General features: G+C 29.9%; 6 protein-coding genes, 1 long non-coding RNA gene and 2 pseudogenes across 7 annotated transcripts in view; 7 read left to right on the top strand and 2 right to left on the bottom strand.

The window, feature by feature from the left end:
* The window catches only part of LOC145961425 (aminopeptidase N-like), a 20271-nt pseudogene extending 5476 nt beyond the window's left edge, over nucleotides 1-14795 (top strand).
* A 4683-nt stretch (nucleotides 14796-19478) lies between these two features.
* LOC145962211 (uncharacterized) lies at nucleotides 19479-21359 on the top strand (annotated as a pseudogene).
* An 11-nt stretch (nucleotides 21360-21370) lies between these two features.
* LOC145962210 (uncharacterized) lies at nucleotides 21371-21826 on the top strand. Its single transcript, XM_083083182.1, has one exon. The coding sequence runs from the start codon at nucleotides 21371-21373 to the stop codon at nucleotides 21824-21826; it is 456 nt and encodes a 151-aa protein (XP_082939308.1).
* Nucleotides 21827-24390: 2564 nt separating this feature from the next.
* Nucleotides 24391-28582, bottom strand: LOC145961355 (uncharacterized). Its single transcript, XM_083081460.1, has 3 exons — nucleotides 28400-28582; nucleotides 26152-26465; nucleotides 24391-25488 (listed from the first exon to the last, which is right to left on the bottom strand). The coding sequence occupies exons 1-3, from the start codon at nucleotides 28407-28409 to the stop codon at nucleotides 25153-25155; spliced, it is 660 nt and encodes a 219-aa protein (XP_082937586.1). The 5' UTR covers nucleotides 28410-28582; the 3' UTR covers nucleotides 24391-25152.
* A 322-nt stretch (nucleotides 28583-28904) lies between these two features.
* Nucleotides 28905-32153, top strand: LOC145962209 (uncharacterized). Its single transcript, XR_014435841.1, has 3 exons — nucleotides 28905-28995; nucleotides 31909-32044; nucleotides 32145-32153. It is a non-coding gene; the product is annotated as an uncharacterized LOC145962209 (long non-coding RNA).
* Nucleotides 32117-35260, top strand: LOC145961622 (uncharacterized). The gene has a single exon (XM_083082046.1). It carries the CDS (start codon nucleotides 32177-32179, stop codon nucleotides 35258-35260), a length of 3084 nt encoding a protein of 1027 aa, XP_082938172.1. The 5' UTR covers nucleotides 32117-32176.
* A 5363-nt stretch (nucleotides 35261-40623) lies between these two features.
* LOC145962208 (aminopeptidase N-like) lies at nucleotides 40624-43354 on the bottom strand. The gene is made up of 7 exons (XM_083083180.1): nucleotides 43300-43354; nucleotides 42631-42911; nucleotides 41640-41830; nucleotides 41098-41436; nucleotides 40942-41011; nucleotides 40735-40839; nucleotides 40624-40668 (listed from the first exon to the last, which is right to left on the bottom strand). Exons 1-7 carry the CDS (start codon nucleotides 43352-43354, stop codon nucleotides 40624-40626), a joined length of 1086 nt encoding a protein of 361 aa, XP_082939306.1.
* A 13233-nt stretch (nucleotides 43355-56587) lies between these two features.
* Nucleotides 56588-61943, top strand: LOC145962207 (uncharacterized). Its single transcript, XM_083083179.1, has 7 exons — nucleotides 56588-56770; nucleotides 57039-57183; nucleotides 57347-59190; nucleotides 59295-59450; nucleotides 59528-59701; nucleotides 60231-60437; nucleotides 60740-61943. The coding sequence occupies exons 1-7, from the start codon at nucleotides 56588-56590 to the stop codon at nucleotides 60764-60766; spliced, it is 2736 nt and encodes a 911-aa protein (XP_082939305.1). The 3' UTR covers nucleotides 60767-61943.
* A 10013-nt stretch (nucleotides 61944-71956) lies between these two features.
* Nucleotides 71957-72089, top strand: part of LOC145962206 (uncharacterized) — a 4110-nt gene continuing 3977 nt past the window's right edge. Inside the window, exon 1 of the mRNA XM_083083178.1 lies at nucleotides 71957-72089. This exon is cut by the window's right edge and continues 3977 nt beyond it. Within this exon, the coding sequence (XP_082939304.1) occupies nucleotides 71957-72089 (133 nt within the window).

Genomic DNA, 72089 nt, shown 5'->3' with positions numbered 1-72089 from the left:
AGAAAAATGATAATTTAAAAATAATGCTATATTTCTCAAACGTAGATAAAATATTCTTACATTTTTGTGTTTCTTTTATTTGTCAAAGTTACTATTATATTACATTTGTTCGACATCTTTATTATATAAAAGTGCTGGGATTTGGAACTTTCGGCCAGATTTCTTAGCTTACGCCTATTGTTCTCCTCTTATCGCTCGTGCTGCTCGTAACTAAGGAGCGCTCAGGAACGTGCGCGTCACAAATGTAATGTGGCAATTTATCTATCTAAGTTCTCTTTATTGTAATTACGTTTCAAAACACAAATATTTTAAATTGTTACAGAACATATACGTAATTAATAATAGAATAATTATTTTTATTATTAATAAACAATAGAGAACATAGATAGATTGCCACATTACATTTGTGACGCGCACGTTCCTGAGCGCTCCTTAGTTACGAGCGGCACGAGCGGTAAGAGGGGAACAGTAGACGTAAGCTAAGAAATTTGGCCGAAAGTTGCAAGTAAATCCGAGCACTGATATAAAATAAAGGAGAAATTATCATTCAGATTGCATAAATTATATATAAAGTTATTATAAAGTTAAGCATTTGTATGCATATGGAAATTGTGTAATACGATAATTTTGCTATATGAGATATTTGCTATATGATATAAATAATTCTAGAAAAATTTAATTTAAAAGTGATATCGTGTAACCATTTTTGTTATTATTATTAATATTATTTTTGAATTATTTATTCCATATTCAAAGAGCGAGAGCGAGGGGGAGAGAGGGATGGAGAGAGAAAGGGAGAGAGGGTGGGAGAAAGGGAGGGAAAGGGTGAGAGAGGGAGGGAGAGAGAGAGAGAGAGGAAGAGAGAGAGAGAGAGGGAGGGTGAGAGGGAGGGGAGAGATGGGATGGGAGAAAGGGAGGGGGCGTGACAGAAAAAGAGGGAGAGAGAGAATAAGTAACAAATTTTTTTTACATATACGTAAAAGTAGCGGTCCTAGTACATATTGCTACTGTGTGTTAAATCTAATATTAACTAAGTAAATACATTAAAATTATTTTCTATAGGTTCTCCCAAATAACCGAGTAATAGATTTGTTTGTGGTACAATTTGAACAAGAATCCCATCATCTTGATACTGAATATAATACATCGCTTTATAATACATCATTCAACAGTGCTGTCGAAAATCCCTTTTACATTAAAGGTATGATAATATAATTAAGAACTGATCATGCGTAAATATTGATTATAAATATTTAAAAAAATATATAGAATAATTGATAAAAAATTTAATTTTATATATAATGGCTTCATTATATACAGAGTGAGCCATTTTAATTAACGCACGCAATTATTTCGGAAACAAAGCATTTTAGAGAAAAATGTTTCAGACAAAAGTTTTATGGTTTCGAGGGGGCCATAAGATGGTATCATTGGTTTGACCTTGAAGAGTTATTTGAAGGTCACATGAAGGTCACCTTCAATTTCTTAAATGGAACCTACTATTTGTCATTGCATATTCTTGTAGCTTATCTCGAGAGCTTTCCAAAACACTATAATTAAGTACCTTTTCGTTAAGTACTTTTTGAGTTATGAGGCTTGAAATAATTTCTTAATTTTACATAAACCGTAAAAAAAATATCTTGTAAAATATTCATTTTTCGATTATCTTATCTTAATACTTTTATGTACAAAATAATGAGAGGAATCAATTGGTGTAAAGAAAACACATAGTTGTTTTTAAGAAAAAATATGGAATTGTTAATTGCAAATTATATATTTTTTCTTCAAAACAACTATGTGTTTTCTTTACACCATTTGATTCCTCTCATTATTTTGTACGTAAAAGTATTAAGGTAAGATAATCGAAAAATGAATATTTTACAAGATATTTTACGGTTTATGTAAAATTAAGAAATGATTTCAAGCCTCATAACTCAAAAAGTACTTAACGAAAAGGTACTTAATTATAGTGTTTTGGAAAGCTCTCGAGATAAGCTATAAGAGCGTCTAAAAATATATAGGGTGTTCCATTTAAAAAAATTGAAGTGACCTTCACGTGACCTTCAAATGACTCTTCAGTGTCAAACCAATGATACCATCTTATGGCCCCCTCGAAACCATAAAACTTTTGTCTGAAACATTTTTCTCTAAAATGCTTTGTTTCCGAAATAATTGCGTGCGTTAATTAAAATGGCTCACCCTGTATATATATATATATATATATATAATTGTCTGCGACACCCTGTATATATATATATATATATATATATATATATATATATATATATATATATATATATACAGGGTGTCGCAGATCACCCGTATCAGCCGAACATCTCAAAAACAGAGCGCGGCAGACAAAAATATTTCAGACAAAAATTGTAAGGTTTCAAGTAACGCATTACATGGCGATATCAGTTTGACCTTGAAGAGTTATTTGAAGGTCACGTGAAGGTCACCGTCAATTTCTTAAATGGAACCCCCTACTTTTTATATTCTTGTAGCATATTCTTGTAGCTTATCTCGAGGGCTTTCCAAAACACTATAATAAAATATTTTTCCCTCAAGTACTTATTGAGTTATAAGACTTGAAATCATTTCTTAATTTTACATAAACCGTAAAATATCTTGTAAAAAATTTCATTTTTCGATTATCTTACCTTAATACTTTTATGTACAAAATAATGAGAGGAATCAATTGTGTAAAGAAAACACATAGTTATTTTTAAGAAAAAATATGTAATTGTTAATTGCAAATTATATATTTTTTCTTCGAAACAATTATATGGTTTCTTTACACCAAATGATTCTTCTCATTATTTTGTATATAAAAGTATTAAGGTAAAGTAATCGAAAAATAAATATTTTACAAGATATTTTACGGTTTATGTAAAATTAAGAAATGATTTCAAGCCTCATAACTCGAAAAGTACTTAATGAAAACTAACTTAATTATAGTGTTTTGAAAAGCTCTCGAGATGAGCTACAAGAACATGCAAAAGCATATAGGGTGTCCCATTTAAAAAGTTGGAGATGATCTTCACGTGACTTTCAGCTGACTCTTCAAGGTCAAAATAATGGCACTGTCTCATGTCCCCCTTAAAACCATATAACTTTTGTCTGAAACGTTTTTTTCTACAATCAAAATTGAAAAAGTTATTCGGGGTGATCGATTAAAATGGGACACACTATATATATATATATATATATATATATATGGGGTGTATCTGAAATGATGCACTAAACTTTAGGAGCGTATTCCAGGGATCAAAATAAGACTTCTTTTTTCCTATGAACATGGGTCCGTAAATGAACCCCCCCTCCGAGCTAGAGGCCCCTAAAGTTTGGGAAAAAAAATTGAAAATTGGCTGTATTATGGATTGCTTTATTATTTGACCTTGGTTTTGACGTTACCTCACCCTCTCTTGAGAGATAAATAAATTTGCGTTGCGGGTGTTTGGTCAATTTCACACATTTTCGAATTTTAGCTCGGAGGGGGTTCATTTGCGGACCCATGTTCATAAGAAAAAAAAGTCTTATTTTGACCTCTAGAATACACTCCTAAAGTTTAGTGCATCATTTCAGATATACCCTGTGACATCTGAACTGACATCTGTGTATCGATCAATTTATTATAATTGCAGTCGATAATCTCTCGTATGATAAAAAGTTTGACACAAAATAAAACTCACCCTGTATATACACACACATATATACAGGGTGTTCCACAACTCGCAATTGAAATTTTAATAACATATTCCTGAGTAAAAACTGAGACGAAAATTCTAATGAAAAAATGTTGAGGCTACAATAGTTTTTGAGTTATAAACGATCAAAGCTTGCCAATGATATCGTGTAGAATTCGCGCCCTTAGGTTCGTAACTATATTTACATGTGTACCAACCTGTCATCTGTTATTGATTTATTCATGTTAGATGATATTGATTTTTACTGCAGCTGATTTCATTTTTTATTTCAGTTCTTTATTATATACATCATACATTATGGTGATTAATTAATATTAACAAATTACAAATAATATACAGAAAACATTTAATTCTTTTTTAAATAAAAATTTAAATAATTGTTCAGCTATTACATTTAAACGAAATTATACAATCTAATGTTTTAACATATTTGAGAAATGAGATACATTTCTTTTTAATCAAAGAAATATTTGTAGAAATTAGTCTAGTATTATTATAAAGTAAAATAAAAAAATAAAATTAGCTGTGCAGTAGAAATCAATATCACATGAAAAAATCAATTACAGATGACAGATCAGTACACATGTAAATGTAGTTACGGATCTAAGCGCGCGAATTCTACACGATATCATTGGCAAACTTTAATCGCTTATACCTCAAAACGAGGGGCAAATCGCTGAGGGCATTGCGGTGTACAGATTTGAGGCATTGGTAGACTTATTGGGCATTGTTTGAGAATTACTGGCGTTTCTTGGGCATTAGTGGGCATTGCTTGGGCATTACTGAGCATTGCTTGGACATTACTGGGCATTGCTTGGGCATTACTGGGCATTACTTGGGCATTATTAGGTTTTATTGAAGTATTAATGCGTATTATGGACGTTATTAAAGTAATATTAAGTCTTTTTTTCCAAATAATAATTTCATGTCACAATTACAACACTCAATAAAACGTGTTTTTAAATTTTAGGTAAATTGTATAAATATCTTATGATGTTATCCGTTGAATATTCCGGTCGGTAAACGCCGGTTCAGCGCTGCTATCACTACTATTGTTCTCGTTTTGTTACGTCATCATCGAAATTTGGATATAAGGGTGTCCCATTTTAAATAATACGCTAAAATATCTCCGAAACGGTGTGTTAAATAAAAAAATGTTTCAAACAAAAGTTGTATGGCTTGAAGGGGGCCATCAAATGGTGTCATTAATTTGACCTTAAATAGTTACTTGAAGGTCACGTGAAGGTCACCGTCAATTTTTTAAATGGAACTGTCTATTTTTTATTGCACATTCTTGTAGCTTATCTCGAGGGCTTTCCAAAACACTATAATAAAATATTTTTCTCTCAAGTACTTTTTGAGTTATAAGGCTTGAAATCATTTCTTAATTTTACATAAACCGTAAAATATCTTGTAAAATATTTATTTTTCGATTATCTTACCTTAATACTTTTATGTACAAAATAATGAGAGAAATCAATTGGTGTAAAGAAAATACATAGTTGTTTCGAAGAAAAAATATGAAATTTGCAATTAACAATTACATATTTTTTCTTAAAAATAACTATGTGTTTTCTTTACACCAATTGATTCCTCTCATTATTTTGTACATAAAAATATTAAGGTAAGATAATCGAAAAATGAATATTTTACAAGATATTTTACGGTTTATGTAAAATTAAGAAATGATTTCAAGCCTTATAACTCAAAAAGTACTTGAGGGAAAAATATTTTATTATAGTGTTTTGGAAAGTCCTCGAGATAAGCTACAAGAATATATGCAATAAAAAATAGGCAGTTCCATTTAAAAAATTAAGGGTGACCTTCAAGTAACTATTTAAGGTCAAATTAATGACACCATCTGATGGCCCCCTTCAAGCCATACAACTTTTGTTTGAAATATTGTTTTATTTAACGCACTGTTTCGGAGATATTTGTGCGTATTATTTAAAATGGGACACCCTGTATATTAGATGATTTAAATAAAGTGTATTTATGTAAATCTATTAAGGTAAATATTAATTTATACAGTTTTACTATGACTGTGTTCAGCAGAAAAAGCAACTTATTTGCAACTGTTGTAAGATTCTTCAATACGATTAATTCTTGTCGAAATTCTTAGCCGTTCTTGCCCTTAGTTCTTATCGATCTAAATGTAATAAATTAATCATATAAAAAATTTTATAACAGTTGCAAAGCTACTTTTTCTGCTGAACGCAGCCTATTAATCTTGCTTGGGCATTGGTGGGCATTACTAGGCATTAGTAAAAAATTTAGCAGTAATGCCCAGGAATTGGGTATTAGTAGGCATTAATGTACATAATTTTGATCAGCGGTTTGCCCCTCGCCTCAAAAACTATTGCAGCCTCAATCTTGTTGTGTCTCCGAATTTTCGTCTCTGTCTTTGCTCAGGAATATGTTATTAAAATTTCAATTGCGAATTATGAACACCGTGTATATATAATATACATATAATTAATAATAATTTATTACATATATATACACGTAGTGTACATATATATAGAGTTTATTTTATTTACCAAATTAAATATGTTTAAAAATAAACATAATAATAAAATAATCTTAAATATATTTAATATTCACATGTTGATCTTTCTTTCTCAATATATTTAAATATATATATAATTATAATTATTATTAATTTATAAGTATTATTATCTTATATTCTGATATAAATTATGTAAATGTAGGATCCGGTGTATTGCGTTTGTTACAACAAATGGTTACTGAACAAATATTTTGGGAGAGTATCCGCAAATATGTAAGAGATAAGTAAGTAATATACTGTACTACTATAATTATTCTACTACAGAAAACTAAATATGATGAATGATTGATTATATATCATAAAAGTCTTTTATATTTATTTTTATTTCAACTTACATCGAATCTTTCATACTTTATTATTAACCATACACAATTTCCTTTATCTTCAATGTCATTAAATATTCAAGATAAACTTTCAATTTACACATACACTTATCTTTTAAAAATAATTAAGTTAGGCTATTCCTAGTTAAATTATAGTTAAAAACTGTAGCATATCAAATATTTATGGAAACTATAAGTCATATGATTAATTACATAATTATTTATATAACTAATTCAACTAAATAAAAAATATAATTAACGTAGCAACTTTATATATTGTGTTAATATTGTGTTAATTTTATATGTTTTTATAATATTTATATGTTGCTCATAATACTTTTTGACACTTTGACAATAAATTTTGCACAAATTTTGTAACTTTAGCAAACCTGTTGACTATTTTGCTGAAATGGAGAATCCTTCTACACAAAAATCTGCAAACAATTTGTATCTTATATGGCTGATAATTAAATCTTGGACAGTAATATTATCACAAAAATATTATCCTGTATTGAAAATAACACGAGAATATAGTTCTTCTGTAGAATGGGTACAGGTATCAACGCATAATTTAAATAATTTAAATAAGTTGGCGAATTATGACGTACCTATAACGTATACTACACAGCATTTTATTGGTACTTCAAGTAAAATTTCATTGAACTATTTTCTACAATTTGGATTACGTTTGACTTTTAAAGAGGATGGCTGGATATTATTTAACATAAAACAAACTGGTAAATATGTAACAAATTTATCACACTTTATAATGTTTATAATATAATGAAAATTTTATATTATTTTAATTATATACAAGTTCCTAAATTATCTAAACGTTTTCACTTGTTATATATTCAAAATGATTGACTGTAGAATATAATGATAATTATTCTGTTACTCTCTAAAAGTGAATCAGTGTACTATTACTGAAAAACAGAAAATAGTCACTGATATTATAGCAGTTATAAATACAGCACTGTAAATCACTAACATTTCACTGAAAGAATTAGTAATATTGATTGTCTGAATCAGTATCAGTAATATTTTATTTATATTTATTATATTAAAAATTTTATTTTATTTATATTACATGCATGTTGAACTTGTTGTCTTAAATATAATAGATAATGAATGGATCATTTTCGTTTATTCTCCGGACATTTATTTATGTCCGACTTATACAATCGATTTAATATTTGAAGTTCCTCTAGTCAGATTGTATCAGAAATTAAATCGAAGTAATATTTTAAATTTTATCTGTCGCCCTTTGCAAACTTTAATTCTCATTATTGAAACTTAAATACGAAAGGGATAGCGCATCGTAGCGATAAACGAACGAACTAGTGATTACTAGTTTTACAGTGAAATTTACTTCCACTGACCATAATCAGTGAGATATAAGATGAAGTAACAAAAAATAAGCGTTTTCACTGAAGAGGGGCGGGGGGGAGGGGGTTAGTAAAATACTCATTGATTCTCTTGTCAATGAAATCTTATTTTACTGTTTAAATTAGTGATATTTTCATTGATTCACTTTTAGAGAGTACATTATCATTTGCAAGAAAGATAAATATCTTTCTGTATAATATTACTTTCTTTTTGTATAATATTAAGTAATAAAGTTATTTATTCTTACAAATGTATAGTAAATTTAATAATATATCTTCTGTGTTAAATTTAAATAAGTAATTTCAGAATTTCATTAAATTTTTGAGTCTACAATGCATTTAAGTCTTCAATAAAATTGTGTTTGTTTTGATATTGTATATTATTAGGCATGGATATTTTAATTAAAGTTTAACTACAGCAAAAACTTTCCTTTCATTTTGCTTAAATTGTTTTCTTAAATGCATAATGTAATTCTTTAAAGTAAGATATAATTTATATAGATACATGTATATATAAAAATAAGAATTTTTTTATCTAATTAATAAATTTATTATTTGATAATTTAGTCAACTTATTTACCATGTAAAACAAACTATTGCAGATCAATTTTATTATCAATTTTATTACTTTGGCCATACATACATTTTGTATTATATAGCATTATTAAATAGTATTTTGTATGTGCATGTGCGTGTAAATTTTAAGCTACATAATTTTAAACCATTTATAACCTACCTTTTAACACAACATGTAATTAATGATTATAGAAAAACTTTTTTATGTTAGTTTCAGATTATGTTTTTATATGAATATATAGATAATAACAAATAATGTTATGTATAATGCAAATTGATCATTATTTATATAATTAAAAAAATTGGTTTAAATTTATATAAAATTTCTTGTACAATTATTATATATACTCAATTTTAGTGCAAAGTAATTTCATATATATAATATTTTACAATCTGGTTTTCCTATTTATTTACAATTTTTGATACACTTTTTTATCTGCGTTAATGTATAAAAACAGATACTTATATTGATAAATCTATCTGAAAGAATTATAATCGTTATATATTCATTTGTTACCGATAGGATATTATCGAATCAATTACGATATCGAAAACTGGCGAAGAATTACAAGTTATCTAAATTCTGAAAATTATATGAAAATACATGTTCTGAATCGTGCCCAAATTATCGATGACGCTTTCCACTTAATGATAACAAACCAATTTAATTCCATTGTATTCTGGAATATTACAAAATATCTATCACGAGAAACAGACTACGTGGCATGGTATCCCATGTTCAAAGCCTTGGAATATCTGTCCAATATCTTTCTATTTCAGGAAAATGTATATTTTAATATCAAGGTAATAACAAATATTATAAACAGTATCAACAGTGATGTATTAAATATATTAAAACGCTTTAAACATATTACTTATTACACATATTAATATCATGTGCATTTATAACAATAATTATTAAGTACTTTCCGAAAAGATACATACAATAAAATACATGTAGCTAAAAAATTTGATTACGATTTTTAAACATATTTTGGATGAATGATAAGTATCTATTTGTAAATTAATATTCGAATAGAGTATATACTAATAAAAAGTTGGAGAGGAAAATGGAGAAAAATAATGGAAAAAATTGTTACCATTTTTAATCACAGCATGATATTCATAATGACGATTTAAATATCATTAATTTTTAGATAGAAAATTAGTAGGAAACATATATGTACATTAGTTATCTGTGTGTTTAATACACACACAAACAGTTAAAAAGTTATTAAATTATATTATACGTATAATACATGTATGTCTACATGTATGTCTATATGTCTACAAAATATGCATTTTTGTATGTATATTTTGATATGGACATGTGTGCATGTGTTAAGCATGTGTGAATGTGCACGTAAGAAGAATTCAAATTTGTGTAAATACGTATACAATATAAGTATAGCTATATAATAGATATCTTTATAAAAAGAAATTTAGAGTTGTTTACCAAGACAAAACATTCTTAATATATGAAACCATGTAAAATACATTTCCGCAAGATATCTTTCGGTATGGCAAAATATAATGCAAGAATCGGAAAATATAAAATTTATATCAAGTAACAATATAAATACATATAAATATATATGTATATATATATATATATATATATATTTATATATTTAGGAGAAAATGCGAAACTTACTATACAATTTGCTTAATAAACTTGAATACGATGAAGTTTCTAATGAACACGATCTTACAAAGAGATTAAGAATGGAGGCTGCGAAATGGGTATGTAATCTTGATGGTCGCATATGCATAGAAAATGCCCAACATAATTTAAATCGACATATCGCAGATCCCGAAAATAACACGTAATTTTTCTTATATATTCTCGGTTATTTTAATTTGATTGTTTTGTAGATACATGTGCAATGTTTATTACATTATTTATATATCAAAATTATATATCAAAATTTAAATTTATTATGTTATGTTATGCAATTATAATTTGTTAAATTATTTAATCAAAATATAAGATTAATATGTGCAAAACTTTTATATTAGAATTTGTATTTTGTTAAATCTCGTAGGCTTTTGCCATGGTGGAAAGAATGGACATACTGTCAAGGTTTAAAAGTATTGTACTATTCTCTTAGCGATGAAGATTCTCCTTGGTAGGGAGTATATTGTCTGGGAAAAGAAAAATTTAAACCTAAACTTTTAAAATTTCTCTCTTGCCCTGAGAATTCACAATTTATTAAAGACTATCTAAATCTAATAAAAAATGATAGTACAACATCGATTATGTTTTTAAAAGATTTTTCCGATAAAGATTATATTAATTATTTTCTTTTTACAATTGCGAAGCATGCAAGGGATCCTGTAATACTCAATTTCATATTACATAATCTTGAGCATATAAAACCTAAGTAACACAGTTTTCTCTCCGTAAATATGTATCTATCATTCAACAATTTATTTGTGTATCAATACATTTACTGTTTTACTGTTACAGACAAGTCAGCAAGTATGCAACGTTTATTATTATTATTAATCATGTGTATTTCACAAATCAACTCGAAAAGGTAAAAATTGCATGTGCTTATGTACATATATATATATATATATATATATATATATATATATATATATATATATGTGTAAAATAAATAACCATGATACGACATCAAATATTGCTGTTTAATATCATCAAAATAATCTGCTTTAGATAAACGACTTCCTAACAGATAAATTTCTTAATGTAACGCAAGTTGAATTAAATGAATGTAAGAAGTTATGGTTTTTTGTGAAAGAAAGTAATATGAAAGTAAAGGTAAATTTTATGAATATCATTATTCTAATATTTCATTTATTAATCATTGATTTTTTTTCATGCAGAATATATTAATGTCACAGTATCACAAAGTAACAAGCAAAAATTAATGTTATTTAATTTTTTTTATAAAATAAGCATATTTTTATTTCTAATTTCCGATAATATATTATTTTGGAAATATGTATTTTTAATGAATGAGAAAGTGGGAGAAAGTGAGCGAGCAAGCGAAAGCAAAAGAGAAAGATAATTTCTTTACTTGGAAATTTTAGTGAAAATCGATTTATATAAATTTTAAAAAGAGAATTTACAAGCTTCAGATTTAAATCTTAGTTAGTCTAGATGTTCAGCTCTTAGTTAAATAAATTTAAATGTTTTTCAATATGATTGAGAAAGTATTACGTAATGTGATTCGCATACTTTAATATTACACGAGCCATTTGTTTACTAAAATAAAAATTTAATAAAGATGGATAAGTTAAGAAGAATTAATGCACTTGCTAGATATAACAGTTATAATATTATGATATTATAATGATATTATCTCTGTGACAGCTGCAACTCATATAAATTTCTAATTTTATTTTTAAAATCTTTAATTTTTAAAATCTTTAATTCTAAATTTTGATTTTTATTTGTTGAAAGTTACTTGCAAAGTATTATTTATAAGCAGTGTTTTCTCCGTTATCTGGATAAAATTATCTAGATTTTCACTTAGATGCAATTATTGTTTATTTTATCTTTTATCTATATAATTCAAGTTTGTGGTATCTTTATCTGTATCTCAGATATAAGAAAAGTGATATCTTTTATTAAAACACATAAGATAATGTAATCAGTGTGCACTGAGTACAATTTCTTCAAACTAGCAATTTACCGGCCGGCTACTCTAATCGGTCAATTTCAACATTTCAATCGTAATCGAGCCCGCAACCTATAGTGTAATACGGATTTAAAAGCGTTCCACTTAATGATCGCGGAACTTGTAAACATAATGTGTCTTTGTTTAACTTTTAGCGAACAACAAGGAGAAGATGATTTTGCGAGCGTTGCGATTGTTAAGTGGAACGTAGCCATAATCACATTGGTCGATTGACATTGACATTGTGGACACGGCCTATACTCGTTATTATTGTCAAATGAATACATGCTTATTTTCTGTAATTTTTTGTCTGGAGTGTATTATTTTTATATATCCTAAATTGTCTTAAATATTATCTTAAAAGTATCTAGATAAAATATTTAACTAATACATCTTTTATCTAGATACACTCAAACCGAATTATCTTTATTTTATCTGAGATACATGAGTATATGATTTATCTAATCTGTATCTAAATTATTTTAATTTATCTAAGCGCAACACTGTTTATAAGCAATCCTTGCAAACAAAAGAGTTGTTAAGTAAAATATAGTGCAACACAATGCACATAATATAATAGAACACATAGTACAATAGAAGAATGATTTTATTCTCATTTCAGCAAATTTGTAATTTTCATAATCCATAATTATTATTTATTTCTATTATGTTTAAGATTATTAATATTATTGTATGTATTATATATATGTATTAAATGTATTAATATTATACAGGGTGACCCATTTTAACTTAGGCAGCCAAATAACTCGAAAACCAAGCCCGGGAGAGAAAAATATTTCAGACAAAAGTTGTTTGGTTTCGAGGGGGCCATAAGATGGTGACAATGATTTGACCTTGAACAGTCATTTGAAGGTCACATAAAGGTCACCTTAAATTTCTTAAATGGAATACCCTATATATTTTTGCACATTCTTGTAGCTGACATCGAGAGCTTTCCAAAACACTATAATTAAGTACCTTTCCGTTAAGTACTTTTTGAGTTATGATGCTTGAAATAATTTCTTAATTTTACATAAACCGTAAAATATCTTGTAAAATATTCATTTTTCGATTATCTTACCTTAATACTTTTACGTACAAAATAATGAGAGTAATCAATTGGTGTAAAGAAAACACATAGTTGTTTTGAAGAAAAAATATGTAATTTGCAATTAACAATTCCATATTTTTTCTTAAAAACAACTATGTGTTTTCTTTACACCAATTGATTCCTCTCATTATTTTGTACATAAAAGTATTAAGATAAGATAATCGAAAAATGAATATTTTACAAGATATTTTTTTTACGGTTTATGTAAAATTAAGAAATTATTTCAAGCCTCATAACTCAAAAAGTACTTAACGAAAATGTACTTAATTATAGTGTTTTGGAAAGCTCTCGAGATGAGCTACAAGAATGTACAAAAATATATAGGATGTTCCATTTAAAAAAATTGAAGTGACCTTCACGTGAAATTCAAATGACTCTTCAAGGTCAAACCAATGATACCATCTTATGGCCCCCTCGAAACCATACAACTTTTGTCTAAAACATTTTTCTCTATCTTGCTTATTTTTCGAGTTATTTGGCTGCCTAAGTTAAAATGGGTCACCCTGTATATACAGGGTATGTCATTTTAAGAGATGCAGCTGAATATCTCTTAAAGTAAAAGAGATTGGGAAAAATGTTTCAGACAATAGTTGTATGGTTTCGAGTGGGACATAAGACGGTGCCATTAGTGTGACCTTGAAGAGTCAGCTGAAGGTCACGTAGAGGTCACCTCCAACTTTGTAAATGGGACACCCTATATGCTTTTGCATATTCTTGTAGCTCATCTCGAGAGCTTTCCAAAACACTATAATTAAGTTAGTTTTCATTAAGTACTTTCCGAGTTATGAGGCTTGAAATAATTTCTTAATTTTACATAAACTGTAAAATATCTTGTAAAATATTCATTTTTCGATTATCTTACCTTAATACTTTTAAGTACAAAATAATGAGAGGAATCAATTGGTGTAAAGAAAACACATAGGTGTTTCGAAGAAAAAATATGTAATTTGCAATTAACAATTACATATCGGAAAGTACCTAATGAAAACTTAGTTATAATGTTTGGGAAAGCTCTCGAGATAATCTACAAGAATATGCAAAAGCATATAGTGTGTCCCATTTACAAAGTTGAAGGTGACCTTCACGTGACCTTCAGCTATCTCTTCAAGGTCAAACTAATGGCACCGTCTTATGTCCCCCTCGAAACCATACAACTATTGTCTGAAACATTTTTCCCAATCTCTTTTACTTGAAGAGATATTCAGCTGCATCACTTAAAATGACACACCCTGTATATACACATACACGAGATAATATTTAATATAATATTTATTAATAATTATTGGCTATTCACACTAATACTTAATACCGATATAATCTGTTTTAGACAAGCAAATTAACAGAATTAGCAGAAAATTTCATATGTATGCAGCAATATATTTTAAATATTGAAAGCAAGATACAAATGCGCTTTTTCGAAATCAAAAGTCAACAGAATTACTTTCAAAATTTTGTCAAATATCAACAATAACCGTTTAATAAAAGTAACAATTGTGACGCGAATACATCTATATATATTTTTTACAAATAGCTTTTTATAATGTTTATAGTTTTCGATTTATTATTTATGCTTAATAATATATAATTAAATGCACGTGCATTAACAACGATTCATTTTAGCCTGCAATTCACTGATGTTTTTATTTCCTTATTAATATGAAGTAAAGCATAGTGTAAATTATATTCATAATAATAATATATAAATAATTATAATTAAATTATGTTATATTATTATTAAATATATAATTAAATTAAGTGTAAATTATGTTCATAATTTTAATATATAAATAATTATAATTAAATTATGTTATATTATACAATTAATTTTAATTATATTAAATGAGAAAGTATCTGCAATATATTTAACATTATATTATTAATGTACTAAAAACGTATTATCTAATTTAAATTGTATTCTGATTTATTTTTTAAATTGTATTTGATTTGTTCTATATTTGTAACTTTATTTGTTAATATTTATTAATTATATTATCTTGAATCAAATTTTTATTATAGGTATAATATAGATATAATAATGCATATTAATATTTAAATAACATCTAAAATTAAAAATTTATAAAACATATTACAATTATTTAATATTTATAAATATAATAATAACTTTATATATACATATATACATATATATATATATATATATATATATATATATATATATATAATAAATTGTTGTTATAAATTTAATATGTATTATTAATATTTTAAATATATATTATTAATTGTTTGAAACACATGATCTTTGTAAATTTTATATAATTTTTGATTTTTATAATAAACCACATGGCACAATTTTCTCATACATCTACATGTCTATTACTCTATACTTCTTACATATTTAAAGAAATGTAACATACACCCGCGCGCAAATATTTACACACGCACGCACTAATGCACACAAATTAATTTGCACCTACTATATAAGCAAATAGCGACATTTTTAATTAAAAAATAAATTATATAATCATGAACCACTTTCTTCCATAATTTATGACAATATTAATTATAGCGATAAAAATTATCAAATTTAATTCACTTGATGTCATATAAAAGTCACAGCTTTCTATTAGAGTGATATACGATATGTACATATATTCGTGAACCGCTAGTAATGTATGTGGTTATATAGTATCCGATTTCAATCTGAGTTCAAATTACGGATGTTTGTTTAAACAACGGCGTTAATTATAAATTTATTTAATAAGTTTCTGTTTTCTGAAGCATCATAAAATATGAATAATTTACGATATTTAAATTATTTATCAAAGAATATTATGTGTTTGTTTAGTTCTCCTCGGTTTAAGTTTAGTTCTATGTCATATATCATATAGTAGTGTCATTTATAATTGAACTTACAAGGAAAGGCACGGAAGTGTCCCCCTCCGATTTTGATGAACTTTTAATGTATTATTTTCTAGACAAAAATAAGGAACACGTATTTTTTTATACGTGCCCATACGCGTGTCTAGGGGGTAAAACACCCCTTTGAAAAAAATCGATTTTTTACTTTCGAGATGAATATTTCAGACACTATAAGAGATAGAAAAAAATTTTCAAATTAAAAGTTAAATGGCTTCAAGAGTACTTTACAATAGCAACAAAAAAAATTTTAATTTTTTTAATTTTTCAAAATACCCCCACCACTAAATATATATTTTTCTAATTTTGAAATTTCTTTATTACCAAGTGAAAGGTTATTTTTTTACAAATCCAACTATATATGATTGTTATGTTTCGAAAAGTCATTTTTCAGAATTAATTATAAACTTCTCTGTAATACGCAATTCGTGTCCATCCATGCGCTCGATTTTTCGCGCAACACATCTTGTTTTTCTGTAATAAAAGATAACTAACACGGATACATTTATCTATGTAATTATGTTTTTTTCGCGTGCATAGCTAGAATAACATTGATATAACAAATCAAATTTATATTTAATATGTTATAAGATATTAAAGCGTTAAATATAAATAAGCTCAAAATGTATGCATGAAATGACGCACGAGACTCTAAACTTGTTTAATTTAAGATGGCACAAGATGAAATAATAATAATAATAATAATAATAATAATAATAATAACACTTATGTAATTAATATTATAAAAGAAGTAATATACACATGAAAATTTTGTAATTGTAACATACAATTTTATAAAGATCATCAATAAGAGAGGAGGAGAAAGGATAAGATAAAAGAAGATGTAAACATATAATATCCATTTATTAAATCATATACAGGGTATCCCATTTTAACTTTCACACTCGAATATCTCGAAACCATGGCGATTTCAGTGAAAATGTTTTAAACAAAAGTTGTATGGTTTTAAGGGGCCATAAGATGGTGTCATTAGTTTTACCTTGAAAAGTCGTTTGAAGGTCACGTGAAGGTCACCTCCAACTTTCTAAATGGGATACCCTATATACTTTTGCATATTCTTGTAGCTTGCCTCGAGAACTTTCCAAAACACTATAATTAAATATTTTTTCATTAAGTACTTGTCGAGTTATGAGGCTTGAAATAATTTCTTATATTTACATAAACATTTACATAAAATATTCATTTTTTCGATTATCTCACCTTAATACTTTTATGTACAAAATAATGAGAGTAATCAATCGGTGTAAAGAAAACATACAGTTGTTTTTAAGAAAAAATGTGGAATTTGCAATTAACAATTCCATATTTTTTCTTAAAAACAACTGTATGTTCTCTTTACACCAATTGATTACTCTCATTATTTTGTACATAAAAGTATTAAGGTAAGATAATCGAAAAATGAATATTTTACTAGATATCTTATGGTTTATGTAAAATTAAGAAATTATTTCAAGCCTCATAACTCGAAAAGTACTCAATGAAGAAATACTTTATTATAGTGTTTTGGAAAGCTCTCGAGGCAAGCTACAAGAATATGCAAAAGTATATAGGATGTCCCATTTAAAAAGTTGGAGGTGACCTTCACGTGACCTTCAAACGACTTTTCAAGGTAAAACCAATGACACCATCTTATGGCCCCCTTAAAACCATACAACTTTTGTTTAAAACATTTTCACCGAAACCGCCATGATTTCGGGATATTCGAGTGTGAAAGTTAAAATGGAACATCCTGTATATCATATATATGGTGTAAGAAAACGTTATGTTTAAAACATTTTTTTCATCCACCATCTTTGTAACAATTTTAAACCATAATTTTATTTATGTACATAATTATATCAAATGCATTTACACATTTATATTGTGCAATTGAATTATACAATTATGTTATAAAATTTCTTATTTGTCTATTTAATAAACAGCATTATATATTTATATATGATTTAATAAATGGATATATATTTACACCTTCTTTTATCTCATCCTTTCTCCTCCTCTTTTATTGATGATCTTTATAAAATTGTATGTTACAATTACAAAATTTTCATATATATTACTTCTTTTATAATATTAATTACATAAGTGTTATTATTATTATTATTATTATTATTATTATTATTATTATTTCATCTTGTGCCATCTTAAATTAAACAAGTTTAGAGTCTCGTGCGTCATTTCATGCATACATTTTGAGCTTATTTATATTTAACGTTTTAATGTTATTCTAATGTTTATCAATGTTATTCTAACTATGCACGCGAAAAAAACATAATTACATAGATAAATGTATCCGTGTTAGTTATCCTTTATGATGGAAAAACAGGATGTGTTGCGCGAAAAATCGAGCGCATAGACGGACACGAATAGCGTATTACAGAGAGGTTTATAATTAATTCTGGAAAATAACTTTTCGAAACATAACTTAATCATATATGGTTGGATTCGCAAGAAAATAATCTTTCACTTGGTGATAATGAAATTTCACAATTAAAAAAGTATATTTAGTGGTGGGGGTATTTTGAAAAATTAAAAAGCTAAACATTTTTTTTGTTATTATTGTAAAGTACTCTTGAAGCCATTTAACTTTTAATTTGAAAATTTTTTTCTATCTCTTATAGTTTCTGAAATATTCATCTCGAAAGGAAAAAACAGATTTTTTTCAAAGAGGTGTTTTACCCCCTAGACACGCGTATGGGCACGTATAAAAGAATACGTGTCCCTTATTTTTGTCTAGAAAACAACATATTAAAAGCTCATCAAAATCGGAGGGGGACACTTCCGTGCCTTTCCTTGTTAGATCAAAATTAAAGATAAAAAGTGATGATTTAAGTGATAGATTGTTAGCACGTACTGTTGTACTAAAATTGTCCTGGCAAGAATAGTAGAAAGTGTGCCCGAGCACTTGAATATTTTTGATTAAGTAAATAGATAGACCACCCGAGCACTTGAGATAGATATAAACAGATAAGTGCTCGGGCGTTTTCGGTCCGCGATGTCAAGAGGCAGTGAAAATCTCGGCGTCGTTGCGAGAGCACGAGGAGTTGCAGAAGGATCGCGCGAGTAGAAAGATCGATCCCTTGTATACACGCAGTGTTAATAAAGTATTATATCCTTTTAAGCTCAGAGAAGTGGCTCAGCTCATTTACGATCCCGATATTCGCGATTACGTTCATAACAACTGGCGACCGTGACAGGACAATTTGTTCGCGAAATCGGAAATTAGAATTTGAATCTTTGTTGTGTCGACGCCGTGAAGATGGATGCCCTAAAGAAACGAAGAAAGGCGCTTCGTATAGCCTTTACAAAGGCTCTCACTGCGTTCTCAACAAGATTAGAGAGCGACTGCTCAAGAGAAGAAAAGATAGTGGCGTTTCAATTCCTTGAAACAAAAATGACTGAGCTGGATGCAGTACATTCTGCATATAACGAAACACTGTTCGAATCAGAGGCGGACGAGACTGATATCAACAGAGAGTTAGAATCGGGCGATGTATACAAAATTCAGTATCTAACAGCGAAAATGAAAATATCTAAGATAACGCCATCGACGTCGGACAACATATCGAGAATGGTCTCGACGAACACCCTGAAAACGTCGAAGCTTCCTAAATTAAAATTATCAAAATTTGGCGGTAATATTAAAGATTGGCTTCCTCTTTGAAGCCAGTTTAAGAAGATAAGCGAAGATCCTTCAATTAGTGAAGAAAATAAAATGCAATATCTACAACAAGAAATGATACCGGATTCGCGCGCGAACGAGCTCGTGCGAAGTTTCCCGCCTACGGGGGAAAATTATAAAAAAGCAATTTCGAGCCTAAAAAATCGTTTTGGACGAGACAATATCATTGTGGAATTTTACGTGCGCGAACTACTAGGTCTCGTGTTGCAAAACGCAGTAAAGGGAAATAAGAAGTTGTCCCTTACGAGCCTATACGATAAGCTCAAGTGCTACATTCGTGCATTGGCGTGACGACGAACAATTGTGCCGCCATGCTGTACCCGCTCGTCAAGTCGTCTCTCTCAGAAGAGGTCCTTCGAGCATGGCAACACAGTGGACAACGGAAAACGATGGAAGCAAACGGACAACGTGAAACAATAGATCGACTCACAAAACTTCTTAGATTCCTGCAGTTGGAAATGGAAAGCCAGGAGCGCATCGACATGGCATTGACAGGCTTCGGTTTATCGACGGAACAAGAGAAAATGAAGAAGCTGAAAGGTAAAACAGAATCGATGAAGGAGGCAGCTAGTGCTAATGTGCTTCTCGTGGCAAAGGACCAAAGGAGGCTAGAGTGCATTTTCTGTAAGTTAAATCACGATAGTCTAAACTGCGAATCCGCGCGTAAATTAATATTAAATGAACAAAAGGACATTGTTAAGAAAGAAGGCTGTTGCTTTAATTGTCTAAAACGCGGACATATTTCATAAAAATTTAAAGTTAAAGTAAAATGCGATATGTGATCGAGACAGTACGTTCTATTAATGTGTCCGAGTATAATTCGCAAGGAGAACAATTCCGTAATTAAACCGAGCGTTTCTAAATAAGTCGAACGATAACGAAAAGATTGTCGATGATCAGAACCTAGCTTCATTTTGCGAGACGCCGGATGTTTGTTTACAAACTCTTCGAATAAAATTGTGTTCTCAAGCGCGAGAGAAAATTGTAAGTGCGATTTTTGATACGGCGTCACAACGTTCGTATATCCGCACAGATATTGCGAGAGAATTAGGTTACGTTTCGCTTGGTGAATTAAAAGTTTCACATTCGCTGTTCGGCGGAATCAAGTCGGGAAGCAAAATTCACAATATGTTTAAGATACACATTCAGAATTTAGATGAATCGTACGCGTGCAATTTCTCGGCCATGAACCGGGATACTATTTGCGCTCCGATCGCGAGTATTGAGCGAGATGCATGGGTCGATGAATTACAAGCAAAGAATATTAATCTAACGGATATCGGAGGTAAAAGTAATTCTATAGAAGTGCTAATCGGTGCGGATGTAGCCGGTAAATTATTAACTGGTAGGAAATGCGATTTAAAGAACGGATTAACGGCTATCGAGACACGTCTAGGATGGACGGTGTTAGGCAAATTATCCACGAGAAAGAATCCACGAGATCTGACGCGATGGTAATGATAACGACAATGTTCGTGCAGGAGGCCAATCTATGCGATTTGTGGCGTCTAGATGCTATCGGTATCACAGATTCGATCGAGAAAACGGATAAAGCAGCGAGAGACGAACAAACGCGGAAGTTTTTGATAGAGACGGCTAAATTGAACGCGGACGGTCGATATGAAGTTCGATTACCGTGGACGGAAAATCATGAGCTTGTTTCCAGCAATTACGATATAGCGCGCAATAAATTTGAAAGATGTCTGGATAAACTTGCTTCAAAAAATTTATTAGAAGCGTATGATAATGTTTTCAAGGAATGGCTGTCGGAAGGGATTATTGAAAAAGTACCTGACGATGAAATTGACAATTTAGGCCATTATTTACCGCATCGCCCAATGATAAAATTGAATAGTACGACTAAAATAAGACCGGTGTTTGACGCTTCTGCTTCTAAGAGAGGATATCCGTCTTTAAATCAATGAGAGCCCTAACTTAATTGAGTTAGTACCTTCGTCTTTGAATAGATTTTGAGAAAGAGAGATCGTAGTAGTGTGTGTCTGATATAAAGAAAGCGTTTTTACAGATAATTGTAAACAAGGCGGACCGGAATTATCTCCGTTTCTTTTGGATCGTAGGCGGTAAAAGGATAGTTTCCCGTCATTGTCGAGTAGTATTCGGTCTAGCCTGCAGCCCATTTATATTAGCAGCGATCATTGAGCTCCATTTATCGACGTTCTTAACATTGACGCGAATAAAAAATCAGCGGAAAAATTAAGAGAATCGTTCTATGTCGACAATTATGTCACCAGTGTAGATTCGGAAGAAGAATGAAGAACGTTTATATCAGAATCCACGACGATAATGAAAACGGGCGGTTTCGAACTTCGTGGCTGGGAAAGTTTACATGATTCGAGAGCTAGCGAAACAACACTCGTTTTGGGAATTTTATGGAACAAAAACAAAGACACTATTTCGGTCAATCCGTCAGTGTTGAATTTGAATATTTCAAGCGTTATAACGAAAAGAGTAATTTTGTCCGCAACGCACAAAATTTTCGATCCTATCGGCTTTACGTGTTCCATATCGTTGTTGCCTAAATTATTGCTTAAAGAATTATGGACGGAAAAGAAAGATTGGGACACAAAGGTCGCGGATAATCAAGCAAGTAAATTCGTGAACTGGGTAAACGAGTTACCTTTATCGAATCGAATCGACATTCCGCGAAAACTCGGCAGGGATGATTTAACATTACATACGTCGTTTTGCGACGCCAGCGGTTCGGCTTATGCAGCAGCTGTTTTCGCGAGAATGGAATATGAGAGCGCAGTAAACGTTACACTTTTGAGTGCGAGATCTCGCATAGCTCCCGAAAAGCTACAATTCCGCGTCTCGAATTGATGGCGGCCACAATAGCGGTCAGACTTACAACCTCTGTTATTAAGTCCGGGATGCTGTACTCGACTGTATTACCGACAAAATTACCATTTTCGTACTTCTGGTCTTTCGTCGCATTAATTTGACAGAATTGAAAATATTTATGTAGGATTGCAGTACATACATAAATAATCCTAGCAAACTTCGATTTTATATGAAAAACGAGAAATAATTATGAAATTACAGTTTTCCTTATCCATTTTTATCTTAATATGGCGTCTCGAATTGTAGACGAACTGTCAACTCGTCATAATATGTACTTCATATAAAAGCTATATAATTTGTATGAACGTAAAAACAAGTTTGCTTGGGTCGAATTATACGAAAAAACATTGTTGAACCTTCGAAATCAAAATTAGAAGTTTAATATAAAAGTATAGTATGTAGAACGATTCGTGTGTATGTATGCGTGAGTGTAGGTAAAGTGGAGTGAAAAATAGCAACAAATTAGTTCCAGGATATTACGATAGAAGATGTTCCATCTCCATCTCCATCTCCATCTCCATCTCCATATCTCTCTCTCTCTCTCTCTCTCTCTCTCTCTCTCTCTCTCTCTCTCTCTCTCTCTCTCTCTCTCTCTCTCTCCTTCCTCATCATCTTCTCTCTCTCTCTTTCCCTTCCATCCTTCCTTCCTCTCTCTCTCTCTCTCTCTCTCTCTATTTGTATAAGTTATATTGAACAATAAACAACTAGATTATTTGTTCACAACAATCGACATAAATCACATACATAGATCTTGTATATACGTATGCACATATAATTGAACGTAGTTCTAAATTTGAAAAATGAGTATATTTTAATTGCATAAACATGAAAGAATAATTATAATAATAATAATAATTATACAATTTTTATTTTTGTTCGAAATATTTTAATTATTATTAATAATAATTTTGAGTGTTTTTATATTCAGGAGTGTTTTTATATTTAGGAGATATGGAGACAAGGGATAGGGAGAAAAGAATATGTTTTGTCTATCTTTACAATTATTTATACAAAATATATTTATTCATATATTCATGTTTCAATATTTAGTACAAACATATCAGTATTATATTATATAATCATTACTTATATAATAAATTATTTTGCAGTCTTTTAATTTTCTTTAAAAATTATCTTTATTATAAAAAAATAAACATTTTATATATGGCTAGTGTTTAATGTACGGTGTGTTATTCTGTAAAGGTACAGTAAAAATTATATTTAAATCATACAGATAACGAAGAAGTGACAAACATAAAAATTAAAATTAAAAAAAAAATAAAAAATGAAACAAAAATAAAAATTCGCACGTTCTCATCTCTTATGTGCTAATAAGCTTTTGGATATCTTGCATTTCTATAACATAGATATAGAAATGGCGCAGATGGTATGACATTGTGATCTATGCAAATTACAAATCACAAAGCAGCCACAAATAGTAGATATTTAAGATATAAATACACGTAAAGAAATCAGATAAATGTTTTGTTATTCTATTACAAATTCTTTGAATATTGCAATCCAATAGCGAAGACTGACATTTCGATTCTTGTAAAATATAATCACATAGAGATTATATTTTACAAGAATCGAAATGTCAGTCTTCGCTATTGGATTGCAATATTCAAAGAATTTGTAATAGAATAACAAAACATTTATCTGATTTCTTTACGTGTATTTATATCTTAAATATCTACTATTTGTGGCTGCTTTTTGATTTGTAATTTGCATAGATCACAATGTCATACCATCTGCGCCAGTGAACAACTTTTTTCTACGTTTCTTCCTTGCAATTGCCGTCTACAACGCTCCATCCGAACAATATACAATGCTTGTTGCACAGATTGTAGGTTTCTTTCTGATTCTCTTCTCCCTTGAATAACTCAACAAAAAGGTTTTTCGATAATAAATTTAGAAATATGCAAAAAAATGCAGACATGTGAAAGTTCGTAAAAAATCTGTTGAAATAGATTTCGTTTGTCGTTTTCGTTAGTTAATAGAATAGTTGATAGAATTATATATCTCGATATTATGAAACAATCGCGCATTTTAAATATGTGTTTAAAGAACAGCAAAATGTCAGAAAGATTATTTCTAAGAAAATTATACTTTAAAATCGAAGAGGACCTACATTTTTCTATGTGTTTCACCTTGTGCATACTTGAAATTGTTATTGTGATTTATTTCATATTTATATTCGTCAAAACGACCTACGTGCTAAGTAAATTCAAACCAGCCGAAATTGTAAATTTTAGAAGAAAATGCAACTGAAAAATAATTATTTTTTTTATCGAAATATGTTAGCAATAAAAGTTTATCGCTAAAAAAAATAAAATTTTCTTCATTTTATATATCATTGAAAATGCAAACTCGCCGCAAAAAATCAATTTCAAAAATGAGGTCGATACATATGCGCGTAAGGTGAAAATATTACATTCGGAGTTCCGTAAGGCGGTGGTTGTGGGTGAGTCGGTGCTGCGTAAGGCGGTGGTTGTGGGTGAGCCGGTGGTGCGTATGTAAACGGCGCTGCATAAGTCGATGGTGCGTAAGTCGGTACATAAAACGATGTTGGTACTGGCGATGATACAAAAGGTGGCACATAAACAGGTGGTGCAGGTATCGGTGGAATACGTGTCGCGTATTTCATTTTTCGTCTTTGAAATTCTTCTCTTTTTATTTTTTTCCTTTCTTTGGCGACTTCCCGACGCACGACTTGATTAATTCTCTGAAATACATGAAATAAGACAATAAGAAAATACATGAAATAAGACAATAAGAAAATACGTTTTTATAGTCTTAAAACATAAAGTGTCTTATCGTAATATATCAAATTAATAATTAAAAATAAATACGAATTGAAAGAATAAATGAAAAATGTTACGATTATAATAGGTTTTCAGATTACAAGCAATAAGAGATAAATGTTATTATTATAAATATATTCTAATTATATTTTTAAATATTTACAACTGAGAGACCATACCTATCAATATTTTAATAAAATTTTGGACATCTCTAATATAATATACTTTTTTCACAAATTTTAAAAAATCCAAGTATTATTTATATCTGCATTATAGACATATTAACATAGACTGCTCATAAGGTAGCGAAGAGTATCCTCCTGAGAGAAAAGGATAGCATGAATTAACTTGTGTATCTGTCTTTTTCTGACACATGCGTGATGCAATTTTAAGTTATTGACTTTTAACTTGAAATTGCATCACGCGTGTACCAGAAAAAGATAGAAACACAAATAAATTCATGCTATCCTTTTCTCTCAGGAGGACACTCTTCGCTACCTTATGAGCAGTCTATGTTAATATGTCTATGATCTGCATACAGTAAAAAAGAAAAGTATGCAATAATTAAATATGCAGTTACTTACTTTTATATTTGTATGCACATTTTCTTTTATATTTTCATACGTCGTCGCCGTCGTCGCCCCTGGTGACATCGGCTCTGTCATGGTAGCTCTTTGCATTGTCGCCGTCGTATTGTCGCCATCGTATTTAGTTGATGGTGTCTTAGACTCCGTTGACTTTTGCGTTGTAGCCCTTTGCATCATCGCCGTTGCTGTACACTTTGTTGGCACCGTCGTGGATGTTGATTTGCGACGATTCACCTCAGATTTCGCTTCCCGCCCTTTTGATAGCAGCGGAGAGAGAACATTTTTCACTCTCTCTATTGATTCACTTCTTCCTTAAATAAATATACATTAATTAATATTTACGTATATGTGTCTATCGAACAGATTTATTTTATAAAATAGTCTTTAATTACTATGTCTTATTACTATTACCACAGTATATACAGTAGCGCAACTCTCCCGATTTTGTGTAGCATAAAATGGAATGCGCATGCGCGAAGTCAGCGAGTATACTAGTACTGCCATCTGTACTTTCCTTTCATTCTCTCCTTTGGTTTTCGTTCTCTTTCTAACACATTATAATATGTAATATAAATTAAATTCAATAAAACTTGAATATATGTACATAAAGAAATTGTGAAAAATATAATACAAAATATATAATGCAAATATATATAAAAAATAGTACATATGACATGATGTGAATATTAATTAACCATTTTATATGTCATATATAACTGATAGCAGAAAAGATATATACTCATAATACTCACATATAATTTATAATATATTTACATATTAATACTTATATATATAATTTTTAATATATTTATATATTAATTGTACATACGTATATTTTATATATATATTCAAAAACTTAAAATTAAAAAAAAAACATTTAGATTAAGACTACAATCACTTAAATTTTATTATATAAAATATATATATTTATGAGCAAAATGAATAAAAAAACAAGAAATATATATTTGTTAATAATATATATTTATTTATAAACAGTTGTATTTCGTTAAAAATATTTATTTCACAAACAGAAATAATCTTGAAATTAAACTTTTTCTCTCTCAAATCAATCATCTGACCATACCTCAGCTACTCGATCCACCTCAGCATGAATCAGAAAGAGAAAATGAGAGAGTAGAAGAATAGAAACAAGAAAGTGTTTTACATTCAATTAAAATACAAATGTGAAATACGTTATAACATATATGTCATATAAACGTTTGATGTTTATATGATGTAAACATCAAACGTTTATATGACATATATGTTATAACGTATTTCACACATTTGTATTTTAATTGAATGTAAAACACTTTCTTGTTTCTCTTCTTCTACTCTCTCATTCTCTCTTTCTGATTCATGCTGAGGTGGACCGAGTAGCTGAGGTATGGTCAGATGATTTGAGAGAGAAAAGGTTTAGTTTCAAGATTATGTCTGTTTGTGAAATAAATATTTTTAACGAAATACAACTGTTTATAAATAAATATATATTATTAACAAATATATATTTCTTGTTTTTTTATTCATTTTGCTCATAAATATATATATTTTATATAATAAAATTTAAGTGATTGTAGTCTCAATCTAAATGTTTTTTTTTTAATTTTAAGTTTTTGAATATATATATAAAATATACGTATGTACAATTAATATATAAATATATTAAAAATTATATATATAAGTATTAATATGTAAATATATTATAAATTATATATGAGTATTATGAGTATATATCTTTTCTGCTATCAGTTATATATGACATATAAAATGGTTAATTAATATTCACATCATGTCATATATACTATTTTTTATATATATTTGCATTATATATTTTGTATTATATTTTTTACAATTTCTTTATGTACATATATTCAAGTTTTATTGAATTTAATTTATATTACATATTATAATGTGTTAGAAAGAGAACGAAAACCAAAGGAGAGAATGAGAGGAAAGTACAGATGGCAGTACTAGTATACTCGCTGACTTCGCGCATGCGCATTTCATTTTATGCTACACAAACTTCAAAGGTGCCGACAGGGAGTTGCGCTACTGTATATACTGTGCTATTACTGTACCTAACCAACAAATATTATTACAATTTACATGGTTATTTATATAGTTTCTAATAATGCTATTGTAATATCACATCTAATAAATTTCTACTAATAAAAAGTACCTACTAATAAAAGTAGTACTACTAATAAAAAGTAATATTTTATGTATATACGAGCGCAGTACTTACGTGTGTTCATCGTGCGACGGATGGAATATTACTGCACTCAGTACACTGCGATTATCTTCAAGACACGTTTCGCACTTGTTGCCAGTGATACCAGAATGGATACGTTGGCAACAACAAATTATTTCACATAGAGTATAGCTCGACGTTCCTCGATGCCTCTCGACCCTCGACTGTTCCACAGGAACGCCGAGCTATACTCTATGCGAAATAATTTGCTGTTGCCAGCGTATCCATTCTGGCATCACTGCTTGTTGCGTGGACACTCGCTTATCGCGTGCACGATCCGACGTTGCCAAGTGTAACATATATGTGTCGTATAACGAAGCCAACGAACAACATTGTATAATTAAACAATTCAGTAATTGTATAATTTTATTCGTAAGTATTGCTAATTTGATTTGTGATATTACGAAATATTATAATTATGTACAGGGCGTTTAATTTTAATCGCCCCAAACATATTTCGAAAAATTTATTATTTTAAATTTATTATTTATTTTATTCTCTTACAGCAATAAATACGAAATGAAAGAAGACTTAAAAAACAAATATCCTTCCCGCCTCCGACTTTCTCGAAAGAAAGGATGGGCAAGAAGGTATGTTTTGCATAATCATATAAGCTTGTAGACAGAATAGTAATGATTGCAGCACTTTTATTATTAAATTTAGGTACAAGTTAGTAATCATATATCGTATATCGATATATCGTGAAACTTGCTTATATATATATATATATATATATATATATATATATATATATAAGCAAGTTTCACGATATATCGATATACGATATATGATTACTAACTTGTACCTAAATTTAATAATAAAAGTGCTGCAACCATTACTATTCTGTCTATATATACAGGGTGTTTCATTTTAATCCGACCAGTCGAATATCTCGAAAACCAAGCCCGGGAGAGAAAAATATTTCAGACAAAAGTTATTTGGTTTCGAGGGGGCCATAAGATGGTATCATTGGTTTGACCTTGAAGAGTCATTTGAAGGTCACGTGAAGGTCACTTCAATTTTTTTAAATGGAATACCCTATATATTTTTGCACACTCTTGTAGCTTATCTCGAGAGCTTTCCAAAACACTATTATTAAGTACCTTTTCGTTAAGTACTTTTTGAGTTATGAGGGTTGAAATAATTTCTTAATTTTACATAAACCGTAAAATATCTTGTAAAATATTCACTTTTCGATTATCTTACCTTAATACTTTTATGTACAAAATAATGAGAGGAATCAATTGGTGTAAAAAAAACACATAGTTGTTTTTAAGAAAAAATATGGAATTGTTAATTGCAAATTACATATTTTTTCTTCAAAACAACTATGTGTTTTCTTTACACCAATTGATTCCTCTCATTATTTTGTACGTAAAAGTATTAAGGTAAGATAATCGAAAAATGAATATTTTACTAGATATTTTACGGTTTATGTAGAATTAAGAAATTATTTCAAGCCTCATAACTCAAAAAGTACTTAACGAAAAGGTACTTAATTATAGTGTTTTGGAAAGCTCTCGATGTCAGCTACAAGAATGTGCAAAAATATATAGGGTATTCCATTTAAGAAATTTAAGGTGACCTTTATGTGACCTTCAAATGACTGTTCAAGGTCAAATCATTGTCACCATCTTATGGCCCCCTCGAAACCAAACAACTTTTGTCTGAAATATTTTTCTCTCCCGGGCTTGGTTTTCGAGATATTCGACTGGTCGGATTAAAATGAAACACCCTGTATATACAGGGTGAGCCATTTTAATTAACGCACGCAATTATTTCGAAAACAAAGCATTTTAGAGAAAAATGTTTCAGACAAAAGTTTTATGGTTTCGAGGGGGCCATAAGATGGTATCATTGGTTTGACCTTGAAGAGTTATTTGAAGGTCACATGAAGGTCACCTTCAATTTCTTAAATGGAACCTACCATTTGTCATTGCATATTCTTGTAGCTTATCTCGAGAGCTTTCCAAAACACTATAATTAAGTACCTTTTCGTTAAAGTACTTTTTGAGTTATGAGGCTTGAAATAATTTCTTAATTTTACATAAACCATAAAATATCTTGTAAAATATTAATTTTTCGATTATCTTACCTTAATACTTTTGTGCACAGAACAATGTGAGGAATCAATTAGTGTAAATAAAAAACATAGTTGTTTTGAAGAAAAAATATGGAATTGTTAATTGCAAATTACATACTTTTTTTTAGAAACTATTATGTGTTTTCTTTACACCAATTGATTCCTCACATTGTTCTGTGCAAAAGTATTAAGGTCAGATAATCGAAAAATGAATATTTTACTAGATATTTTATGGTTTATGTAAAATTAAGAAATTATTTCAAGCCTCATAACTCGAAAAGTACTTAATGAAAAAATACTTAATTATAGTGTTTTGGAAAGCTCTCCAGATAAGCTACAAAAATATGCAAAAATATATAGGGTGTTCCATTCAAAAAATTCAAGGTGACCTTTATGTGAACCTTCAAATGACTCTTCAGGGTCAAACCAATGGCGCCATCTTATGTCTCCCTTCGAATCAAACAACTTTTGTTTGAAACATTTTTTTCTTAAATGCTTTCCTATAGAGATAATCTAGTGGAACTTTTAAAATGGGACACCCTGTATAAAATATTGAAAGTGAAGTCTACGGTTTTTTTTATTCTGTGATTTTTCTTCAGCAAATAACAAATTTATAAAATTAATCTTATATTTCGATAAAAAGAAACGTGTACCGCCAGTTCATCCACGAGATATTAAAGTAAAATATGAAGAACAGTTTTTTTCTAATTTATTGATAAAAATAACACTTGATATAAATAGTAGTTACACAGTTAGTTAATCGTAATAGTTAGTTAATAGTAATTGATGCCAGAGACATACTTCAATGTGGACTGGTCATAATAATAATGCCAGAGGCGTCTATTCTGACGTGGGCTGGTTCGTAACAATAATGCCAGAGGCGTCTATTCTGACGTGGGCTGGTTCGTAACAATAATGCCAGAGGCGTCTATTCTGACGTGGGCTGGTTCGTAACAATTATGCCAGAGGCGTCTATTCTGACGTGGGCTGGTTCGTAACAATTATGCCAGAGGCGTCTATTCTGACGTGGGCTGGTTCGTAACAATTATGCCAGAGGCGTCTATTCTGACGTGGGCTGGTTCGTAACAATTATGCCAGAGGCGTCTATTCTGACGTGGGCTGGTTCGTAACAATAATGCCAGAGCCGTCTATTCTGACGTGAGCTGGTTCGTAACAATAATGCCAGAAAAGTATATCATGTACTGGTTATATTTACTCTTAAAGGTTTTAATTACTTTGAACATAATATTGTATTGTATATGAAAATTTTTTTACAGTAGAATAAGAAAAAAACTGTTCTTACTTTTAAGATTGTATCTTTTTGAAGTTTTCTTTTGAAAATTGAAAGGAATAATGAGTATATAATGTTTTATATGACGTTTCAAATGCGTATAAATATTATATGATTATTTTTTTCTAGGCGACAAATGCTAAACCTACAGCGGGTTGAAAGTCTGCGTGGTACTAAGCTTACTAATGGTACTGAAAATGAATCCATCAAGTTTGTTGAATCAATGGAATCATCAGACAAGATGGATTCAAACATCAGTACCAAAGTAATGCAGTACGAAGATATAAAAGGCGACGTACCAGGTATGTATATAGAAAAAGTTGTACATAGCGAAGATAACGAAAATCTCGTTATCGATAATAAAGGCCTTTTAGATACAAATCGTATCCAAGAATGCATGCCTAAAGGCCGCAGTATTGTCGACTTTTCTTTTATATGGACAGAGATGCACAGAACATTTGATAGCCATGCGCGAGGAATAGAGTGCCAATTTAAAGATTGGAAACTCATAAAATCTCATCGTGAAGGGTTGATGACGCAATATTTCTTCAAATGTCAAATGTGCAACTATGAAGACAATATATGGTCAGAATCCACAGAACCTGAAAAGTTGGATCTCAACCAAGCTGCTGTAGCTACAACTATAACAATTGGAAATGGTTATGCCCAACTGGAAGAGTTCTGTGCAGGTGTAAATATTCCTTGCATGTCTGAAAAGACTTATATAAAATATCGCGAAAATCTAGTCGATGATTTTCAAAAAACAGCTACAGAAAGTATGAAAATGGCAGGCGAAGTAGAAAAACAACTCGCCCTCGAGAGGAATGAAACTATAAATGGCATTCCATACATAACCGTTGTAGCGGATGGTAGTTGGATGAAGAGGTCGTACGGCAACACTTACGATTCACTTTCTGGTGTTGGTGCCATAATTGGTTACCGCACAAAAAAAGTTCTCTTCATTGGTATCCGCAACAAATTTTGTACGGTGTGTGACAGAGCGGAGCGAAATGGACTCGAGTCACGCAGTCACAAATGTTATAAAAATTTTGACCGCAACGCTAGCTCTACAAGTATGGAAAGTGACGCCATTGTAGAAGGCTTTAAAAATAGCCTTGAAATGCATGGACTGATATATAAAACAGTTATTGCTGATGGCGACAGCAGTGTATATCAGGCCATACTAAATAACGCACCGTATCGCGAACAAATGGTGACCGTAAAAAAAGTAGAATGCACTAATCATTTGCTTCGCAACTTGTGCAAAAAGTTGAAGGTCGTTGCAGGTACAGTTCAGCTAAAACAGCACAGAAAACGTGGCTTTGTACAGCTACGAAATCTTGTAAAAAACAACATTTTAAAAATACGGAAAGAAGTAGTAGAAGCTGCCGCTCTACGAAGAGGGGAAAAATTACCTCACCATGACAAAGCTACGGAATTACAAAAAGATATTTTAAATATTCCTAGCCATATTTTTGGTGAGCATAAAGGATGTAATCAACGTGGCCGTAGATGCGAAGAAAACCGTGAGAAAATACAAAATTATGTGCCGTATTTAAAATTCCACGGTTTATATGACAAAATTGAAAGTGCTGTCAGGTATTTGAGTGCTTATTCCGATAGTTTGTTGTTAAATTTGACAAACAATCCTGCAGAAGCGTTTAATTCAATAATCTGCAAAGAAATAGGTGGAAAGCGCCTTAATTTTGGTTTACGAGGTTCTTACAATGCTAGAATTGCGGGAGCTGTTGTGCAGTATAATACTCAACAAGTGCTTACGCAAGTATACAAAAGCATGTGTAAGGATGTTCCCCCGACTGTCAAAAATTTAGAAAAACGACGACAAATAAAGGTTGCGATAACCAAAAAATCTCGAGAAGAGGATGGCAGATGTAAAAAATTTAAACGAGAGGCAGGAACAGATCGATATTATGGCCCACAATCACAAAAGCCAGATCTTCCACCTGACGTATACAAACAACTTGAAATAAATCATATAGAAAAGTTGTCAGAAAATGCAGAAAACAGGGAAAAAATTGAACGGGATACAAGAGACCAAAATGAATGTGAACTATGGCATTCATTAAGGCGTGAAATGCTAACAGCATCCAATTTTGGAACTGTATGTCGCATGAGACCAACAACGTCTTGTGCAGCGACTGTAAAAAGCATTTTATATCCTTCACAAATTGACACAGCAGCCATGAAATATGGTCGCGATAGGGAGGAAGTCGCCAGAAAAGAGTTGGCTACAAAATTAAATAAAAAAATTGAACCATGTGGATTGTTCATTGATTATAAAAATCCATTTTTGGGTGCTTCTCCCGATGGACTTATCGATGAAGATGGTTTGGTAGAGATTAAATGTCCTCTATCAGCAGAGAATTTAACAGCTGATGAGGCTGTACAAAAATTGCCTTTACTGAAAGGCATATTTGACAGAAAAAATAATGATAAAATGAATCGAAATCATCGATTCTTTTATCAAGTTCAAGGGCAGTTGAACATAACGCAGCGAAACTATTGCATATTCGCTATATGGACTTCCAAAAGTTTAAAAGTTGTGGTAGTAAATAGAGACAATGACTTTTGGGAAAATCAAATGCTGCCTTTTCTAAAACGTTTCTATCATGACTGTATGCTTCCAGAAATCTTGGATAGCCGTCATAACAGGCATATGTTAATTAGAGACCCGCAATATGTAGAAGATGCTCAAAAAAAAGCATCTGAAAGAAAAATTATCCGCAAAACTGCGCAACAAAATAATGTAGATAACAAGCAAGAAAACAAACGATTAAAACTGAATTTGATGCAAACAGACTTGGCGAATATTGCTACTGTTTCGGATACAGAGCAAGATAGCGATTGCATCTTAGTCAGTTATTCAAAGATTAAACAAAATCTAACTAAAGATGAAATAGCAAAACGTAAGAAAGTTTTAGATGATATAATTGCTCCTCTTCCTTTGGTGAGAGAGAACGTTCTGCCTGTACAGAGCAAACTGAACGATGAATCGTTAGATAGATTCTTGCGTGTTGTTAGAGAAACTTCTTGTTTCGAAACGCAAAGCGTTCTGTATTTGGAGTTTCCGGATCTGATAACAGCCAGTGATAGCGATAACAGTTTACAAATAATTGGAGGCAACTGTACTGATCACTGGCGATGCATTTTCTGTGATGGCTCCAAACTGCATATATATGACAGCTTACCTGGCTGTACATATAAAAAATTGGCAGAAAAAGAGAAAGATTATATTCGCAAACGTTATCCAAGAATAAATGTAAGCAATATAATATTTGAAAAAGTCCAAGAACAACCAGATAGCATATGTTGCGGAATTTATGCAGCTGCTTTTGCTACATCTGTAGTTTTAGGAAGAAATCCTTGTGAGGATAAATATTCTAATGACGTAGAGCGCATGAGACGTCATTTTATGAATATAATAGAAACTAACAAGCTGTCACCGTTCCCTTCACAATAAATGTTTGTTGCATCAAAATAAATAGCATTTGTTTAATATAATAATATTCAATGCGTCCCTCATTTGCATAAAAAGAATGCTATATTATTTATACACTTGGTGTGCAAATCGGAAAGACGAAAATATAATGGTTGCGTCTTACGAAAATGGGCGATGGATGGGGCCCATTCTATATATGAAATATTTTTAAAAATATTTTATATTAATATAAATATATTTATATACTAATAAAGCCAGGGGCGATCTAACGTGTACTGGCATTATACGTTTATATGTATATACATACACCTAGTGTTATATACTTTACGTATTTTTATCTCTATATAATAAATATGTACAAATAAATTATTTAATATTTGAATACAAACAATTACATATTGAACACATAATTATCTTTATTTTGTGTTTTATATCATGATGAATAAAATGTTAATACGTATATTTATAACATTTAATATATATACACAAATACATGTACTAAATAGTATTGTAAATACATGTATTCATTTTTTGTCATTATGGTGTTAAGTGTAAAAGATAACTATATTGTGTAACTGTATTATATTAATTTTTTAAATAATTAATTTTGTATTTATCATATACGGCTAAAATTAAGAAAAGCATATTTTTCTTTGGTTAAAGATTACTCTTCAATTATAAATGTATAATATTATATATATGTTATTATATATATATATATATATATATATATATATATATATATATATATATAATATATATATATATATATATATATATATATATATATATATATATATATATATATAATGGGCCACCCTGTATATATATATATATATATATATATATATATATATATATATATATATACAGGGTGGCCCATTTTAATCCATCCAGTCGAATATCTCGAAAACCAAGCCCGGGAGAGAAAAATGTTTCAGACAAAAGTTGTTTGGTTTCGAGGGGGACATAAGATGGTACCATTGGTTTGACCTTGAAGAGTTATTTGAAGGTCACATGTAGGTCACCTTCAATTTCTTAAATGGAACCTACTATTTATCATTGCACATTCTTGTAGCTCATCTCGAGAGCTTTCCAAAACACTATAATTAAGTACCTTTTCGTTAAGTACTTTTTGAGTTATGAGGCTTGAAATAATTTCTTAATTTTACATAAATCGTAAAATATCTTGCAAAATATTCATTTTTCGATTATCTTACCTTAATACTTTTACGTACAAAATAATGAGAGGAATCAATTGGTATAAAGAAAACACATAGTTGTTTTGAAGAAAAAATATGGAATTGTTAATTGCAAATTACATATTTTTTCTTCAAAACAACTATGTGTTTTCTTTACACCAATTGATTCCTCTCATTATTTTGTACGTAAAAGTATTAAGGTAAGATAATCGAAAAATGAATATTTTACAAGATATTTTACGGTTTCTGTAAAATTAAGAAATTATTTCAAGCCTCATAACTCAAAAAGTACTTAACGAAAAGGTACTTAATTATAGTGTTTTGGAAAGCTCTCGAGATGAGCTACAAGAATGTGCAATGATAAATAGTAGGTTCCATTTAAGAAATTGAAGCTGACCTACATGTGACCTTCAAATAACTCTTCAAGGTCAAACGAATAATACCATCTTATGGCCCCCTCGAAACCAAACAACTTTTGTCTGAAACATTTTTCTCTCCCGGGCTTGGTTTTCGAGATATTCGACTGGATGCATTAAAATGGGCCACCCTGTATATATATATATATATATATATATATATATATATATATATATATATATTTGTGAAATAAATATTTTATTACATTTGATTAATATCTCTTAGACACTTTGTAAACGTCTACTTCATCTTGTACATTATATCATAGATTTGCATTTGCAAAATATGCAATAAATAGGAACTAAATATTCAACAATGTTTAATTTTAGAAATATGTGTATATAACACTATATATCTAATATTATATACTTTTCTAATTTTTATCTGTGTGTAATATAAATGAAAATAAATTGTTTATTATAATGCAATTAGGTAAATATAAAATTGCTTTTTTCTATTTTATACCATAATGAATGAAATTATTAAAATGTATTTTTATAATAGTATTCAATATATACATATAAATACATATATTGATTATTATTGTAAATGTACACGTATTCATAATTTTTTCACACACATTATGGTATAAAATACAAAACAGAGATAATTATATATTCAACATCTAATATGTATTATAAATAATAAACAATTTATTTGCATTTATTAGACACAGATAAAAATAAGAAAAGTATAAGATATTAGATATATAATGTTATATACACATATTTCTCAGAAACATTGTAACATATTTAGTTCCTATTTATTGCATATTTTGCATATGCAAAACCATGATATAATGAAGCCATGTACAAGATGAAGTAGACGTATGCAAAGTGTCTAAGAGATATCAAATATGATAAAATATTTATTTTACAAATATATATATATATATATATATATATATATATATAATATATATATATTACTATACATTTATAATTGAAGAAAAAATTTAACTAAAGAAGAATATGCTTTTCTTAATTTTAGTCGTATATGATAAATACAAAATTAATTATTAAATTAATATAATACGGTTACACAAATTGAATATAGTTATGTTTATTTTACACTTTACATCATAATTACACAAACAATGAATACATGTTCCAACAATATTCAATATATGTATTTATATATGTATATTATAAGTATTATTTTATTCATTATAATATAAAATACAAAATAAAAATAATTATATATTCAATATGTATGTATTTAAATATTACAATTAATTTGTATTTATTATATACAGATAAATATAAGTCAAGTGTATAACATTAGATGTTTATTATATACAAATATTTTTCAAATTTAATTTACACACATTTTATATATGCCTATTCGTTCTCTACATTATATTCAGCCTTGCGGCGAAATTTTGGTCGAGAAAAAAAGTCGTTTTTTTATAACCATTTGAAACGACACATGTACAAAGATCACGCGGTGTGTATTATTATTACCACACAACAAATGTATTTCAGCGAGCGAGCGAAAGAGAATAATAGAAGCGAGCGAGACAGTAATAGGAGCGAGCGAGAGGAGCATAGCAGTTGGAAGAGAAAACTCGAGGATCGAACCTTTCCTTGCACGCTGCTATTCCCTTCTCGCTCGCTCCTATTACTGTCTCGCTCGCTCCTATTACTATCTCGCTCGCTCCTATTACTGTCTCCCTCGCTCCTATTGCTGTCTCGCTCGCTCCTATTGCTATCTCGCTCACTCTCATGCCGACTGCGTCGGTAACATTTTTTTTAATTCTTTCAAGGCGGCGCTCAAAATCGCGCATGAGTTCGCCGATGATTCCAGCATCCCCTTAACGCGAAAGAGTTCTAGAACGACGTTTTAGTTAGACCGACTCGACTACAGTGTTGGCGTGGATCAAACGCGACATGCAATGGGAAACGTTCGTTCGGAACAGAATAAAAGAAATACGCGAGTTCAGTAGACAAGAGAAATGGAAATATGTACCCGAGGATTTAAATCTTGCGGATCTTCCGTCGCGTGGATATCGGTATTAAGTATTAGTGTGAATAGCCAATAATTATTAATAAATATTATATTAAATATTATCTCGTGTATGTGTGTATATATATATATATATATATATATATATATACAGGGTGACCCATTTTAACTTAGGCAGCCAAATAACTCGAAAAATAAGCAAGATAGAGAAAAATGTTTTAGACAAAAGTTGTATGGTTTCGAGGGGGCCATAAGATGGTATCATTGGTTTGACCTTGAAGAGTCATTTGAAGGTCACGTGAAGGTCACTTCAATTTTTTTAAATGGAACATCCTATATATTTTTGTACATTCTTGTAGCTCATCTCGAGAGCTTTCCAAAACACTATAATTAAGTACATTTTCGTTAAGTACTTTTTGAGTTATGAGGCTTGAAATAATTTCTTAATTTTACATAAACCGTAAAATATCTTGTAAAATATTCATTTTTCGATTACCTTACCTTAATAGTTTTATGTACAAAATAATGAGAGGAATCAATTGGTGTAAAGAAAACACATAGTTGTTTTTAAGAAAAAATATGGAATTGTTAATTGCAAATTATATATTTTTTCTTTAAAACAACTATGTGTTTTCTTTACACCAGTTGATTCCTCTCATTATTTTGTACGTAAAAGTATTAAGGTAAGGTAATCGAAAAATGAATATTTTACAAGATATTTTACGGTTTATGTAAAATTAAGAAATTATTTCAAACATCATAACTCAAAAAGTACTTAACGGAAAGGTACTTAATTATAGTGTTTTGGAAAGCTCTCGAAATAAGCTACAAGAATGTACAAAAATATATAGGGTATTCCATTTAAAAAAATTGAAGTGACCTTCACGTGACCTTCAAATGACTCTTCAAGGTCAAACCAATGATACCATCTTATGGCCCCCTCGAAACCATACAACTTTTGTCTAAAACATTTTTCTCTATCTTGCTTATTTTTCGAGTTATTTGGCTGCCTAAGTTAAAATGGGTCACCCTGTATATATATATGTATAATATTAATATATTTAATACATATATATAATACATGCAATAATAATAATAATCTTAAATATATTAGGAATAAATAATAATTATGGATTATGAAAATTACTAGTTTGCTGAAATGAGAATAAAATCATTCTTCTATTGTACTATGTGTTCTATTATATTATACATAGTGTTGCACTATATTTTACTTAACAACTCTTTTGTTTGCAAGGAATGCTTATAAATAATACTTTACAACCTTCGACAAATCAAAATCAAAATTTAGAATTAGAGATTTTAAAAATGAAATTAGAAATTTATATAAACTGCAGCTGTCACAGAGATAATATCATTATAATATTTTAATATTATAATTGTTATATGTAGCAGGTGCATTAATTCTTCTTAACTTATTTATCTTCATTAAATTTTTATTTTAGTAAACAAATGACTCGTGTAATATTAAAGTATGCGAATCACATTACGTAATACTTTCCCAATTATATTGAAAAACATTTAAATTTATTTAACTAAGAGCTGAACATCTAGACTAACTAATATTTAAATCTGAAGCTTGTAAATTCTCTTTTTAAAATTTATATAAATCGATTTTCACTAAAATTTCGAAGTAAAGAAATTCTCTTTCTCTTTTGCTTTCGCTTGCTCGCTCACTCTTTCCCAATTTCTCATTCATTAAAAATACATATTTCCAAAATAATATATTTTCGGAAATTAGAAATAAAAATATGCTTATTTTATAAAAAAAATTAAATAACATTAATTTTTACTTGTTACTTTGGGATACTGTGACATTAATATATTCTGCATGAAAAAAAAATCAATGATTAATAAATGAAATATTAGAATAATGATATTCATAAAATTTACCTTTACTTTCGTATTACTTTCTTTCACAAGAAACCATAACTTCTTACATTCATTTAATTCAACTTGCGTTACATTAAAAAATTTATCTGTTAGGAAGTCGTTTATCTAAAGCAGATCATTTTGATGATATTAACAGCAATATTTGATGTCGTATCATGGTTATTTATTTTACATATATATATGTACATAAGCACATGCAATTTTTACCTTTTCGAGTTGATTTGTGGAATACACATGATTAATAATAATAATAAACGTTGCATACTTGCTGACTTGTCTGTAACAGTAAAACAGTAAATGTATTGATACACAAATAAATTGTTGAATGATAGATATATATTTACGGAGAGAAAACTGTGTCACTTAGGTTTTATATGCTCAAGATTATGTAATATGAAATTGAGTATTACAGGATTCTTTGCATGCTTCGCGAAAGTAAAAAGAAAATAATTAATATAATCTTGATCGGAAAAATCTTTTAAAAACATAATCGATGTTGTACTATCATTTTTTATTAGATTTAGATAGTCTTTGATAAATTGTGAATCCTCAGGGCAAGAGAGAAATTTTAAAAGTTTAGGTTTAAATTTTTCTTTTCCCAGACGATATACTCTCCACCAAGGAGAATCTTCATCGCTAAGAGAATAGTACAATACTTTTAAACCTTGACAGTATGTCCATTGTTTCCACCATGGCAAAAGCCTACGAGATTTAACAAAAAACAGATTCTAATATAAAAGTTTTGCACATATTAAACTTATATTTTGATTAAATAATTAAACAAATTATAATTTCATAACATAACATAATAAATTTAAATTTTGATCAAATAATGTAATAAACATTGCACATGTATCTACAAAACAATTAAATTAGAATAACCGAGAATATATATGAAAAATTATGTGTTCTTTTTGGGATCTGCGAGATGTCGATTTAAATTGTGCTGGGCTGCTCTTATGCATATGCGACCATCAAGATTACATGCCCATTTCGCAGCCTCCATTCTTAAACTCTTTGTAAGATCGTGTTCATTAGAAACTTCATCGTATTTAAGTTTATCAAGCAAATCGTATAGTAAGTTTAGCATTTTCCCCTTAATATATAAATATATATATTTATATGTATTTATATTGTTACTTGATATAAATTTTATATTTTTCGATTCTTGCATTATATTTTGCCATACCGAAAGATATCTTGCGCAAATGTATTTTACATGGTTTTATATATTAAGAACGTTTTGTCTTGGTAAACAGCTCTAAACTTCTTTTTATAAAGATATCTATTATATGTATAGCTATACTTATATTGTATACGTATTTACACAAATTTGAATTTTACTTGCGTGCATATTCACACATGCTTAACACATGCACACATGTCCATATCAAAATATACAAATATATGTCTACAAAATACAAAAATATTTTGTAGACATATAGACATACATGTAGACATTATATGTATAATATAATTTAATAACTTTTTAACTGTTTGTGTGTGTATTAAACATACAAATAACTGATGTACATATATGTTTTCTACTAATTTTCTATCTAAAAATTAATGATATTTAAATCGTCATTATGAATATCATGCTTTGATTAAAAATGGTAACAATTTTCATATTTTTCTCTATCTTCCTCTCCAACTTTTTATAATTAGTATGTATTCTATTCGAATAGAAATAGATACTTATCATTCATCCAAAATATATTTAAAAATCGTAATCAAACTTTTTTAGCCACATGTATTTTAATGTATGTATTTTTTCTGAAAGCACTTAATAATTATTGTTATAAATGCACACAATATTAATATGTGCAATAAGTAATATGTTTTTAGTATGTTTAAGGCATCATTATTGACATTGTTTATAATATGTGTTATTACCTTGATATTAAAATATATTGGTTCCTGAAATAGAAAGATATTGGACAGATATTTCAAAGCTTTGAACATAGGATACCATGCCACGTAGTCTGTTTCTCGTGATAGATATTTCATAATATTCCAGAATACAGTGGAATTAAGTTGGTTTGTTATCATTAAGTGGAAAGCGTCATCGATAATTTGGGCACGATTCAAAACATGTATTTTCATATAATTTTTAGAATTTAGATAACTTGCAATTCTTCGCCAGTTCTCGATATCGTAATTGACTCGATAATATCCTGCCGAAAAGAAATAAATTGTATATATATATATATATATATATATATATATATATATATAATTCTTTCAAAGGGTTTATCAGTAAAAGTGTCTGTTTATACTTTTGTACTTATACTTTTATACATTAACACAGATCAAAAATGTATCATAAAGTGAACATAAATGGAAATGCAAATTGTATATTATATTAGGTATAAAATCATTTTGCATGAAAGTTGAATATTTCTAATAATTGTACGTATGTATGTATGTATATTTAATGTATAATAAATGTAATGTATATAATACATAATATAATAAATAATATTTTTAATAATGTAAATCTTTTTCTCCAATGTGTATGTCTGATATACACTGTAAAATGTAATAAATTTATTGCACACTTACCAATTTGTTGTTTATTAAATACTATCCAGTCACCCAACTGCGTAATATACGACATAGGTATGTCATTATTCACTATCTTATGTAAATTTCTATGTTGTATCGTTACTTTTATCCGTCCGATAGGCTGATTATAATCTCGTACTATTTTCAATACAGGAAAATATTTTCGTTTTGTTGAAGACTCAATTAGCTGTCTTATAAGTAAATTGTCTGTAGACATTTGAATGGACGAAAGGTTCTTCATAACTTCACCAAAATAGTTAAAAGTTGGCTTGCTAAAGTTATAAAATTTATGCAAAATTTATTGATGTGACAACGAAAGGTATTATAAGCAAATAAATATATATATATATATATATATATATATATATATATATATATAATTATCACAATTTAAAATTGTTAATTATATTTTATGTTTAATTTAATTAAATATATAATTAATTACATAATTAATCATATGATTTATAGTTTTTATATAAATATTGATGCTACAGTTTAAATTATAATTTAAAAGAAATGGCCAAACTTGATTACTTTTAAAGATAAGTGTATATATAAAATGAAATATATCTTGAATATTTAATGACATTGAAGGTAAAAAATATTGGAAATGGTAATAATAAAGATAATAAAGTATAAAGAAACGGTGTGTTTAAATAAAAATAAAATAAATTTAATTTAAATAAAAATAGTAATTATAGCAATATAGTGTATTACTTACTTGTCCTTTACATATATACGGATACTCTGCCAAAATATCACTTCAGTAATCATGTGTTGTAATATACGCAATACACTGGATACTATAATTATATAATTTACATCAGAATATGAATAAGATAATAGTTATAATAAATAATAATTAATAATTATGGTAAAAGTGCATAATATGATATTAAAAGCATTATGTATGAGGTTAGTTTACATTGTACTAATTTACAATAAGATACTCTTTGTACTATATAATGTAATCGAAACAAAATTTTATATTTAAAGGAATACGTTTGCATTATGTTGTCCGTTCTGGAAGTAGAACTCTCCCGTAAGGAATAAGGGGGAGAGAGACGGAACTCATTGCGTCCACGAAGTGTACTTTGTAAGACAAAGCGAAGTTCATTCTACATCTAATCTTGATCCTCGCAGAGAGTTTCGTCTACGCAGGGTGTCTCTTTTTACAGTGTTATATCTCGTAAACCAATGATTTTAGAGAAAAATGTTTCAGACAAAAGTTGATTGACTCGAAGGAGAACATAAGATGGTGCCATTGATTCGACCTTGGATAATTGTTGGAAGGTCACATGTAGGTCATCTTTAATTTTTTAAACGGAAATGCCAATTTTTTATTGCTCAGTCTTATAGCTTATCTCGAGAGCTTTTCAAAACGCTATAATAAAGTATTTTTGCGTTGAGTGATTTTCAAGTTAAGGCTTGAAATGATTTCTTAATTTTATAATCTATAAAATATCTAGTAAAATATTCATTTTTCGATTATCTTACCTTAATACTTTTATGTACTAAATAATGAGACGAATCAATTCGTGTAAAGAAAAAACATAGTTGTTTTTAAGAAAAAATATGTAATTGTTAATTGCAAATTACATATTTTTCTAGTATTTTTTCATTGAATACTTTTCGAGTTATGAGGCTTGAAACAATTTTTAATTTTACATAAACCATAAAATATCTAGTAAAATATTCATTTTTCGATTATCTTACCTTAATACTTTTATGTACAAAATAATGAGATGAATCAATTAGTGTAAAGAAAAAGCATAGTTGTTTTTAAGAAAAAATATGTAATTTGCAATTAACAATTCCATATTTTTTCTTAAAAACTATGATTTTTCTTTACACCAATTGATTCCTCTCATTATTTTGTACATAAAAGTATTAAGGTAAGATAATTGGAAAATGAATATTTTACTAGATATTTTATGGTTTATGTAAAATTAAGAAATTATTTCAAGCCTCATAACTCGAAAAGTATTTAATGAAAAACTGTTTAATTATAGTGTTTTGGAAAGCTCTTGAGGCAAGCTACAAGAGTATGGAAAAGTATATAGAGTATCCTGTTTAAAAAGTTGGAGGTGACCTTCACGTGACCTTCAAACGACTTTTCAAGGTAAAACCAATGACACCGTCTTATGGGCCCCTTAAAACCATACAACTTTTGTTTAAAACATTTTCACCGAAACCGCCATAGTTTCAAGATATTCGAGTGTGAAAGTTAAAATGGTACACCCTGTATATATATGTATGTTTAACGCAAACCTTGCTCACTTGCAAATAATATGATACATATATATATATATATATATATATATATATATATCCATCATGTTGTTTGCTATTGAGCATGTTTTGCGCTAAAGAATGCTTAAAATAACCTGATTGGTGACATATAATCCAAGAAATGCGACAATAGCTTCATTTAACAAAGAGGATAACGGCCAAAGTGGATTTTCATAATAAGAACATTCCTATATTATTTTATGGGCCATGAAGCGGGCAACTTTGATTTTAGTCGCAACAGAATCTACATTGTCATTGTAGATAATATCTGCTTCTCTGAAAATTATAAATAATGTCTATTTCTGTTGTATAATAAGACATAAAAAATATTGTATTTCCAAATTTATAATTAAATGATTCTATTAAATTAACATATTAATTATATATTTTTATTAATGCCTATACTTATACCTTAATATAATTATTTAATTTACAATTTTATATTTTAATTTGTAGTTTTCAATTTTATGATTATAAAATATATATATTTTAATATTATTTTTCGTATAAGTTGATGTACATTGAAGATATAGGTTGTCCAGAAAGTTATTGTGGTTTTTAACCTTCAAGTTCTAATACGCATATTTTAAAAGTGAAACTTATTAATATATCAAGTGAACTTTATTAATCGAAAAGAGAACCATTGAAATTTAAATATTTTTGCCAACGAGAAACAATATTTATTTATTCCTGTAGCATAAAATTTAGATTTCTAGAAGCGACAAACTCTTCAAAGGTGTTTTTGACAGTAGCTTTATTGTTAAAGGTTTTCCCCAGCAAGAAATTGTCAAAATGTTTAAAGAAGTGATAGTCAGTTGGTGAGAAAACCGGCGAATATAATGGGTGAGACAGAGTTTCATAGAGCTTCATAGCTCAATTGATTAATGCAGCGTCGGTTGTGCGGCGTGTAGTCGAGCATTGTCGTGTAGAACAATTGGAACTTTTCTGTTGACCAACCGAACGCAAACGTATCAGTTCCTGATGCATTTTGCCAATTTCTTGACAGTACCTCTCTGCCGCGATAATTTCGCCCGAATTTAAAAAGCTGTAATGGATTATCTCGGCTGACGACTACCAAATAGTCACCATAATCTTTTTTTAATGCAAATTTGGTTTCCGAGAGTGTTTTGGCGCTTCATCATGGTCAAACAATTGTGCAAAACGTCGACGATTATCGTACAAGATCCATTTTTCATCAAACGTTACAATGCGATCAAGAAACGGATTATTTTGTTTGCGCAAAATCAATGCAGAACACACTTCAAAGTGACGATTCTTTTGATTTTCGCTCAATTGATGCGGCATCCATTTGTCGAGCTTTTTTGTTTTTCCAATTCGTTCCAGGTAATCAGAAACAGCTGACTTGACTACTTGCTTACGCCAAGTTTTTCCGCTAGCTCTTGAATCAATGTGCGTGACTTTGTTTCAACTAACACCTTCAAGTGGTCGTCGTCAATAATCGCAATCGTCCAGAACTTTTCATTATATGTTAAAAAACTCCATTTATTGTTCTATTATTATATCTATGTTTCAATCTCAAATGATAGATATTTAAAGAGCTATAGTTTTTCGCAAGTATGTTGATTGTTACTTTTATCCGGGGGATCGGGGACGAAAGTAACATAGTCTGGGGATAAAAGTACCAGTTCTTATTTTCGGAAAAATAAAATAAATATGACTTTTTTCAATTTAAGGCAACTTTTATTATTAATCTTTTATTAAGCAAGATATCTTTTTTTATAAATTTGTATTATATTATATTAAAATAAAAAATAAAATAAATATTTATTTTTATCATCTTTGAAAAACTTAAAAGGAATAATCTTCGTTAAGCAAAGTAATTATAAGTAATATCATAAAATAATTATACTTAATATTACACTAGTTTTGTACTTTTTTAAGTCTAAATAACAGTTTAATTCTAAATAATAGTGTAAAAATTGTATAATAACTTATACAAAAGAGATTGGTATTTATTCCGAATCACAATTATGGCATACGTGAATAACAAGAATCGCCTTTGGTACAGTTATTATGGGACCAGCCCCCTTACACTCTAAGCATTGAAACATGTTACTTTCGTCCACAGAGTATTGTGTTACTTGTGCCCTCAAACATATTTTTTAGAATAAAAGCATTATAACCTAAATATAATGCAAGACTCAGCCAAATCAACTATAAAAACTTATGAATATATTTTAGAAGAATGCACCGGCAAATAATTACATCAATATATACACTTTAATTAGGCATAGATACAAAAAAACTAAAACAAGAAATATTTAGGTGAATAATGCAAATACACTAATTTCACTTCTGCATGTGCAACCGGCATGATCGTTCTACAACAATTAACTGAAAAGGAAGAAAATCGAGGCGTATGCGTTTGACTATCGTTATGAACGTAATCGCGAATATCGGGATCGTAAATGAGCTGAGCCACTTCTCTAAGCTTAAAAGGATATAATACTTTATTAACACTGCGTGTATACAAGGGGTCGATCTTCCTACTCGCGCGATCCTTTCGCAACTCTTCGTGCTCTCGCAACGACGCCGAGATTCTCACTGTCTTTTTACATCCCGGACCGAAAATGCCCGGGCGACCTATCTGTTCTATCTCTAACTCAAGTGCTCGGCTGTTTATTTCTAGAAAAATATTTCAAGTGCTCGGGCACATTTTCTACTATCCTTGCCAGGACATCCTCCCCCTTTTCGTGGGAACGAATATCTATAACTTATCGTAAAAGCTTAGTCTAAGATTGTACATATATCGAAATAGCTCAATACAGAAAAAATGAACTCAGGAAATTATACAAAGCAAAACGCTAAATATGTTCTTCTTACAACTAACGCTTGATTTCAAAACGATCAGATTTCTTACTAACGCGTCCACTTTGTGTGGTTACAATCTTTAGATCGTCGTCTTTCTCTTTATAAACAGATTGCTCCTTTCTAACACAATCAATTTTATCGCTAAGTTCTTTGGAGCTCGCTCGCCTGTCTAAATCTTTGATGAGGGTCTCAGACTTTCCTCGCTTTATTTCTAACGGATAGATTCTTTACACCAGCCTCTTAAACAAACCATTCTTGGTTTTTAAAACAAACACTCTATCTTGACCGTCGCGGCCCGGAATTATTTTCACTACGCGTGCTAAGGACCAATCTATGCGCTTGTGTGTGTTGTCGCCGACTAGAACGACGTTGCCGATTTCTATTTTCCGCGTTTCTTTCTTTTTTCCTTCCTTCAATAATAATTGACCTAAGTATTCCGTACGAAATCTTTTTCGAAGGTCTTCGATAATTTTCTGTTTGTGTTTGAGTTTCTTTTCTAATTTTGCCCGATATAGCATATCGCCGGATACACCGTATTCTCGATTTTCTTGAAGAAATACCGACGGTGACAATGGCTTAAGATCCTCGGGATCTTCTGAGATATACGTTAGAGATCGAGTATTAATTATTGCTTCTGCATCACAGAAATGTGTTTAAACTTGCGTATGAAAGACTCGCTTTTCCTAGTATCTTTCGCAATAGTGTTTTCAGAATTCCTATGAGACTCTCCCACCAACCACCCCACCACGGTGCTGCTGGCGGATTAAAATACCATTCGATCTGTAATGCCTGTGTGCCGAACTGTGTTTAGCGATTTTTTCCTAGTCTAATTTGCTTAATGCGTTAGCGGCGCCCGTAAAATTAATCCCATTATCGCTATATAGGTATGGTACGTGGTCGTCTGCGTCTTGCTATAAATCTACGTAAGCATTCTATGAAACCCTAAATCGATAGTGTTGATGCTAACTCGAAATGTACCGCTCGGTACACGGCACAGGTAAAAATACAAATCCATCCCTTCCCCCCATCCCGCAAAAATAGTGGACCTGCAAAATCGATCCCAACTATCTCGAAAATTGTTGCGTCGCGAACGCGATGGGGAGATAAAGGAGGAACTTCGATTTTCATACGTTTCGTTTTCTGCCTCTTGCAGACTATACAATTGGCTATCACCGCTCTTATTATTTTTCGAAGAGAAATAATCCAAAATCTTTCCCGTAAATAATTGATAATAATCTGTGTTCCGGCATGGCCCATGGATTCATGAGTTTCTTTCACTAGCATATAAATTATGTCATGATTATTATCTAAAAGAATAGGACATAAAAAATTGAGATCATCGATTCGATTAAAAATCTTAGTCTTTAAGACGTATAAATCGTATTCATTCTTCATTATCTTAAAGGCAGATAATTTTTCTTTACCTTTTACAGTCGTAAACATTTGTCTTGTAGATATTTAAATAATCTAGTTTCTGCTGCTTTTTTTTCCACGAGAATTAAGTATAATCTCTTTTGCTCTTTTCCAGATAAATATGCTCTTTTAGGCAATTCGTGCATATCAAGATCGTCGTTTAATTTCTTTCTTTTATCGATCTCTTTTTTCCAATTTAAAAGAAACCTATGCATCCATGCCAAAAAACGTATTAGCTTATTATAAGACAAAAAGTAATCATCGACTTTAACGTAGTAGTTTCCGTGCTAATTGTATATACTAAAGCCGACTTTTTAATTTCTCTATTTATTTCTTCTTCGACAAAATCGCCCTTTCCTTTGGGCCAATCTATATCTGGCTTATAAAGCCATGAGGGGCCTAACCACCACTCAGATCGTACTAGCTGAGCGGGACATAATCTGTTTTAGACAAGCAAATTAACAGAATTAGCAGAAAATTTCAGATGTATGCAGCAATATATTTCAAATATTGACAGCAAGATACAAATGCGCTTTTCCGAAATCAAAAGTCAACAGAATTACTTTCAAAATTTTGTCAAATATCAACAATAACCGTTTAATAATACTAACAATTGTGATGCGAATACATCTATATATCTTTGTTACAAATAGCTCTTTATAATGTTTATAGTTTTTGATTTATTATTTATGCTTATGTGCGTTAATAATATATAATTAAATGCACGTGCATTTACAAGGATTCATTTCAGCTTGCAATTCACTGATGTTTTTATTTCCTTATTAACATGAAGTAAAGCAAAATGTAAATTATATTCATAATAATATTATATATATAATTATAATTAAATTATGTTATATTATAATTAAATATATAATTAAATTAAATGTAAATTATGTTCTTAATTATAATATATAAATAATTATTATTAAATTATGTTATATTATATGAATAGTTTTAATTGTATTAAATAAGAAAGTATCTGCAATGTATTTAACATTATATTATTAATGTACTAAAAATGTATTATCTAATTTAAATTGTATTCTGATTTATTTTTTAAATTGTATTTGATTTGTTCTATATTTGTAACTTTATATGGTAATATTTATTAATTATATTATCTTAAATCAAATTTTTATTATAGGTATAATATAGATATAATAATGCATATTAATATTTAAATAACATCTAAAATTAAAAATTTATAAAACATATTACAGTTCTTTAATATTTATATATATATAATAACAACTTTATATATATATATATATGTCGGAGTGAGATTACTCTTAACGAAGAGATACGTAAAACGATATGAATATATTATAGCTTTTATATATATGGATACAAGAAAAAGGCTTAATATACACGACGAATAATTAGAGCGGGTAACGACACAGACAGACGCGGCGTAATAAAAGCGCACGGAGTCCCGGACTGCTGGCAATGCCATCTATCAAAAAACACAGAGAAGTTAGATTACGGCGGAACACATAAATTTCCAACAATATATATATATATATATATATATATATATATATATATATATACACATATATGTATATAATAAATTGTTGTTATAAATTTAATATATATTATTAATAATTTAAATATATATTATTAATTGTTTGAAACTCATAATCTTTCTAAATTTCATATAATCTTTGATTTTTTTAATAAATCACAATTTCACAAAGAAATTAAATAGTATATTAATGTAATGAATCTCTTTCAGAAAATGATACATAAATATTTAGAAATATCAAAATAATAATTTTCTAAGTTAATTATTTTTCAAAATTATTGAAAGTGTACATAGTATATATATAGCTTAATATTTTTGTATTCTTTTGTTTACTGATCTAAATTATTTCTTTGTAAGCATAAAATCGTAATTTTGTCATTAAAAGAATTGGAAGATTTTAGTTTTTGACAGCGTGGCATTGCTCGTTCATGAACATGTCATTGTCTATGAGGTCGTAAACGTATGGTGTCACGAAATATTAGAAGTCACTGACACCACGAAGCCAAGCAAACAAAAGTTTAATTTGGTGCATTTGAGGTAGGTGAACCTTGACAGTCCAGATGGTTCCTGAAACGGTTATCTCGTTTGTTTCCAAATGTGTGTGTATGGTTGTTCCATTCAAATATACGAGATCTCTCCTTGCACGTATATAATCGCATCGTTTATAACATTAAACAAATCGATAATGCGAGATTATTTATTTATTTTTTTCGCAAATTTAATATTATTCGATATACCCTTCAATATTATTTTTACATTGCAACTACATTGCATATTAAACAAATTTAAACCATTAATGTTTCCTGTGCTTTATTGAAACTTCTAACTTAAAGCTATATGATAATATGCACTTTATTAAATTTTATTGTAATCATACATAATATATTCTTAGAAAAAATATTTAAATTCTCTCTCTCTCTCCCTTCCCCCGCCTCACTTTCTCTCACTCCCTCTCACACACACACACACACACACACACACACACACACACACACACACACACACACACACACACACACACACACACACACGTTGTTGGGCTTATATATTTTATTTATTTTTTTTTCTTTTTCGAAAAATTTTATTTTCAATTATTTCTTTCTTTCCCTATTTATCTATGTTTTTGTTATATGTTATGTTTAAACTCTTTTTCATTTTTACATGAAATATTATTTCACATGCGCCATCAAGTTGTTTTTATGTAATTCTCTACAAACGAGTAGATAATTCAGCGTATATCCATATTCTCAGAATCATACTGATATATTCGAACTAATTATTCGTTTGAAGAGGATGACATTATAATACAGTCAAATAATTATCGTTGTCATATTTTCATTAAAGCAGAGCCGCATAAATGTATATAATCGTAGATAAAATATATGTAGGAGCTATAATTTATATTCTCTCCGCATATTGTAACGTTATAACTATAGCTGCAAAAAATTGGATTGTCTATTTTGATAATTGCATATCGTGAATTGTGCTTAAAATACTTTTGATATTTTATATATATAAATCAGCTAAAAAGCGTTTCTTCATATAAAAAGCTGTACCCTGTGGGCGTAAACGCGTCGCATGTTTGCTCGCGCAAATGTATGTGCGATCTATAAGCTGCGAAGACATGAAAGTAAGAATCCGGTATTACTCTATCCATGTTCCACTAAACTTGATCCAGTCTTTGTCCCATGATCTGGCACCTATAACTTCGCATACTTTTGCATCATTTCACCTCCTCCTTTATCGAAGTCCACCTACGCAGCGGACATAAGCTGTCATAAGAGTTATCTGCATTCAGCACAAATAACGTGACATATTTCTTAACTAGGTCAAGTTCGTTCCGGAGATAATATAATAGACGGAAGTCTTATTTCATCACGGTCACAATCGTGCTGAAAAAGTATGTAACATTTCCGTTTAACATTTAAATTTACTTGGAGTTAATGATATTTATCGCTTCTAATTAGATCTTCTTGCTGGTATAATTTTATTAATAATTCTGATAAATATTCATCTTTACTTCCCCACTACTGATTTTGATCTTGACATGTGTTGTCAACATCATGTCCCTGAGTAATATGCAAAATAAAATGCGTTTTAATTTCTTAGGGTTTTAATTATACTGGGTAGGATTTTAATAATCCTGCAATGATACTCGATGCGTTTGTATTATAAGAATACTTTACGCATGATTACAGATTTTCTTATCGTTTTACAAATCTGAGATATTTAAATTGTACTATTAATTATGCAAATGAGAGAAAGTTATTTTTTAATACGTAGATTAATATATTTTGTTAATATTACAAAAACAAGCTGAATTCTGAATTATTAATATAGTAACACAATAACTATAAAATTACATCTTAATATTTATTTATTTTAACATCTCTTAAGTTTTTTATTATATTAATAATGTATATCAATATATGTATATTAGTATTGCATTAATTATTATTTGCTAATACACATAAATTAATATATGTATATTAATGTGTAATATATATGTGATTTAATAGTGGATAATATTACAGTATAGATTATAATTTTAATATAATGTAAAATAATTACGAATGTTGTATATAATAAAATATTATATGTGTAATTAATATTATAAAATACTGTACATATAATTAATATTTAAATATACCTGTATATAAATATTAACAAATTAGTGCGTTATATTAACATATGTTATTAATACTTTAAATCCTATAAAAAGTATTCTTTACGAATGTGTTTTATTAATGTACTATTAATATTTTTAATTTAATAATAAATAATATAGCATAATTCTTGGAGCACGCTATCTCTATAATATTTTTATTCCACCTTATAAAAAAACCTTTCTTAATTTTAATTTAAAAATCTGCTTTGTTATGAGAAAAACACGATTATTGATTTGATCGATTTGAGAGATTTCCCGTTGTTTTATTTATATGTCCACCATATAAATTTGAAAGAGTGAACAAAAACCTAAAAAATAATAGTTATTCATTATATTCTCTTATATACAATACCGTAATATTATACTCTAGTGTTAATAAGTTACGTTTTTTTATCAACTTGCTTAAAGACAATTTACCGATACAAACTCGTAATAATATAGTTAATAAAATTTTATTTGAATGTATATTGTAAATTATAACAATTCTCAAATTTTTGGTAAAGGAATATACTTTTAAACAGTATAAAAGGTAAAGGAATATATTTTTAAACAGTATAAAAGAATTCAAATATATATATTTACAGATATTTTTGCATTCTACGTAACGGCCTCTTTTGCTTTAGACCAACGCAAAATAGACGGTTTTGCCATCTTACGGCTCTTGGTCGCTAGCATGAATTTGGAGTGGGAAAAACGGCACCGTGCTTTGCTATTACATACCGTTTCTCGATCGAAACGTCTGTTAACGACCTCAGAAGTTGTGTGTTTACATATGACATACACATTTATTGTAATATCGCCAAGTGTTGTTAGTCTTTGGAAGTTTCTCGAAATAAGAAATCATAAGTGCGCATATATATTTTTCATGTTACAATGATAGTGGATAAAACATTAATTTATTGCTAATTATTGTAACGAAACATACACTTGCATAGAATTTGTAGTATATCTCATTATACAGAGTAAGTCATTTAAAATTAAGTTTATTTCTATGTATTTGTCTTAATTCCTTTTTTTCTATTAAATCATGATAGAGACAATGCTGTGCTTAATTTATCAGTTTGTGCTTTCCAACAAAAATATACTTTTACAGATATTTAAGATAAAAGTAGTATCATGTTTCTAAAACTATTGTTAAGTAGCAGTTTAACAATCATCGTCGCGGCGGCTTTTTTAACCGACGATCCGATATTTAAAATATCTCAAGAAAAGTTAAACATCTACTCGAATTATATATTGCCGCAACAATATGATATCATCTTTACACACATCGAAAAAAATATTCTTGTCAGCAACTGCAACATACGTATAGAGATTATACGTCCAATACCAAGCATAATATTGTATTCACCCGTAAAATATATCGGTATAACCGTATTTGATTATCCACTATATCATTCTATAAATAGTAATGAAAAAATGATCCCTTTTATACCGGTAAAATCTTTGTATAATAATGAGACGAACAGTGTCGAATATATATTCACGAATGATCTATCGCCGGGATATTACGTCATAAAATTAGTTACTAACATAACTGAAGATACAGGCCTAAAAAACTTTTATAAAAGAGGTGAACGACAATGGTAAGTAAATATATAGTAATTTCACAGGGTGTTTATCAAATAATCATGGTACAGCATTCTATTTATCAAAAAGTATTTTCTAAGAGAAGACATTTTTATATAAACATGTGCGTATCTGAAAAGTTTTCATTCCTAATTATGTGTCTTTTAAGATTTTAGTAACAAATTTTGCAATTTATTATTATTATCATTATTATTATTATCACTATTATTAAAATGAATGTAAACTGCAAATAAAAATTAATTTAATTAAAGTAGTCAGCAATAATACACATCTTATACAACATTTTAACATTAACTGTCGGACGAATTCAAATATTCCGGTAGTGTTTTGAATTGTTTCCAAAATCTAAATAAAAATACAATTCTGAAAGTTTTCATAGAACTTGTTTATTTAAAATTTAAAATTTTGGCAAACATTTCATTTTTACAATGTTTACTAATATCCAACTTCAGGAAATCATTACTAATATTTAATGAAGCCTATTACCGGGGCATTATACCATAAAATTAATCTATAATATAGCTGATGACACAGATCTAAAAAACTTTTACAAAAGTTATAATAATTCTGAACAAAAACATTTTCAGACACATGTATGAATTTTTGTATGAATTTTGTGTGAACTTCTTGTATAAATCAAATTTTATAAAAAAGAAAAGGCTAAGGACCGTAGCGTAGGATGTTATTACCACGGTCTTACATACAGGTCTGGAAACTCAGGCCTTTTTTAGTGGTGGGGGAGGTCTCACTTAGTGTGTCCGTTTTTCGTTCACGGCTTGCCTGCTAGGTTCGCTGCGATCTAGAAGTCGCAATGCGAGCGAGAGAGACAGAGATAGACGGCAGTAGTCGTTCTCTCTCTAACATACGTCTAAAATGCGGCTGAGCCAGCTGTAATAAGAGTGTTTATGTATATTTAACGAAATCCCGAAATCGCGGTATCAAAGATAAATTTTTTTTGCAAGATGCCGAATTCGTGCGTAGTTATAAATTGTCGGAAAACAAGACAAAATGTCAAGTGTTCGCTCTTCAGAGTTCCTCAGTCCGAAGTTTTGCGCGAGATGTGGGAGGCCGCAATTCCCGGTATCGCGAGGTTACAACCGAACCAGCACATATGTGAGAAACATTTCGAAGAAGAATGTATCGAAGTCTGGTGAAACGAGATTCTGATGGAAAAATCCTTATCAATGTAAGTATTTGCATCCTCGTACAGTAAGCTTTGTTTTTCGCGAAAGAAATTTTTAAACGATTTTTATGGAAATGTGCTTCGAATGTTTTAAAACATTGAAAAACAACATTTAGAAAAAATTTCCAGAATCCTAGAGTATCCCCCTATTCTAAATTTAACCGTAAGAACTCTTATATACGCCAATATGGGCTTTTCGTGAATATTCTAATTTTTTAATTTTACTATAGATTCCATATAAACGTCCTCGACTGACGGAAATTGCCATCCCATCAATTTTCAATGAGGATCCTGTGGAACTAGTTATTGGTAGCGATAGTCAACAACAGGTCACCGTAGTTTCATGTAACGAAGGAACTTTTACTCCAGAAATCGGTAAGTACAAATATTTGCAAACGTATTCAAAGACTATTTTATTTAAAATCTTTATTTTCTTCAAAATGAAAAAAAATATTAATACTACAAATAAAATAAAAGACCTGTTCTATGGTCATAACTACGTATAGAAGGACTGAAAACGTACCATTTCAAATTTCAGTTGTGAACGAGGAAGAGATTCGACCTGACACTCCGCAGGAAGTTCATACGATGACCGTTTCAAAGCCGTGCGCTGAAGATGTACAATTTACCATATCCGTTGTGAACGAGGAAGAGATTCGACCTGACACTCCGCAGGAAGTTCATACGATGACCGTTTCAAAGTCGTGCGCTGAAGATGTACAATTTACCATATCCGTTGTGAACGAGGAAGAGATTCGACCTGACACTCCGCAGGAAGTTCATACGATGACCGTTTCAAAGCCGTGCGCTGAAGATGTACAATTTACCATATCTGTTGTGAACGAGGAAGAGATTCGACCTGACACTCCGCAGGAAGTTCATACGATGACCGTTTCAAAGCCGTGCGCTGAAGATGTACAATTTACCATATCCGTTGTGAACGAGGTGCAGCTCAAAATTGAGACAGTACATGAGACGAGTATAGTGACTGTTCCAAAGCCGTGGATTATCGTTCAGTCAAAACCAAAAGAAAAAAAATGGTTTTTGTCCGAAATAGTAGCTAACAATTCCAATAACGATGCGCCTGTCATTAGAAAAAGTATTGCTATCAATAACAAGGGATTTGTCCAATACTACGTGCATGGAAAACTCGTCAAAGATCACATTGAACAACTTCCGTCGCTAGTCAATGATCCGCAAACGCTGGTGACTATTGCTACGCAATTCAAATCTTCGCGCATATGCGGTGGGCTGGGAGATGTCGCCATTCATCTCGATGTGAACACCGTATGCAAGGATAACATGGATGTTTACCGTTCGACCAACTGCTCCTTAATTGAGAAAAAAATAAGATGCAGTTCTTGTGTGCGAGTGAGAAAGACGTTGATCCAAAAAAAACGTCGAGATAAAAAACGAGAAAAATTGAAACGTTTCACTGCTCTATCTAATCCCGTTGATCAACGGAAGTTCTTGCGTAAGAAAATAAACACTCAGAGATGTTTAAAAAATCGTAAAAAACGAAGAATCCAACTACTGTTGGAATGCTTACAAGAAAAACAGTCTGAATTCGCGGCGATGAAAGAAGAATCGTTTAATGAAAGGTGTGCGAATATTCCGGATATTCCGGATATTCAAAAAACGGCATTGCGAGAGATATTCGAAACCTCGAAGAAGACAGATGCTCGAGGTCGACGCTATTCAAAGGAGTGGGCTATATATTGTATGCTCATGAATATTCGTTCTCCAGCGATGTATGAATTTCTGCGAAAGAATCGCATCATTCCTCTGCCGTGCACAAGAACAATTCGAAATTATTTATCGATAATTGATTCGAAATGCGGCTTCGACAAAAAATTTTTCGAGTTGCTTAAATTAAAATTTCAGTCGAAGGAGCCGTTGCAGCGTCACGGTATACTCGTTCTTGATGAAATAAATTTACGAAGATCCGTCACCGTTTCATCGAAAGATCTGACGTACACCGGTTTGACAGACTTCGGTGAAGATAATCCATCGACTAATGTAAAGGATGAAGCAACACACGGCCTCGTGCTACTATTCCAACCTCTCGCAGATAAATTCACCCAGCCAATCGGAGTTTTCGCGTCAAAAAGCTCCGTAAAAGGCGAAGAGCTGGCGAAGTTGGTAGCAACGGCTATAATGCTTTTACAGACAGCCGGTGCTAGAATCCACGGTGTTCTAGGAGACGGTGCGTGGACGAATACGAAAATGGGCGAAATGCTCGGTATAAACCCACGCCTCAAAGATACGAAGACATGGTTTACTCATCCCTCGGATGATGCGAGGCGCGTATTTTTTTTCTCTGATGTTCCTCATCTCTTTAAAAATATTCGAAACCGTCTCTACAACAAAAAGAAGCTGCGGGTAAAATTTACACAATCAAAAAGCCCATTTGGGTGCCATTCTTTGGCACAATAATTCTGTTGTTAAACCGTGTTAAGCATATCTGCTTTCTTTTTTTAATAAAGGTGTCTACAAACGAGTGTGTCGAGTGGAAATATTTCGAGAATCTGTTGTCCACAGATACGAAGCATGCAGGGAATGCGAGGGTGTGTCCGAAATTGTCAAAAAGACACGTCGAACTCGACAACACCAGCAAGATGCGAGTCCGCCTTGCAACGCAGGTAAATATGTAGTTTTCAATTTATTTCTTTTTTATGAACACTGTAAAAAAAACTTTAACTTTGATATGTTTCCACAGATATTCAGTAATTCAGTTGCTGATGGTCTGCGATTTTATTTGGAGCAGAAGAGTGACGGTTTCGAAGGTTGCGAAGCCACTGTAAAATTTTGTAAGCGTCTCAACGATCTTTTCGATGCTCTGAATCGTAAAATGCCAAATGAAGGACTTACTCCAGACAACAAAGATTTCAAGGTATGCAATGTTTTATTCATATTTACTGGTGCAATTTCTAGTACACATTTCTGTATTTTCAAACCCGAGTGTATATTATAATTTTTAACTGATTTCAAAAACGAGGAGATTCTCAATTCGATCCGATTATATATATATTTTTTTACGTATGCAGATTGATTACTTCGGAATGGCTACACCAATTAAAATTTTTTTTTCATTGTATTAAGAATGATGCCACAATGGCCTCATAAATTTTTTTTCGAAATTGGTGCGGTAGTTTCTTTAATGATGTTAAAAAAGCAGTAAGGCATGCTTTGCCTGCGATATTCGAAATTTTTGATTATACACCAATTACTCCGGAATCGCTGCAACGATTCGAATGATTTTTTATTTTTTCGTTGTATTCCGAATGATTCCACAGTAGCTTTATATACATGTTTTCGAAATCGGTACGTTGTTGTTTTTTTTTGCACTCTTGAAAAAACGGTACGACGTGTTTACAGACATCCTCAAACATTTTCTCAATTTTTTGAATTGTATATTACAGATTATACAGTCCTCTCTCGAATGGTTAAATGATTGGCAACGCGCGACGATAAAAGGGGAAATCGCGAAGGAGGAATTTCTCACCGAGGAAACCGCCAATGGACTGCGATTATCCTTCCAATCTACGATGGACCTGTGTCGCTATCTTGTCGATGAATACAAATTTCAGTACTTACTGACTGGCAAGGTTAATCAGGACAATTTAGAGGTACTTGATTATTATTATTCCCTTAATCGTTTATCACTTAGACCCAGTTGTTCCATATCTCTGTAAATTTACCTGATGAGTAAAAGCATTTTATAAGTATGCGTTTATCCATTAGATAAATTTATCGAGAGGTGGAACAACCGACCGCCAGTCCCTTCGTTATTTCTTCTTATTTTTCATGATCGTACCAATATTATATTGTTACAGAAATTCTTTGGCACAATCCGTCAGGCCGCAGGCTGCAACGACCACCCTACGTGTTCGACATTTCTACAATTGTATAAATTGCTCTCGGTTTACAGCGTCATAAAACCTCCGTTATATGGTAATTGCACAGTTGCAGAACGCAAACCCCCCGACGTTCTAGTTTCAATTAGTGACCTCTCAAAAATTTATGGTGCGCGTAAATCGAGAACGTTAGAAATTGTGAAAACGTTGCAGCAAAAATTGGACGATTTGATAGAATATGAAGACTGGGAGATGGATGAGTGTGAAGATCACGGATATTCCATACCTGATACCCTCGATTGCATTATTTATTACGTAACAGGTTTGCACAGTCTATGCCATTATCGGTTTCCTGATTAAAGTATGATTTGTTGAACGAGTAGACTATCATAGTGAATGGTACGAAGCAAATGTCGAATTAACATGAAACTTTTATTGAACCGACATTTCTGAATGTGACATGTATGTGTACAAAAAGTCTGTGCCATAACTCATAGCTAAGCAGTACTATACTCCTATACTCATTTCATACTAGCCTTTTTCGATTTATGCTTTAAAACTCATTTAATCCATTGTGCGTTTAGATACTCTATGACAAGCTTCCACTGTTTCGAAAGCTACTTGTTTTCTAAATAATACAACCGATCGAGATGAAATTGAATCAGCCACTGCAAAATTATGGCAAAAATGGACTAATTCAATTTCATCTCGATCGGTTTTACCGTTCGAAAACAAAGTTGCTTTCAAAATTTGCTATCTCTTTCGCTCTCACGCGAAATGCTACAGTACGAAATGCTAATAGATAACTTTAATAACTGTTTCCTTAATAGCCATTTTCTTACTAACTGTTACAGGCTATTTAAGTAAGCAAATTTTACGACGTTACGGCAAATGCGATAAGTGCCGAAACGCTATAACTAATTCAAATAAGTTACCTTCAGCATCGAAATTAGTGGATGAGAAGAACCGAGGAAAATTAATTCATGCAAATAGTTATTTTTTTAAACTCATTCAATTTGTTGAATCAAGTTTCGTCAAGCATGCGACGAAGAAATATGTTTTTACTTTAACTGTAGATGAGGTTCTCGGCAATTATAAATTCACGTTTCCGTGTATCGAGCATGCATCCGAAATACTGTCATATTCTATTTTTTATTATATCCGACTTAGAATGCGTCATTTCGCATATCAACAAAATCAACAAAAACAAAAGAATTTTGTAATAAAAAATAAATTGTCTAAATTGACAAAACAATAATAAAGAAACCGTGCAGTACAGTGACTTTTATTATTTTCCTTGTTCGAAAAAGTAGCCCATAACTTTTTATTTCAGATATACAATCGAATTATTTGCATACGAATTATGGTTACTCATAATGCGCATAAGAAATGATAAGTATCGCGATAAAATAAAATGAAAAAAAAATTAATAAATAAGGAAAGCCGTGAGATTTAAACTTGTAAAGTTGAGACAATATGGTAAGTATCGCAATAAAAGAAATTAAAAAAAAGAGCGGTGGGCTTTGAACCCGCGTTACACACTAATAATAATGTGTAAGGCGGATTCGAACCTGACCGCTCTTTTTTTATTAATTTCTTTTATTGCGTTTAACTTTTCGGTTTTGGTTTTATTTTTATTATTAAAACTTTTTTTTATATTACTTTATCTTCTATTCTTACGTAGTATGTGCTTATGTTCATACTATGTGATAAAAAAAATTTTTTTTAAATGTTTATAAACTAACTAAACGCAATTTAAAAAAATATATTATCTTCTATATTATATATATTATCTATATATTATTATACAGGGTGACCCATTTTAACTTAGGCAGCCAAATAACTCGAAAAATAAGCAAGATAGAGAAAAATGTTTTAGACAAAAGTTGTATGGTTTCGAGGGGGCCATAAGATGGTATCATTGGTTTGACCTTGAAGAGTCATTTGAAGGTCACGTGAAGGTCACTTCAATTTTTTTAAATGGAATACCCTATATATTTTTGTACATTCTTATAGCTTATTTCGAGAGCTTTCCAAAACACTATAATTAAGTACCTATCCGTTAAGTACTTTTTGAGTTATGATGCTTGAAATAATTTCTTAATTTTACATAAACCGTAAAATATCTTGTAAAATATTCATTTTTCGATTATCTTACCTTAATACTTTTATGTACAAAATAATGAGAGGAATCAATTGGTGTAAAGAAAACACATAGTTGTTTTTAAGAAAAAATATGGAATTGTTAATTGCAAATTACATATTTTTTCTTCGAAACAACTATGTGTTTTCTTTACACCAATTGATTCCTCTCATTATTTTGTACATAAAACTATTAAGGTAAGGTAATCGAAAAATGAATATTTTACAAGATATTTTACGGTTTATGTAAAATTAAGAAATTATTTCAAGCCTCATAACTCAAAAAGTACTTAACGAAAATGTACTTAATTATAGTGTTTTGGAAAGCTCTCGAGATGAGCTACAAGAATGTACAAAAATATATAGGATGTTCCATTTAAAAAAATTGAAGTGACCTTCACGTGACCTTCAAATGACTCTTCAAGGTCAAACCAATGATACCATCTTATGGCCCCCTCGAAACCATACAACTTTTGTCTAAAACATTTTTCTCTATCTTGCTTATTTTTCGAGTTATTTGGCTGCCTAAGTTAAAATGGGTCACCCTGTATATTATCAATATATATTCTATATATATTATTAATATTAATATAAAAAAAATTTTTTAAACGATTACTGCCGTCTATCTCTGTCTCTCTCGCTCGCATTGCGACTTCTAGATCGCAGCGAACCTAGCAGGCAAGCCGTGAACGAAAAACGGACACACTAAGTGAGACCTCCCCCACCACCGGAGTTTCCAGACCTGTATGTAAGACCGTGGTTGCGACTAAAATCAAAGTTGCTAACTTCATAGCCCATAAAGTAGTACAGGAATGTCTTTATTATGAAAATCCACTATGGCCGTTATCCTCTTTGTTAAATGAGGCTATTGTCGCATTTCTTGGATTATATGTCACCAATCAGGTGTTATTTTAAGCATTCTTTAGCGCAGAACTTGCTCACTAGCAAACAATATGATATATATATATATATATATATATATATATATATATATATATATATGTTAAATATTTACCTTTACACAGCCACCCCCAAATTAGTCGACCTTGATATATATTGTCAAGGTCACTGCCCTGAATAACATCCAAAAGGTTTTAGGCGTTGCTCGTTGTTTATTAAAAAGTTATAAACAAAAGAAGTTTATAAATTCATTAATACATTTATCGAAAGAAAAGTCAATTGTTACATAATTTCACATAGATTTGTAACTTTCTATGCAAAGAGAAGTGTATGAATTTAATACAATTTAATACAATTGAAAAATATCACAAATGTATGTATATATACACACACACACACATGCTGGGGGTGCAAGGGGGGCCCTTCGGCCCCTCCACCCGCAACCACCTCTCCGGTAGGCAAGGTGGACCTCGCTTTACAATTTACGGCATATATCCATTGTGATTGAACTCTTCGCAATGCGTCCCGTACCGGCGGGGTGGTTGCGGAAGGGTGGGCCGAAGGCCCCCCTTGCACCCCCCCCCCCGTGTGTGTGTGTGTGTGTGTGTGTACACATACATTTGTAATATTTTTTAATTGTATTAAATTGTATTAATTTCTATATAAATTTAAATTGTTTCTTTTACAATGTCATCCTCAATTATAATCGATATATATGCAAAGGTCAAAGAAATTGAGATGTTCTTCAATATGTTTATTCCTTTATAAATTTTAATACGAAAGGTCTATTATTGTACATGGTGTCCAAAAATTCTGTGAACCTTATAAAGCTTCTTTTGCTTATAACTTTTTAATAAACAACGAGCGACGCCGAAAACCTTTTGGATGTTACTCAGTGCAGTGACCTTGACAATATATGTCAAGGTCAAGTCATTTGGGGCTGGCTGTGTAAAGGTAAATATTTACCATTATAGCGTGTAATTTTTTTTATAAATCAGAATATTAGACGAAGATTCTATATTTACAAAGAAAAGTGAGTTTTTAAAAAATGCTAATTTTCAAGTAAATCTGCAACATACATGGATAATACAATATAAAATATTTTTACATTTTTATGTTTCTTTTATTTTGTGTGTGTGTCAAAGTCACTATGTTACATTTGTCCGACTTTAAATTATTATATAAAAGAAAAGAAAAATTATCATTCAGATTCCACATAACATATGTATACATATAGAAATTGTGTAATAAAATAATTTTGCTATATAATATATTTTAATAATTCTAGAAATATTTAGTTTTAAAGTTATATGTGGAGTAATCATTTTTGTTATTAATATATTATATTTTTAAATTATTTATTTTATATTTTAAGAGTATAATTAATTATAAGAGTGTAACAAATTTTTTTTTACATACACGTAGAAAGTAGCAGCCCTAATGCATATTGCTATTGTGTATTAAATATAATATTAATTAAATAAATACATTTAAACCATTTTCTATAGGCTTTCCCAAGTACCCGGATGATGGGCTGGTACAAATTCAACACGAATCTCTTCACTTCGATACTGAATATAAAACATCACTTTATTACACACAATTCAGCACAATCAACAGTTCTGTTGAAAATTTTCATTACATTAAAGGTATGATAATATAATTAAAAATTGATTATGCGTAAATTTTTGAATATAAATGCTTAAAAAACAAACAGAATAACTGATAAAAACTTTAATTTTATATATAATCTCTTCATTATACACATGCACACATATATACATACATAATGGAGCTGTAGTGTATAAAATTATATATAAAAATTATATATATTACATATACAGGATGTTTTTTTTTAAATGATACAGTCGATTATCTCGCGAACCGATGATTTTATTGAAAAATTTTTCGAACAAATGTTGCATAGCTTGAAGGGGTACACATGATGAAAATATGGACTTGATCTTGTCAAAGTAAGGTCAAGGTCATTAATTCTTTTTTAAATGAATCTCTATTTCTTTATTACATATTCTTGTAGATTACCTCGAGAGCTTTTCAAAACGCTATAATAAAGTATTTTTTCATTGAGTACTTTTCAAGTTATGTCTTAATTTTACATAAGCTATAAAATAATAAATCTAGTAAAATATTCATTTTTCGATTATCTTACTTTAAAACTTTAATGTACTAAATAATGAGACGAATCAATTGGTGTAAAGAAAAAACATAGTTGTTTCTAAGAAAAATATGTAATTTGCAATTAACAATTACATATTTTTTCTTAAAAACAACTATGTTTTTTCTTTACACGAATTGATTCGTCTCATTATTTAGTACATAAAAGTATTAAGGTAAGATAATCGAAAAATGAATATTTTACTAGATATTTTATAGATTCTAAAATTAAGAAATTATTTCAAGCCTCAACTTGAAAATCACTCAACGCAAAAATATTTTATTATAGCGTTTTGAAAAGCTCTCGAGATAAGCTATAAGACTGAGCAATAAAAAATTGGCATTTCCGTTTAAAAAATTAAAGGTGACCTACATGTGACCTTCAAACAATTATGCAAGGTCGAATCAATGGCACCATCTTATGTTCTCCTTCGAGTCAATCAACTTTTGTCTGAAACATTTTTCTCTAAAATCATTGGTTTACGAGATATAGCACTGTAAAAAGAGACACCCTGCGTAGACGAAACTCTCTGCGAGGATCAAGATTAGATGTAGAATGAACTTCGCTTTGTCTTACAAAGTACACTTCGTGGACGCAATAAGTTCCGTCTCCCTCCCCCTTATTCCTTACGGGAAAGTTCTACTTCCAGAACGGACAACATAATGCAAACGTATTCCTTTAAATATAAAATTTTGTTTCGATTACATTATATAGTACAAAGAGTATCTTATTGTAAATTAGTACAATGTAAACTAACCTCATACATAATGCTTTTAATATCATATTATGCACTTTTACCATAATTATTAATTATTATTTACTATAACTATTATCTTATTCATATTCTGATGTAAATTATATAATTATAGTATCCAGTGTATTGCGTATATTACAACATATGATTACTGAAGAGATATTTTGGCAGAGTATCCGTATATATGTAAAGGACAAATAAGTAATACACTATATTGCTATAATTACTATTTTTATATAAATTAAATTAATTTTATTTTTATTTAAACTTACACCGTTTCTTTCATACTTTATTATCTTTATTATTATCATTTCCAATACTTTTTACCTTCAATGTCATTAAATATTCAAGATATATTTTCATTTTATATATACACTTATCTTTAAAAGTAATCAAGTTTGGCCATTTCTTTTAAATTATAATTTAAACTGTAGCATCAAATATTTATATAAAAACTATAAATCATATGATTAATTATGTAATTAATTATATATTTAATTAAATTAAACATAAAATATAATTAACAATTTTAAATTGTGATAATTATATATATATATATATATATATATATATATATATAATTATCACAACTATATATATATATATATATACAGGGTGTCATGGAGATTTTAGCCCATACGAAGTAAGGAGGTAGATTGGCTTAAATTAAGAAGAAAGGACTTGTACTGCTTTGTGATATTCGCAATAATTAACGAAAAATTAAATAAAGAATATCGGCCAATCTGCGTGAGTAGAAGCGCGCGGCGACGAGGATCGTCCCACTGTAATCCTATACTAGGCGCACGGCGAAGCGATGGGCGGATCGCTCTCCGAGACATGATGGTGGCGTGCGATATATCGCAATACCGCGCCGAAAAATGACCCGTCCTTTTAGTGGCGAGAAAATGATGCGCTATCATTTCCACACCACCTTGCGGTAGATAGCATGGTGCGCTTTTTTTATAGTGGTTTCCCCCATAGGCCTATTCCACTCTCAATTTAAATATTTGTGAAAATTGTTCAAAATGCCGTTACTGTACGCTGAATGTATCATAAATGTAAAAAATTGATGATGACAGTACCTTCAACAAAAATTGATCCGTGGTTGAAAATCCCTCGATAAAATGTGTTACACACGTTGGTAATGATACGGACGTAATCCGTTACACGTAAAGCGTGATGTACTGCGTATCGCGAAAAACCAAATTCGTGTGCCACATGACGTACGCTAGTTCCAGGATTTTCATAAAATGCTTCCAGAATCCTTTCTTCATCTCGTACACGAAGACGCACTGCTGGACCGGTCAAGGTCAAACCAATGACATCATCTTATGGCCCTCTTAATGTCAATTAACTTTTGTTTAAAACATTTCTTTCTTCAACGCTTCGTTTTTGAGATATTTCGCATTATCAACTTAAATGGGACACCCTGTATATATGTATTAAATATATTAATATTATGTGTGTGTGTGTGTGTGTGTTTGTGTGTGTGTGTGTGTGTACACATACACGAGATAATGTTTAATATAATATTTATTAATAATTATTGGCTATTCACACTAATACTTAATACCGATATAATCTGTTTTAGACAAGCAAATTAATAGAATTAGCAGATAATTTCAGATGTATGCAGCAATATATTTCAAATATTGAAAGCAAGATACAAATGCGCTTTTTCGAAATCAAAAGTCAACAGAATTACTTTCAAAATTTTGTCAAATATCAACAATAACCGTTTAATAAAAGTAACAATTGTAACGCGAATACATCTATATATCTTTTTTACAAATAGCTTTTTATAATGCTTATATTTTTCGATTTATTATTTATGCTTATGTGCGTTAATAATATATAATTAAATGCACGTGCATTTACAAGGATACATTTTGGCCTGCAATTCACTGATGTTTCTATTTCCTTATTAACATGAAGTAATGCAAAGTATAAATCATGTAATTATAATATATATAAATAATTATAATTAAATTATGTTATATTATATGAATAATTCTAATTATATTAAATGAGAAAGTATCTGCAATATATTTAACATTATATTATTAATGTACTAAAAATGTATTATCTAATTTATATTGTATTCTGATTTATTATTTAAATTGTATTTGATATGTTCTACATTTGTAACTTTATTTGTTAATATTTATTAATTTTATTATCTTGAATTAAATTTTTATTATAGATATAATATAGGTATAATAATGCATATTAATATTTAAATAACATAATTTTATATATATATATATATATATATATATATATATAACATATATAATATATATAATAAATTGTTGTTATAAATTTAATATGTATTATTAATAATTTAAATATGTATTATTAATTGTTTGAAACTCATAATCTTTGTAAATTTCATATAATCTTTGATTTTTATAATAAATCACATGGCGCAATTTTCTTATACATCTACATGTCTATTTCTCTTTACTTCTTACATATTTAAAGAAATGTAACATATATACACTCATGCGCATTCGTGCGAATATTTATATCAATAATAATCAAAAAGAAGGCTATTTTAGACTAAGCAAAGCGCATGTAGTAATGCGTTACAAAAAAATTCAATAATTCTTTAAAAATTCTATAATTCTTGATATATTTATACACTCACGCACGCGCGCATGCACGCACTGATTCACACAAATTAATTTGCGCCTACTATACAGGGTGTAACTGAAAAAGCGCCCACGGAGCAAATAGCGTTATTCCTGATTAAAAATCGAGTTGAAAAGTCCTGAACCATTTTTTTCTATAATGCTTAATAAAGCGATAATTATTGAGTAAAGTTGCGCTAATAAGCACCGACCTTTAGACGGGCGCACGTCAGTCAGCCGCGCGCCTGGTAGTGTGCGTGAGCGCTCCGCCATTTCGGCGCTATGTTATGCCGCTATCGTGCAATATTCTTATGCGTTGTAATAATGTGAAAAACTTTAATTTACATTAAAAATTATATTTCTTCCGTCAAAAACGTTTCCTTAAAAAAAATTTCGACAAGGAGGCCAAAGGTCGGTGCTTATTGGCGCAACTTATACTCAATAATTACCGCTTTATTAAGCATTATAGAAAAAAATGGTTCAGGACTTTTCGACTCGATTTTTAATCAGGAATAACGCTGTTTGCTCCGTGGGCGCTTTTTCAGTTACACCCTGTATAAGCAAATAGTGATATTTTTAAGTAAAAAATAAATTATATAATCATGAATCATTTTTTTCTATAATTTATATTACAATATTAGTTATAACAATAGAAATTATCAAATTTAATTCACTAGATGTCATATAAAAGTCACAGCTTTCTATTAAAGTGATATATGTATATTCGTGAACCGCTAGTAGTGTATGTGGTTATATGCTATCCGATTTCAATTTGAGTTCAAATTAAGGATGTTCGTTTAAAAAACGGCGTTAATTATAAATTTATTTAATAAATTTCTGTTTTCTGGAGTATCATAAAATATAAATAATTTACGACATTTAAATTATTTGTCATCAAGGAATATTATGTGTTTGTTTAGTTCTTCTCAATTTAAGTTTAGTTCTACGTCATATATCATATAATAGTGTCATTTATATGGCAGTATTAAACCTAGATCAAAATTAAAGATAAAAAGTGATGACATGACGACTTAAGTGACAGATTGTTAGTACGTACTGTTGTACTAAAAAAATCTGGGAAATCATGTAGAGTAATACGTGTAAGAAATTATGCAATTTAAAATATTAAATATCTATTTAGAATACAAATAAAAAAATTGATTGTGCATATTAATTTTGCAATCAATTATTTTGGGTTTTATGTTTTATAAAAGATAAATAAGTGTGTTCAAAAAAACCCGGTCAAGAGACAGTAATCAGGACCCTAGAGAGTTAGAGTGGGGAGTCGAAAAGACTCACACTCGATAGAGGGCGTAGCGGGAGTTTTTGAGGCCCTTGCTTCGGGAAAAAAAAAGGAACATGGCGGCGACGACTCGCGAGTAGATACGTTGTCGCAACGCACGTGCATAGCTTTTAATCGAAACTATCGAGTGTTTTCTTTACTTTCGTGGACACTGGGTTCACATTAGATTCTGTGATTGTGATGGACATTGAATATCATTCTTTAGTTCGAATATAAAGACACAGTAGTGTCATTCTTCCAAACAAAGACGAAAAGTCGCTTGCTTACATTAACACGCCGTCAGTAATCCTCATAGGGAGAAATCTCGATGCGATCACTATTTGAGTGATTGTTGTTCACGAGCCTCAATCAACAAATGGTTTGGCTATCGTAAGACTGTGCATAATAACATACAGTACACTGGTAACAAGCTTGTTCCACCTACATACACATACATATGTGTAGATCATTGGGATCATTGTGTCGTGGTCATTGGGACGAATACACACACACACAAAGACGAAAGTCACAGGGACTCTTTGTCTTTTTTTGCTATATACCTAAAGGGACGTATGGTCAGAGTGATCCGTCGTTCTGCTCTTCTTCTATTACTGTGTCATAAGGACCACGTTTTATGATTATTGGAATCAGTCTTACCAAACGTTACGCATTAATTAAACGTCTATTATAATCTTTATCGACCAACGTTCATGATTCTTAGTCTTATTAAAAAGTCTATTTTTCTTGAGTATTACTTCTCCGGAGAGAAAACAAGAATATACTTTGAGATATAAATAACACAGGTCTCTTTCAATTAATAAGAATATATATTACGAGCTTCTTTTCTTTTTTCTCTTTTTCATACGATTTTTCAAAATATATATTACGAGCTTCTTTTCTTTTTTTCTCTTTTTCATACGATTTTTCAAACATATTATTACTATTATTTACTACTAGTTTATAACCAAACTGTTTACAGCAATTAATTTTAATCTTTAATTTCAGGTATTATATTAGATTGAATAGCGAGTATATTTTATATTTCAATATTTCTTTGGACATTTGCTTCCATTTTTGTATACTTAACATATAACTATAACGTAAATATTTTCTCTCATATTAGAAACTACAGTTGTACACGTTCATACATATATACTTGTTAACCTGGTTTTCAATTATAACACATTGAATAAATATTGCTTTTTCAATTTCTTTGTTTATGATACACATAAACGGCTTATTTTTCCTTTGTTGATTTTTTTTAGGTATATCTTGTGTTTTTCCTATTTGTTTTTTAATTTCTTTATTCTAAAATTGAACCTCCCATTTCAGATCTCGACATTTTCAAACATTTTGGTCCTTCGAGCCGGATCCGTATACATATATATATTAAACACAAAAATCATGAGGCTCTCACATGTCGAGGCTCGTATTGAGCAACAGCTCGAATTGATGAACATTATCTCCACCGCATACGTAAACCTGCTCAAAGTCGACTCTCCTGCTCTAACTTCTCATGGAATAACTGCAACACTTA

Source organism: Camponotus vicinus, unplaced genomic scaffold, assembly GCF_025532165.1.
Source record: "Camponotus vicinus isolate PSW18456_S1 unplaced genomic scaffold, iyCamVici1.0 SCAF_11, whole genome shotgun sequence".
Classification (NCBI taxonomy): Eukaryota; Metazoa; Arthropoda; class Insecta; order Hymenoptera; family Formicidae; genus Camponotus; species Camponotus vicinus.
This window is presented reverse-complemented; position numbering and strand designations above follow the sequence as displayed.

Bases quoted from the DNA above. Each gene is read 5' to 3' on its own strand.
- LOC145962210 (XM_083083182.1), top strand. From the start codon at position 21,371: ATGTTCGTGCAGGAGGCCAATCTATGCGATTTGTGGCGTCTAGATGCT.
- LOC145961355 (XM_083081460.1), bottom strand. The intron at 25,489-26,151 runs GTAAGTAACTGC...CATGTATTTCAG, and splicing joins ATGTGCATACAAATATAAAA to AGAATTAATCAAGTCGTGCG.
- LOC145961622 (XM_083082046.1), top strand. From the start codon at position 32,177: ATGCCTAAAGGCCGCAGTATTGTCGACTTTTCTTTTATATGGACAGAG.
- LOC145962208 (XM_083083180.1), bottom strand. From the start codon at position 43,354: ATGTCGTATATTACGCAGTTGGGTGACTGGATAGTATTTAATAAACAA. The intron at 41,437-41,639 runs ATAATTTTTCAT...TAAATCTCGTAG, and splicing joins GCAGATCCCAAAAAGAACAC to GCTTTTGCCATGGTGGAAAC. The intron at 41,012-41,097 runs GTGACACAGTTT...TTACTGTTACAG, and splicing joins CTTGAGCATATAAAACCTAA to ACAAGTCAGCAAGTATGCAA.
- LOC145962207 (XM_083083179.1), top strand. From the start codon at position 56,588: ATGCCGAATTCGTGCGTAGTTATAAATTGTCGGAAAACAAGACAAAAT. The intron at 57,184-57,346 runs GTAAGTACAAAT...TTCAAATTTCAG, and splicing joins AACTTTTACTCCAGAAATCG to TTGTGAACGAGGAAGAGATT. The intron at 59,191-59,294 runs GTAAAATTTACA...TTTTTAATAAAG, and splicing joins ACAACAAAAAGAAGCTGCGG to GTGTCTACAAACGAGTGTGT.